Here is a 72,089-nt window from a genome sequence, read left to right as displayed (position 1 = left end):
AAATTCCTCCATAACCTCAATCCTCTCAATCTCTGTAATCTCTTTCACCCATACAACCACCTAAATCACTTCACTCCACTAATTTTGGCCGCTTGATATTTCCTGATTTTAGCCACTCCACCATTAGCAACTGTGCCTTCAGTTTGCTAGGTCCTAACTTTTGAAATTCCCTCCCCATATCACTCCATCTTTCTGCTTCTCTTTTACCAAGTATTCATGGAACCCATGGATTCCCTACAATGCAGAAGAAGGCCAATCAATCTATAGAACCTGCACCAGCCCTCCGAAAGAGCACCTGACCTAGGCTCACTCCTTTGCTCTATTCCCGTAACCCCACCTAATCTGTCCACTTTTTGGACTGTGGGAGGAAATTGGAGCACCCAGAGGAAACCTACATGGATATGGGGGGGGGGGGGGGGGGGGGGGGGGGTTGCAAACTCCATTCAGGCAGTCACCCAAGGCCGGAATTGAACCTAGGTCCCTGGTGCTGTGAGGCAGCAGTGCTAACTATGATCTAACGTAGAAAATAGGAGCAGGAGTGGGCCATTTGGCCTTTCGAGCCTGCTCCGCCGTTCATTATGATCATGGCTGATCATCCAACTCAATAGCCTAATCCTGCTTTCCCCCCATGTCCTTTGATTCCCTTCGCTCTAAGTGCTATATCTAACTGCTTCTTGAAAGCTGGGATCTCTTTATGTCAGTGTCAAATTTTATTCCCTCAGGTTTCTGCAAAGCATTTTATTATGTTAAAAACACTATGTAAATACAAGTAGTTCTTGTCATAAATTATGGGACAAATATCAACTTTTAACTTATTGCAATAATAATGATTTTCAATTCAATTTAACTTCTTTCACCTAAGTGAAGCCATACGTTGTTAAACTAGGTTTTAGCAGAATTGAACAAATTTCACTTATTGGATTGGTTTTAAAAATGCATATTTCCAACATCGGTGACAGTAGGTGGGATTTTCCCTCTGGCAGGATCTTCGGGCCCTGCCGAAGGTGACCCCCAAAGGTGGGTTTCCTTGTGACAAGGCAGGCGAGTCATGCAAAATGCTGTAGTCTTCAGCGGGTTCAGAAGATTCCGACAATGGCCAAAGGCAAGCCAGATCCACCATGGAAAAACATGCGGGGGGGGGGGGGGGGGGGGCAGAAAATACTGGCACTGAATTTTTCACTGTTATTCACCAATTATATCATGAGATGTAAATGTAAAATGGGAAATTAGAGATAATATTTGACCCAAGGAAGGAGCATAAAAATTGGCCAAGCAGAATAACTGGCCTGAGGATTGGGAGCAGTTTAGAATTCAGCAAAGAATAACCAAGAGATTAATTAAGAAGGGGAAAATAGAATACAAGAGTAAGCAGGGAACATAAAAACTGACTGTTAAAGTTTCCACAGCTACGTGGAGAGAATAAGATTAATGAAGTCAAATGTAGGTTCCTTACAGTCAGAAACAGGGGCTGCATAATACGGGACAAAGAAGTGGCTGAGCAACTAAACACATACTTTAGTTCTGTCTTCACAAATGGGGACACAAATCAGGTGCGGGATTCTCCGCAAACGGCGCGATGTTCACTACCCGGCACAAAAACGGCACATATCAGTCCGGCCTTGGGCCGCCCCAAAGAATTCTCCGCACATTTAGGGGCCAAGCCCTCACCTTGAGGGGCTAGGCCCGCGCCGGAGCGGTTTCCGCTCCGCCGGCTCGAGGGAAAGGCCTTTGGCGCCACGCCAGCCAGCGGCGAAAGGACTTCGCCGGGCGACGCACGCGTGGGATCGTCAGCAGCCGCTCACGGCATCCCCGCGCATGTGCAGGGGAGGGGGTCTCTTCCGCCTCCGTCATAGTGAAGACCGTGGCGAAGACGGAAGATAAAGGGTGCCCCCACGGCACAGGCCCGCCCGCGGATCGGTGGGCCCCGATCGCAGGCCAGGCCACCATGGGGGCACCCTCCGGGGCCAGATTGCCCCGCGCCGCCCCCCCCCCAGGACCCCGGAGCCTGCCCGCGCCGCCTTGTCCCGCCATTCAAAAGGAGGTCTAATCCACGCCGGGTGGCGAGGGTTGACAGCGGCGGACTGCGGCCCATCGCGGGCCGGAGAATCACCACGGGTGGGCCCGCCGACCAGCGGGATTCTCGCCGACCGGCGTGGCGTGATTCCCGTCCCCGCCGAATCTCTGGTGGCGGAGAATTCGGGACACGGCGGGGGCGGGATTCACGCCCCCCCGGTGGGTGGTCGGAGAATCGCACCCCAGATACCAGAAATGTTGGGGAATGCAGGGTTTAGAGAGAGGGAAAAACTGAAGGAGATCAATATTAGTAGCAAAATGGTGTTGGGGAAATTGATATCATTGCTGCACTTCAGACTTGAACTGCGAAGGGCCTTTTCTGCACTGTATTTTCCCGTGATTCTGTGATTCTGAATTCTGATAAATCGGCAGGGCCTGATAATCTACATCCCGAGGTACTGAAGGAGGTGGCTCGAGAAATAGTGGATACATTCGTGGTCAGTCCTGGATTCGATAGACTCTGTAACAGTTCCTGCAGATGGAGGGTAGCTAATGTAACTCCACTATTTAAAAGGGGAGGTAGAGAGAAAACAGGGAATTATCGACCAGTAAGCCTGATGTTGGCAGTGCGGAAAATTTCTAGAATTCATTATCAAACATTTTATAACCGAGCACTTAGAAAACAGTGGCAGAATCAGACAGAGTCAGTATGGATTTATGAAGGGGAAATCATGCTTGACAAATCTACTGGAATTCTTCCAGGATGTAACTAGTAGAGTTGACGAGGGGGAGCCAATGAATATGGTATATTTCAGCTTTCTGAAGGCTTTTGACAAAATCCCGCAGAAGAGATTAGTGTGTAAAATTAAAGCGCATATGATCAGGGGCAGTGTATTAAAATGGATAAAAAACTGGTTGGCAGACAGGAAACAAAGAGTAGGAATTAATGGGTCTTTTTCAAATTGACAGTGACCAGTGGGGTACTGCAGTGATCGGTGCAAGGACCCCAGCTATTCACACCATATATTCATGATTTAGATGAGGGACCAGAATATAATGGGCGGATTTCTCCTTCCCGCCACGCCAGACTTCTGGTTCAGCATGCCACCAGGATGCTCCATTTCACCGGCTGGACAATGGGATTTCCCATTGTGGGGCATCCCCATGCCGTGGGGAAACCCCGGGCTGCCAGCAAAACGGAGCATCCCGACATCGGAGAATCAGCCCAAAATCTCCAAATTTGCAGATGACACCAAGTTGGGTAGGAGGGTGAGCTGTGAAAAGGATGCAGAGATCCTTCAGTGCGATTTGGGCAAGTTGAGTGAGTGGACAAATAGAATGGCAGATGAAGTATAATTTGGAGAAATGTGAGGTTATCAACGAGAAGGCAGACTATTAACTGAATGGCCATAAATTAGGAGAGGGGAATGTGCAATGTGACCTGGGTGCCTTTGTGCACCAAACAATGAACATAAGCATACAGATCCAGCAGGTGGTAAAGAAGGCAAATGGTATCCTGGTCTTCATTGTGAGAGGATTTGAGTAAGGGGGGGGGGGGGAGGGATGCCTTGCTGCAATTATACAGGGCCTTGGTGAGGCCACATCTGGAATAATGCGTGCAGTTTTGGTCTCCTTATCTGAGGAAGGATGTTCCTGCTCTTGAGGAAATGCAGCAAAGGTTTACCAAACTGACCCCTGGGATGGCGGGACAGACATGTGGGGAGAGATTGAGTTGGTTCGGATTATATTTGATAGAGTTCAGAAGAATGAGGGGGGATATCATAGAAACCTATAAAATTCTAACATGACTAGACAGGGTAGATGCAGGAAGGATGTTCCTGATGGTGGGTGTGTCCCGAACCAGGGCTCACAGTCTGAGGATACGGGGCAGACCATTTGGGACAGAGATGAGGAGAAGTTTCTTCATCCAGAGAGTGGTAAGCATGTGGAATTTGTTAGCACCGGAAGTAGTTGAGACCAAATTATGTTTTCAAGAAGCAATTAGATATACCACTTGGGGATCAAAGGATATGGGGGGGGAAAGCGGGATTAGGCTATTGAGTTGGATGATCAGCCATGATCATAATGAATGGCGGAGCAGGCTCAAGTGGCCAAAAGGCCTTCTCCTGCTCCTGTGTTTCTATGTTTCTATGTAATGTAAATGGATAATGGCTGCTGCTGCTTACTGCTACATCACACAATATTTCAGCTTCGTTTTTGTTGTAAATCTCTGACTTAATAAACATTGCTGCAATGCCTCGTTGGTGACTCAAAAATTATAAACATGGCTCTGGTTCCTTGTTTATCAACCAATCCAAAGAAGATTAAGGTGATATTGCCACGGTAACATGCATTGAACATATTGCTGGATTAATAATCCGGATACCAAGCCTGATAATCTGAGAAGTATGAATTCAAATCCAACTCTGGCAAAATTGACCAGGAAGTTTGTTGTATTGTGACAAAAACCCAACTGGCTCATTAATGAGCAAACCTGTCATCCTTATCAGCTATGGCCTCTGCCATAAGCACAGTAACTCCCTCCCAAACCTCTCTACCTCTCCACCTGTCCTCCTTGAAAGCTATCTGATTAACCATGTTGTTGATGCCATATTCTCACATCTTATTTGACTCAGCATCAGATTTTGTATACCCCTGTGAAGCGGCCTGAGAAACCTTGCTACTTGAAAGGTGCTATGCATATTCAACTCAGCACTGACGTGGTGGGCTGTCCGGACTCTTTATGTGCCTTAACTTTTCTATGGTTCTATCTTCATCATTTGAAAAAAAAAAATCTTTTTATTGGTATATTCAATAATAACAAATAATTATGTACATTGTTGGTCATGTTCATTCACTGTACAATACAGAAAGGTTTGTCTTTTCCTTCCCTTGAGTTTTCCTAAATACAGTTTCCCGCCATCTGGCTCGGCGTGTGGTCCCTCCCGCCACTCCGCCCCCCAGCCTGTCCCTCCCTGCCCCCCTCCCACCCACTCCTCCATGTGTCCCCCTGGTTGGTCTGGAGAGGAATGCTTCAACCTTTCTTCACCCCTTCCCCCCCTTTCTTTTCTTCCCCCGTTGGCTTCGGCCATGTTCCCCTGTGGCTGGGGGGTGGGGGTGGGGGGTGGGGGGGGCGGTGGGGGGGGGGGTGTTGCCCCCTCCCTCCCGTATTGCCTCTTTTATGTCTCTCCGGACCTTTCTCTCCTCCCCCCCTCCCCACAGGTTGCGCGTTCCTGTGGTTCCCCCTTGTCTTTCTCCGGGAAGAACCTGCTCATTTGGGTTCTGGTTAGGTGCGCTCTGTGCACCACTTTGAGCTGTATAAGGCTGAGCCTTGCGCAGGAGGAGGTGGAGCCTTGGCCCTGCTCAGTGCTTCGCTCCAGAGACCCCATCCTACCTCTGTCCCCAGTTCATCCTCCCATTTCCATCTGATCTCGTCCTGCGGTGTTCGGGCTCTGTCCCATAGCGGCTCATACATTTTCCCACAAAGTCCCCCTTCTTTACTGTCTGTATTTACCAGGTCCTCTAATAGTATAGACTCCGGGGCCCTGGAGTACCCTACTGTCTCTTTGTGAAAGAAGTGCTTTATTTGCAGGTGTCTAATTTCCTGTCTTGTCGGCAGTTCGCATACATCCATCAGTTAGATTAGTGTCGCCAGACTGTGCCCTATGGAAAGGTCCCTAACTGTCTGTATGCCCCGTCCCGTCTCCATTTCTTAAAGGTGGTGTCTAGCATGGCTGGGGAGAATCTGTGGTTGCCGCAGACGGGGGCCACTGAGGACATCCTAGTCAGCCCAAAGTGCTGTCTTAATTGGGCCCAGGTTTCCAGTGTAGCCGCTACCACTGGGCTTGATTAGTATTTTGCTGAGGGGGATGGGAGTGCTACTGTAGCCAAGGCCCAGAGGGTCGTCCCCTTGCAGGAGGCCTCCTCCATCCGCACCCATTGTGAATTGGGTTTGTGTACCCATCCCCTCACTCTTTCCGCTGTTGTTGCCCAGTGGCAGGATTGCAGGTTTGGTAATGCCAAGCCACCTTTGATTTTCCTCCTTTGCAGTGTTGGTTTGGGAACTCTCGGATTCTTAGCTCCCCCACACCTAAACACCATGATTAAGCTGTCTACATTTTGGAAGAAGGCCTTGGGGATGAAGATCAGTATGGCTCTAAACAGGAAGAGGAACCTCGGCAGCACGTTCATTTTGATCGTCTGCACTCTCCCCGCCAAGGAAAGTGGGAGTGCGCCCCACCTCTGTATATCCTTTTTAATTTCCTCCATCAGGTTAGTCATGTTCCACTTGTGGATCTGTGTCCAGTCTCTGGCTATTTGGATCCCCAGGTATCGGAATCTGTTTTGGGCTGTTTTGAATGGGAGCCCCTCCAGATCTGGCCCTCCCCCATTTGGGTTCACTAGGAATGCCTCACTTTTGCCCAGGTTGAGTTTGTAACCCGAGCAAGTTCTGAACTCTTTCTGGATCTGCATGATTGCCTTCAGTCCTTCCTTTGGCTTTGAGACATACAGGAGCAGGTCATCTGCATAGAGTGAGACTCTGTGCTCTCTGTCTCCTCTCTGGATGCCCTCCCAGCTTTTTGCATCCCGCAGGGCTATCGCAGGGGTTCAATTGCTAGCTCCGACAGGAGCGGGGTAATGGGAATCCTTGCCTTGTGCCTCTTTGTAGCTGGAAGTATTCTGAGTTGGTAGTGTTGGTTCGAACGCTCGCCTTGGGGGTGTTGTATAGGAATCTCACCCAGGCGGTGAATCCCACTCTGAGCCCAAACCGTTCCAGTACCGCGAGGAGGTACTTCCATTTGACTCTGTCGAAGGCCTTTTCTGCATCCAGGGAGACGATGACCTCAGGTGTTCTCTCCGCGGCGGGGGTGGGGGTGGGGGTGGGGGTGGGGGGGGGGGGGGGGGGTCATTATTACATTCAGCAGCCGCCTGATGTTCACAATAAGTTGCCTACCCTTGACAAGGCCCGTTTGGTCCTCTGCGACTACCTCTGGTACGCAGCTTTCCAGCCTTTTGGTCAAGTCGTTTGTGAGTATTTTCACGTCTACATTTAGCAGCGAAATGGGTCTAGATGATCTGCATTCCGTTGGGCCTTTATCTTTTTTGGGTATCACTAAGATTGTAGCCTGCGCCAGCGTAGGAGACAAAGTGCCCCTTGTGGTGTTGGGTGCTCTGAGGTACAGACGAACCAACACGGTTGCGATTGGTACAACGCAGTTTTATTCCAACTAGTTATTTACACATCTGACTTGGTACTCAGCACGTGGTGACTGTGTGAGTGTCTTGTTAATGAGGTCCTGGCCTTGTCCTGTCTCCAGATGGACTGGCCAGCAGGTGTCGTGTTTCTTGTCTTATACTGTGTCTGCTCTTGTCTGTGATTGGCTGTCGTGTTATGTGTGCTAATTGGTCTGTTGGCCTGTCTATCATGATGTGTGTGTTGTGATGTGTGTTTGAATATCATGACACCCCTTACCTGCGAGTTAGCGAACATGTCTCTTAGGTGTGGGGCCAGTATGGTGCAAATATTTTATAAAGTCCGCCGGGAACCCATCGGTTCCCGGCACCTCCCCGCCTGCATAGAGCTGATTCGAGACGCTCAGAAGAAGGTCTCGAATGCTCGGTTGACCTCTTTTGGTTCTGCTACCAGTCTGCTTCTGCTATCCTTTACCTGTGCTATTTCCCTCGTGGCTGCCTGCTTTCTCAGCTGGTGAAATGAAATGAATGAAAATCGCTTATTGTCACAAGTAGGCTTCAAATGAAGTTACTGTGAAAATCCCCTAGTCGCCACATTCCGGTGCCTGTTCGGGGAGGCTGTTATGGGAAGGCTGGTGAGCCAGGAGGCTGCCAGCCTTGTCCCCATGTTCACAGAAGGTCTGGCGGAGTTGGTGCATTGCTTTCCTAGTGGATACCAGGTTCAAATCCATTGTAGCTTTTCCCTCTCCACCAGCAGCTCTACGGTCGGGGCCTCAGAGTACTTTCTGTCGATCTCCGAGATGGAATCGACCAGCTGCTGCCTGGCCGCCCTCTCTTCCCGATCTCTGCATGCCTTGTAGGCTATGATTTCTCCTCTGATCTCGGCCTTCAGTGCCTCCAAAAACATGGAGGGTGAGACCTCCCCGTTTTGGTTGTTATTAAAGTAATTGCTTAAGGCCTGCGATGTTTTCTGGATGTTTTCCCCACTGCAAATAAGTCGATGTGGGTGTACACCCTGTGCTCCTGCGAAAAGTACGAGAACTCCTTTGCTCCCTGGTGTAGGAACTTCCACGGGTTCACTGTCACCATCTGCTCCATGAATGCACCCAATTCCCTAGCCATGCCCGTCTTTTTCCCCGTCCTGGGGTTTGATCGGTCGGTCAGTGGGTCCTGGGCGCAGTTAAAGTCGCACCCCATAATCAGTCGGTCTTTGTCAATGTCGGGGATTTCCGCCATGGTCTTTTTTATAAAGTCTGTGTCGTCCCAGTTGGGAGTGTACACATTTACCAGTACCACCGGTGCGCCTTCCAGGACACTGCTGACCATGACGTACCGTCCCCCTGGGCCTGTAACCGTCCTGGTCTCAGTAAACCTCATTATCTTGCTGATCAGTATGGCTGCTCCCCTAGTCCTCGACCCGCAGCATGAATGGTACTTCTGTCCCACCCAGCCCTTCCTTATCAGCAGTCAGCCCCTCTCCCTCAGATGTGTCTCCTGTAGGCAGATTATGTCAGCCGAAGACTCTGGATCGTTTCACCGGGCTGTTAAATTGCCTTACGTTCCAGGTAGCTATACTGGTGGGAGGTTTCTGATCCCACGGTCCTGCGGGATCACACATACTTACCTGGTGGATGTGCCCCTGCACTCCTGGGTTTCCCTTTCTTAGGGGGCCATCCAAGATGGCCGCGGTCATCGCTCTTACCATGAGTTGGGAGCCTTGCGCTCCGAGGTTTCCCTTTGTCCAGGGAGCACCCAACATGGCCGCCAACTATGTGTACGCCACGTAGGTGCGCCCCTGCACTCCGGGGTCTCACTTTGCCCAGGGACCCTCCCGAGTGGCTGCTTGCGGCGTCATCTTGGTTCCTCGCCCTGCTCCATGTCCGCCAAGGCCTGTGCCTGTCTCACTGCCTAGCCTTTCCTGACTTTTTGTTCCCTTTCTGTTCTGCGCGTCCCCCCATCCCCGTTCCCCCCTCCCTATCCACCCCATTCCCCTTCTTTCTGTGTCCCCCCTCGTGTTTTCCCCCCCTTCTGCCCTGTCCCCCCTCCGTCCCCTAGCCAGACGCTCTCTCTCCCCTGAGTGGTGCACCGCGGACTCCCTTACTGCCTGTCGTCCTGTGCTAGCCGTCCTCGCTAGTACGGTGGCTCCCCTCCCTTTGCTGATCTAGTCCTGGCACCGTTCTGCCTACCTTTCTCCATCCCCAATTAAGCCCCCTTACCTGCTTCCCTATTCTCGCTCCCTTCTCCCTGTTTCCCCTCTTCAAACTGAAAACGAAGATGAAAACGAAAACGGGGCAGCTCATAAACATGGACTATGCTCATAAACATTGTCCACATTCCCTTTCTTCTTCTGTCCCTGCCGCGTCTGTTCTCCCTCCTGGCTGTTTATTTTTACAAACTCGTTGGCCTCCGCCGGGGTGCTGAAGTAATGTTCCTTCCCCTGGTATGTTACCCAGAGTCTGGCCGGGAACAGCATGCCACATCGCAGCCCTTTTTTGTAGAGCAGCGATTTCGATCTGTTAAATTCGGCCCTCTTTTTTCCAGGTCCGCTGCAATTACTTGATAGACCGTGATTCTGTGCCCTTCCCGCAAGCACAACTTTGTCTGTCGGGCCCACCTCAAGATTTTCTCCTGGTCCTGGAATTGGTGCCATTTTGCAATTATCGCTCTCGCCTGTTCCCCAGTTTTGGTCTTTGGCCGGAGCGACCTGTGCGCTCTGTCAAGTTCTGGGGAGTTTGGAAATCTTTCCCTCCCAGCTGGGTTGCCCAGAATTTGGGCAATGAAGCCCGTTGGATTCCTTCCCTCAATCCCCTCCGGCAGACCACGATGCGGGCATTTTGCCGCCTGGACCTGTTCACTTGGTCCTCGACCTTCCCCTTTAAGTTCCCCTGGACCACGATAAACCTCTTCATCTCGGCCTCCAGAGCCATGATCCTGTCACTCTGGTCCATTGACGCCTTCTCTAGGTCCAGGATCGTCTTCTCCTGGGCTTCCACCTTCCGTCCCAGGCTGTCTATCGTGCGCTGAAAGGTGGCTATCGCTTCCGTCACCATCTCCTTCACCACCACACCTGGAACTCCATTTTGATCGCTTCCTTCATAGCAGTCAGTTCCTTTTTTAAAATGTTCCTTCATCCGTCCCCCTGTGTAGTGGGGTGGGGTGGGGAATGTCGTTGTCCGCTCCTGCTCTGCAGTACGGGTCGCCGATTTTCCCCCCTTCTGGTTCGCCTGGGCTTCCGCCTCACCTCGTGGGGCCACTGGTCCGTCCGCCTGTTGCTCCTGCCCCTTTCCTCCACTTCAGCCTCTGCCTTCTTGTCGTCCCCTCAAACTGCTGCTTGCGGGCATCTTCTTTTTCCGCTCGTTGTTGTTGGTGCCTTTTGCATTTGGGGGAGTTTTAGGTGGCTTTTTGGGCCAAGAACTCAAAGAAATCCGCTATGCTGTTTCCAATTGGGAGGAGAGCCACCTGATGTGCGTCTGCTCAGCACATCGCCACCACTGGAAGTCACGGTTCTATCTTCATAATGCTCATCGTCCAAAAATGCTCAATAGCAAATTGTATTTATCTTACATTCCAGAAGGAGAAAGCAGTAGTTGCAATTAATATGGCCAATTATACTTTCTATGGAATTATTTTCTGGAACAAATGTACAAATTTGTTAAATAATGCGCTGTCTAGAATTTGTATTTTTCCACTTCCTCTACAGAGTATAAATGAGCTCATTACATTCCACACCTGCTAACTGTCTGTGTAAAATAAAAGTCGATTAATGGGAAATAGGAATTGAAACTTGTGAAATGACAGTAGAAATGTATGCACGGAGAAACAAAGAAACAGGAATAAACCATTTTCCCTATGAGGCCATTCCACCATATAATCAAGCTATGGGCAATCTACAGCGTAACTACATAAACCCACGTTTCCCCATACCCATATTATTTTTGGTGAACAAAAATCTATCAATCCCATGTGATGTGCGACCACTGGTTACACATCAGTCAGGCAGTGTGCACGATGTGTTCATCCTGGTACACTCAATGGTACCCGACACCTTTGAAGTACTCCCTCGGGTGAGGGGTTGGCTCTTTGGCGACAGGGGTTATCCGCTGTGGTCATAGCTAATGACCCCTAACAGGAGGCCCCAGACCGAAGTGGAGAACCGTTATAATGACACCTGTGCAGCAACCAGGAGCTATATCGAGTAGTACATTGGCATCCTAACGATGTAGTTCAGGTGCCTGGACCACTCTGGTGGGGCTCTCCAGTATAGCCCTAAGGAGGGTCTCCCACATTGTGGTGGCTTGCTGCGTCCTTCACAACATCGCACAGCAGAGTGGTGTAATGCCGGAGGAGGAGGATGAACACCAGGCCGCGTCCGATGAAGATGATGCTGAGGGGGGTCAGGATGGACAGGACATGGGGCCCAGTCAGGCACAGGTGGCTGCTCATGAGAGAATGTGTGCATCAGGTTGCGCGTCCCTGTGGTTCCCCCTTGTCTTTCTTTTCTTTTTCCTCTCTCTCTTCTTTCCAACTTTCCTGTTTTCCTATCTATTCTTTGTTGCTGGCCTCGAACAGGTTCTGGAACAGGCACAAACTGTCCCCATGCATTTAGGAAGCCTTCCTCCGACCCTCGGATGGCATATTTAATCTTCTCCAGTTGGAGAAATTCCGAAAGGACAGCAACCAGTTCGCAGCTGTGGGTGACGTTGCTGATCGCCAGCCGAGAGAACCCCATTGCCTCCAGGTTCACTAACTAGACTACCTGGCCACCGGCAGGCTAACCATCCCATCCCACCCCCACATAATCCCGCACCCCCACCCCCAGTGAACCACTCCCTCCCCTGTTCCCCCTTCCTGCAGTCCACTCCTCACCCCGCCCAATATCTGCATCCCCCTCTGTGCTTCCCGTCAGCTTCACCTCAGGGCTAAGGCCCTGGGCTGGCAGTATCAGTGGGTTCATGGGATGGAGGATGATGATTCCTCGCAGTGCGATCAGCTCTGGTGCACTGCATCATTTGACAAAGTCTGATTCCTGCCTTCGGTATCATATTCCACCATCTGCCTGGGTGATCCCTGCGTGCTTGCTGGCCATTCCATCTCACGGTCCCATCGACCGCCTGGGGCGGCGGGGGTGGGGACGAGGTCCAGGAGTTGAGTCACTTATCGGGGTTGTGAGCGGTGATGGATCACTCACTGGGTAAGCTCTACCACATGGCGCCCCGACATGTCTGGCCCCATCCCCTGCCGCCTCAGAGGGCGATTCCGGGGATAGCCTCCGACTGCCCTGGGGTACTTGGCCCATGACTTCCTCCACACCCATAGCCTACACCACCAGTCTCTCCCGCCCTCCCCCACCCCAGCACTGGCACACGTGCACACGTGCATCCAGCACAGCCCATCCCTCACACCCTTCAACAGAGGTACATCAGTGAATTTGTGTTTATAGTGCTATTTATAAGTATCGCGCCCTAACGCCTATTGATAACCTATGTGCTTCACCCACCCTGTGACCAGGGTCACCTTTGGCGGCCATCCCCTGGAGCAACCGGGCCTGGAATGGCCCAGCAGTCTTGCGGGAGTCACAGATGGCGTGGTGCGACTCTGTTCTGCCTGCTGCCTATCAGATGCACCAGGGACAGGTCAGGGGGATTCAGAAGTGCCTAGGTCCACGTTGACTGGGACCACCTTGTTGCTACAGCCTTCTACCGCCATCAGAACTGATGGGACACAGTCTTCCTTTGCCTGGTTTTCCATGAAAGGCTTTTGTCCACCCTTTGTCTGATATCTCATTCTAACCTTGCTGCCATGGGTGCTCTTACCAGGAGGGAGGGTTTCCTAATGGCATCAATCAAAGAATTATTGGAATGCACTAGGCTCTCTGCCATATCAACGTGACGATCCATATGGGTGAGGCTTAGGTACACACAGCAGGCCTTGGCAACTCACCAGACGTACATATAGACTCAGCCTCAGGTCTAACTGTTTGGACACAGTGATCTCTCCCTACTTCCAGCTCATGTGGGCCTAGCAGTGACATTTAAATTCTGATCCCTGTATCCCTTACTTTTTTATTGAAGGTTTTAAATAGGAGCATGTTTTTTTAAGCTTTTAAATGGGTTTCCTTTCCAGTAATAGAATATTGGCTGCTGCTGGGGAAAGAAACTTTATCTTGCATGAGAAAGAAAACCGATGAAAAGGCTGAGGTCAAAGGTTACAAAAAGCTAAGCAGTGCCCAGAAATCCTCTTTAACAAATACCACTTTAATGATCGACAAAGGAGGGAGATATTCTGTTAAACTGTCTCATGATCCCAAAGATTAAAAGGAGATAGTAATGGTGTTTCTCAGTTATTTTGGCCTTATATTTTGTACTTTGCACTACTTGAGGCAGCAGAAGAGCAGAGTATTTTTCTTATGGTGCTATTCCTTAAATGACATCAGGATATTCTGGCCAGAGCCATCAGGAAAAGGAACAGTCTCTATTCATGATGTCTCAGAAATAAAATTCAGCATTTAATAATAATGATAAAATTGACAAATCTAGTCATGGTGATGTTGGTCAATGGCACTTTCTAACCTTAACGATTAACCTTATACAACTACCATAAACGTAACCTCAAATTCGGCCCCAAAACCTACCCCCAACTCCTGACATCTAGTCATAACTGCAACCATAAGTCCTAACCCCAACGACCAAACATAAATCACCAAGACCCTCACTCTAATCCCAAATTCTAATCTCAATTCTGTCTTAACCCTGAAACCTAACATCCCAAAAACTGAATCTAAATCCTTAATCAGACATGCGGTCAATATTCTGATGCAGTATTGCTTCCATTTTCAAAAGTCATGTAACGTCTTCAATGACAGAGATTGGCTGCGTTGTCAACAGTGAACGCAATGATATCAGTGTTGCAAGGCCGACGGCAGGGTCAACAGTTATTGTGTCATCATCAATGAAGCAGGTCAGCAGGGTTGTCAGTGGTCACTCTATAATAAGAGGCTCAATTTTCTGACAGCACGATAGCAGTAAGTCCATTGATCTGAATGTTAAATTGCAGGCAGCAGGTACCATTTCCTGATGTTCATTATTAGGAGTATTCAGGTAAGAACTGATGCGACCATCAATTCACACGAAGACACGTGGAGAAATAAACCGTGGTTTTAATCAGCTTAGAACTGAGCCTGCCTGGTACCGGTACAACGCTGAAGGCGGCCCCGCAGGTCAGCAGCTCTTATACTTTCTGTAAAGGGGGTGGAGCCATGGGCGGAGCCCGTACATGCCCCAACATATCCCCTGTGGGTGAAGCCACACAATGGCCCATAGGTAGAGCCCACAGGGTTAATAACATAACACAGTGCACTGGTGAATTATCAGTAATTATACATTCACCCCCTGTTTAAAAATGAAGTCCGGCGGGGGTGACGGGCTCATGGATTCAGTCGGTCCGGTGCCCGGATCATACGTTGCGACCGTCGAAGCACTGGTGTTGCAGCCGCTTCGGGTGGCTGTGGAAGTGGGTCCGGAGCAGGCACAAGCGTGGACTCCGGGAGCGTCTCTTCCGGAGCTTCATTCCTGTGGACCGGTGCGGCGGGTGGGAGGGAGCACGGGAACCATATAGGGGTGGGGGCGCTGAATATGGGAGGTTGAACAGGACATAGTGTGGGGGATGCAGTAGTGGGAGTGGTGTTGGAGCCTGCGGGTACCAGGTCCCGGAGGGAGACGGTATCTTGCCGGCCATCGGGGTGTTCGACGTACGCATAGTGTGGGTTGGAGTGCAGGAGCTGGACCCTCTCTACCAGGGGCCTGGTCTTATGGCTCCGAACATGTTTTCGGAGGAGGACTGGACCCGGTGTCATCAGCCAGGGCGGAAGCGAGGCCCCTGAGGTAGCTCCCCTAGGGAAAACAAACAAACAGTCATGAGGAGTCTGGTTTGTGGCCGTGCAAAGGAGGGACCTAATAGAGTGGAGCGCATTGGAGAGGGCCTCCTGCCAGTGAGAAACTGGGAGATTCCTGGACCGCAGGGTCAGTAGGATGGTCTTCCAGACCGTCGCGTACTCCCTCTCCACCTGCCCGTTTCCCCTGGGGTTATAACTGGTTGTCCTGCTCGAGGCGATGCCCTTACTGAGCAGATACTGACGCAGTTCGTCGCTCATGAACGACGAGACCCTGTCGCTGTGGACATAACTGGAGAAACCAAACAGGGTGAAGACACTATGCAGGGCTTTAATGACAGTGGGGGTGGTCATATCAGGGCAGAGGATGGCAAACGGGAAGTGGGAGAACTCATCTATGATGTTAAGGAAGTACGTGTTGCGGTTATTGGAGGGGAGGGGCCCTTTGAAATCGATACTGAGGCGTTCAAAGGGCCGGGATGCCTTTACCAGGTGGGCCTTACCCGGTCGATAGAAGTGCGGTTTACACTCCGCACAGATTTGGCAGTCTCTGGTTATAGCTCTGATCTCCTCGGTGGAGTAGGGCAGGTTGCGGGCCTTGATGTAATGGGCGAGCCGGGTAACCCCCGGGTGGCGGAGGTCATCGTGGATAGCCCGTAGTCGGTCATCTTGCGCGCTGGCGCATGTGCCATGGGACAGGGCATCTGGGGGCTCATTGAGCTTCCCAGGACGATATACTATATCGTAGTTATAGGTGGAGAGTTCGATTCTCCACCTCAAGATCTTATCATTCTTGATCTTGCCCCGCTCCGTATTGTCAACATGAAGGCAATCGATCGTTGGTCGGTGACGAGGGGAAACCTCCTACCAGCGAGGTAGTGCCTCCAGTGCCGCATGGCTTCCACGATGGCTTGGGCTTCTTTTTCGACCGAAGAGTGTCGAATTTCAGAGGTGGCGAGGGTGTGTGAAAGAAACGCTACCGGTCTGCCTGCTTGGTTGAGGGTGACGGCGAGAGCGACCTCTGAGGCGTCGCTCTCCACCTGGAAGGGGACAGACTCGTCCACCGCACACATCGCAGCTTTGGCGATGTCCGCCTTGATGCAGTTGAAGGCCTGGCGAGCCTCGGCTGCCAGTGGAAAGAGGGTGGCCTTAAATAGTGGGAGGGCTTTGTCCGCATGCTGGGGGACCCACTGGGCGTAATAGGAGAAAAATCCAAGGCACCTCTTCAGGGCCTTGCGACAGTGTGGGAGAGGGAGTTGCAGGAGGGGGTGCATACGGTCAGGGTCGGGCCCTAGGACCCCGTTTTCCACGACGTAGCCGAGGATGGCTAGCCTGGTTGTGCGGAAAAAGCATTTCTCCTTGTTGTAAGTGAGGTTGAGTTTTTGGGCGGTTTGGAGAAATCGGTGGAGGTTGGCGTCGTGGTCCTGCTGATCATGGCCGCAGATGGTGACATTGTCCAAGTACGGAAATGTGGCCCACAGCCCGTATTGGTCCACCATTCGGTCCATCGCTCTTGGAACACCAAAACCCCGTTCGCGATGCCAAAGAGGACCCGGAGGAAATGGAAAAGGCGGCCGTCTGCCTCAAACACCGTGTAGTGGCGGTTCTCCAGGCGGATTGGGAGCTGGTGGTATGCAGACTTCAGATCCACCGTGGAGAACACGTGGTAGTGCGCGATCTGATTTACCATGTCTGCAATCCGGGGAAGGGGGTATGCATCGAATTGCATGAATCGGTTAATGGTCTGGCTGTAATCAACCACCATCCGGAACTTTTCCCTGGTCTTGACGACCACCACCTGAGCTCTCCAGGGGCTATTGCTGGCCTCTATGACCCCCTCCCGCAAGAGACGCTGGACCTCGGACCTAATGAACGTCCTGTCCTGCATGCTATACCGCCTGCTTCTGGTGGCTACTGGCTTGCAATCGGCGGTGAGGTTTGCGAAGGGGGGGGGGGGGTCGATATTTAGGGTCGCGAGGCTGCATATGGTGAGCGGGGGCAGGGGCTCTCCGAACTTAAGAGTTAGGCTCCTGAGGTTGCACTGGAAGTCGAGTCCCAAAAGGAGAGGAGCGCAGAGGTCTGGGAGCACATATAGTTCGAAAATTAGTGTACTCAGCGCCCTGTATCGCTAGGGTTGCAGTAGTGCACCCTTGGATTTGCACCGAGTGAAGACCCAGAGGCGAGGGATATGGTTTGTTGCGTCGGGAATATTGGGAGCGAGCAGCGTCTTACCATGACCGGGTGAATGAAGCTCTCTGTGCTCCCGGAGTCGAAAAGGCAAGGTGTCTCGTACCCTATAACCCGGACGGCCATCATGGAGTTCCGGAGGTGCTTAGGTCGTGACTGGTCCAGGGTGACCACGCTGAGGTGTGGGTAGCCAGCGGCATGATCGGAGGTGCTGGGGCGGCCCCGCGATAGCTGTCCGTGTAGGTCGTACGCGTCGAGCGGCGTAGCAGCTGGCGGGCAAGATGGCGGCCCCCGTTGGTCGAGCATGGCGGGCGGTGAGGAAGATGGCGTCCAAGATGGCGGCCCCCATGGATCGCATGTGGCCGGCCGCGTGGGGGAGGATGGCCAAGGTGCGGCCACCATGAGTCGCACATGTTATGCAGAGGCGGAGTCGGCAGGCACGCTGCCACCTTGCGGGGTCTGCGGGCCTGTGAGTCTGTGGATCGGGTCTGTGTTTCGAATTCTTAGACCTGGCCAGGCAGACCTTGGCGAAATGTCCTTTTCGCCCGCAGCTGCTGCAGTTCGCGTTGCGGGCCGGGCAGTGCAGTCGGGGGTGTTGGGATTTGCCGCAAAAGTAGCAGGGTAGCCCCCCATGATGGGCGGGCGGCCGCGCGCCACAGGCCTGGGGTAATCTCGGGTCGGGGGCCCACGAGGGGGTCGCATGATCGGCCGGGAACGCAGTAAGGCTCTGAAAAGCGGCCTCCAGAGAGGAATCCAGTTTTACCGTGTTGTCCAGCTCCTGGGCCCCTTTTTCGAGCAGGCGCTGCCTCACATAGTTCGATCGGACCCCTGCCACGTAAACGTCTCGGACGGCAGGCTTCATGTGCTGAGTGGCCGTAACGACCTGGTAGTTACAGTTGCGCGCGAGGGCTTTGAGGTCGCGTAGGTAATCATCCAGCAACTCCCCGGGGCGCTGGCAGCAAGTGGTAAAGACGTGTCGCGCGTCTACCTCGTTCACAGGCCGCACATAGAGGCGTTCGAGTAGTGCGAGGGCCTCTGTATAGGAAGCGGCTTCGTCGAGCTGGACAGAAATGCGATGGCTTACCCGTGCGTGGAGGAGGCTCAGCTTCTGTTCGTCAGTGACGGATGGCGTAGACGACGCAGCGAGATAGGCCTTGAAGCATCGAAGCCAATGTGAAAAAATTTATTTCGCCTCAGCGGCCTGTGGATCGAGTTCCAGTCTGTCAGGTTTGAGGGCTGATTCCATAGTAGTATTTTAAGCTGATTAAATTGATGCGACCATCAATTCACTCGAAGACATGTGGAGAAGTAAACCGTGGTTTTAATCAGCTTAGAACTGAGTCTGCCTGCGACCGGTACACCACTGAAGGCGGCCCCACAGGTCAGCAGCTCTTATACTTCCTGTAAAGGGGGTGGAGCCATGGGCGGAGCCCGTACATGCCCCAACCTATCCCCTGTGGGTGAAGCCACACAATGGCCCATAGGTAGAGCCCACAGGGTTAATAGCATAACACAGTGCACTGGTGAATTATCAGTAATTATACATTCACCACAAGAACCTCCAATGCTGACTCCTGTAGTGCTAGAAAATCAAAGAGCAGAATCTCCATGGGGCTTCTGCTGACCATCCGCTGTCGCTTTGGCAAAAACCTTCTGCAACTGGCATAAGCTTGCCAAGCTGTTTCTCTGGGGTTTCCATCAGTCTTTCAGCAAAATTGCAGCTCTCAGCTTTGCAGGAGGCACGTTCAGACACAGTTCCTCATGGAAAAAAGTGCCCAGGTATAAATGTTTGATTTTTAAATTATTTAAAAAAATTTTTATTTTAGTTAATTTTTAAAAATAAATTTAGAGTACCCAATTATTGTTTTCCAATTAAGGGGCAATTTTATGTGACCAATCCACCTAACCCACACAACTGTGGGTTGTTGGGGTGAAACCCACACAGACACAGGGAAAATGTGCAAACTACACACAGACAGTGGGCGGGATTCTCCACTCCCGCGCCGAAGTGCCCACGCCATCGTGAACGGCGTCGAGGTTCACGACGGCGCGAAACGGCCCCTGTCCCGACCGATTCAGGGCCCGATAATGGGCTAGGAGCGGGGCCGCGTCATTTACACGCGCCAGGCCTTGTCGGCACGTAAAGGTGGCGCCGCATACATGACGCAGCCGGCGCCGCATAACTGGCGTCACCCGCGCATGCGTGTTTGCCGTCCTCTCCGAGTCCGCCCCGCAAGAAGATATTAGAAGGATCTTGCGGGGCTGCGGAAGAAAGGAGGTCCTCCTTCAGAGAGGACAGCCCGACGATCGGTGGGCACCGATCGTTGGCCAGACCCCATTTGAGGCCCCCCCCAGTGCAGGATCCCCCCTCCCCCCACAGGCCCCCCCCCCCACCCAGCATTCCCGCGCTGTTCCCTCCGGCAGCGACCGGGGCGAAATTCTCCGTAATCGGCGCAATGTCCGCCGACCGGCGCAAATCAGTCCGGTATCGCGCCGCCCCAAAGGTGCGGAATCCTCCGCATCTTGAGCGGCCGAGCCCTAACTTTGAGGGGCTAGGCCCGCGCCGGACTGATTTCCGCCCCACCAGCTGGCGGGAAAGGCCTTTGGTGCCCCACCAGCTGGCGCGGAAATGACATTGCCGGGCGGCGCATGCGCGGGAGCGTCAGCGGCCGCTCACGGCATCCCTGCGCATGCGCAGTGGAGGGGGTCTCTTCCGCCTCCGCCACGGTGGAGACCATGGCGAAGGCGGAAGGAAAAGAGTGCCCCTATGGAACGGGCCCGCCCGCGGATCGGTGGGCCCCGATCACGGGCCAGGCCACCGTGGGGGCACCCCCCGGGGCCAGATCGCCCCACGCCCCCCCCAGGACCCTGGAGCCCGCCCGCGTTGCCTTGTCCCGCCGGTAAGAGAGGTGGTTTAATCCACACCGGCGAGACAGGCATTCCGGCAGTGGGACTTCGGCCCATCCGGGCTGGAGAATCGCCGGGGGGGGCCGCCAACCAGCGCGCCGCGATTCCTGCCCCCGCCGAATCTCCGGTGCCGGAGAATTCGGCAACCGGAGGGGGCGGGATTCACGCCAGCCCCCGGTGATTCTCCGACCCGGCGGGGGGTCGGAGAATCCCGCCCCTGGTGTGGACGGCGCCGGGGGGGAACCCGCCGTTTTGGCATGGCCGCCCAGCCCATCCGGGCCTGAGAATAGCGGAGGTGGCGGAGAATCGCCATTTTGGGTGTCTCGGGCGATTCTCCGGCCTGCGCAATGCGGAACTCGACGGGGCCGTTCCCACCACTTGGGAGAATCGCAGGAGGGCATCGGACCGGCGTCGCGGGAAATTTTGGCGACCCAGGCGATTCTCCCAACCGGCGCGGGAGTGGAAAATCGCACCCAGTGATCCGGGGCCGGGATCGAATCGGGGTCCTCAGTGCCTTAGGCAGCAGTGCTAACCACTGTGCCACCATGCCGCCCCTCGCAGGTATAAAATTGATGGATTTGAAAGTAATCTGGCAGAATGTACTTCCCTCATAAACAGAAAACTTCAAATAAATAAAAGATCTATCTCACTAAAATGAACAAATTAATACTGCCTCCTCTCATTTTCACCCCATCTTGCTTCATCCTTGCCTTTAACATTTCTCTGTTTGCGCCTTTTCTCGCTCTCTTATCCATCATCATTGTTTCCACAGTCATCCACTTTTGCTTCTCTGCCAGTGTCAATTCTCACCATGAAATGAAAAGCTATTATTGTCACAAGTAGGCTTCAAGTGAAGTTACTGTGAAAAGCCTCTGGTCGCCGTATTCTGGCACCTGCTCGGGGAGGCTGGTACGGGAATTGAACCCGCGCTGCTGGCCTGCCTTGGTCCGCTTTCAAAGCCAGCTATTTAGCCCCGTGCTAAATCAGCGTTACCCAGGCAGGGGGCTCTACTGCTCTGCTTTGAGCCACACGTCACAGAACAGCATCGCACACCTCTCAGAATGCATGTATGTGCAACAACTCACGACGACACTTACAGAAACTGAGGAACAAAATCTTCTAATCTTGAACAGTCAGAATACCTCCGCAATGCATGATTTGAGCGATAACAAGCTCAGATGAAATTCTATTTCTCACTTCTTGAACAATGTTCTTAATGAGTTTATTTTAAATTTGATCAACGCCTTTACTGAAAAAACACGAGAAAAATCATCGGAGTGCTTTAGTGTGTTCAGTATTAACACTAAGAAGTGTGATTTCAAATTCCCTATTGAGTCTGTCTAACATAAGCTATGAGTCTATTACATGCTGTCATCACTAAGTATTTAACTTTTCAGTGAGCAACGCAGATCTGTCATGCAGTTATTATTTTTATTGATAAAGTTCTACTGAGCTTTCCGTCCTTGTTTCTATTGCAGCCTAGCTCGCTTAAGTGTGGCAGCACTTAAGTTCTTCGCCGGCATAAATTTGTTCCAGAAGGTACAACAGGAAGCTCAGATAAAGAAAGCTCTCATAATTGAAAGCTATTCTCCATCAAGACTATAAATGCATTTCTAGCCATGTGTAATGTGCTGATTTGGCACAGTGTTATCGAAGTGGCCTCACGTAACATTTAAATACTGATCTTAAAATGACGGCTGAGAACATCTGGAAATATGTACACTTTAATGTTAAAACATTTCTACTGCACATACCAAATCAAGCTTGAGCTCATCCACAGACACTTCTTCCCACACCCGTCTACCTCGAGGCAAACAATGGAGATGAATGACTTCATTTTGTGTTTAAAATATGGTTGAATCCATCACTCAGGGCCCAGCAGTTGTGTCCTTTTGTAACAATTGATATAGATTCAGATGTTAAGCCTGGACTTGTATTTTGATCGTACAGAGGGATAAATCCAGGCCAATGCACTGTTTATTTTACTGCTGAAGTATCCAGAGAATGATTGGATCACAGTCTGGCTGAAGACTGGATGCATAGCTTCAGTTTTCTAGTTGTTGGCCTAAGGCCTTGCTTGACCTCACCAATATTGAAGCAATGTCTCATGTCAATGGCAACTAACACAGGCAAAATGGGGATGCTTACTGGCCACAAGGCAGGTCAGAGGGATCATCAAGGATGATACCATTGACAGAAGCCTGCTAAGAGCCTGCGTGACCTGACATGCGGGCAGCAACATGGCTAGCTGTGCTGAACAATACTTTTTCTTTAAAAAGAAAGAAAGCTTAAAAAAAAGATTAGCCTGTTTCGGGACAAAGCACCTCTGAAGCTAAATGACAGCACTTGAATGGGCAAACACGTGATGTTATTTATTGGCATTTTTCAAAGTCACTAACTGGAGACTTATAATGGATGAAAGCAAACATCACTTAGATATTAGGCAATATGTCAAACAAATCTTATAGTGACTCTGCAGTCTTGCTTTATTCTGAAATCTCACTTCATACCAAACCACCCACACTTGGTTATCACTCATTTTCCGCATAAGAGACAACCAAACTGACATTGCTTTCAACAGGATGCTTTGGTTTGTTTAGTCTTGTGTTGCTTTGAGGTAAATATGCATCGAGTGTACATATAGTATATATTGCTAGACATGAAAAGACCACAGTCCATTTCATTTGCTATCTTACCATCCCTATCATAGAACATAGAACATAGAACATTACAGTGCAGTACAGGCCCTTCGGCCCTCGATGTTGCGCCAACCTGTGAAACCACTCTAAAGCCCATCTACACTATTCCCTTATCGTCCATATGTCTATCCAATGACCATTTGAATGCCGTTAGTGTTGGTGAGTCCACTACTGTTGCAGGCAGAGCATTCCATACCCTTACTACTCTCTGAGTAAAGAACCTACCTCTGACATCTGTCCTATATCTATCTCCCCTCAATTTAAAGCTAAGTCCCCTCGTGCTAGACATCACCATCCGAGGAAAAAGGCTCTCACTGTCCACCCTATCCAATCATCTGATCATCTTGTATGTCTCAATTAAGTCACCTCTTAACCTTCTTCTCTCTAACGAAAACAGCCTCAAGTCCCTCAGCCTTTCCTCATAAGTTCTTCCCTCCATACTAGGCAACATTCTGGTAAATCTCCTCTGTACCCTTTCCAATGCTTCCATATCCTTCCTATAATGCAGTGACCAGAATTGCACGCAATACTCCAAATGCGGCCGCACCAGAGTTTTGTACAGCTGCAACAAGACCTCATGGCTCCGAAACTCAATCCCTCTACCAATAAAAGCTAACACACCGTACGCCTTCTTATCAACCCTCTCAACCTGGGTGGCAACTTTCAGGGATCCATGTACATGGACACCGAGATCTCTCTGCTCATCCACACTACCAAGAATCTTACCATTAGCCCAGTACTCTGTCTTCCTGTTATTCCTTCCAAAATGAATCACTTCACACTTTTCTGCATTAAACTTCATTTGCCACCTCTCAGCCCAGCTCTGCAGCTTATCTATGTCCCTCGGTAACTTGTAACATCTTTCTGCACTGTCCACAACTCCACCGACTTTAGTGTCATCTGTAAATTTACTCACCCATCCTTCTAAGCCCTCCTCCAGGTCATTTATAAAAATGACAAACAGCAGTAGCCCCAAAACAGATCCTTGTGGTACACCACTAGTAACTGGACTCCAGGCTGAACATTTCCCATCAACCACCACCCTTTGTCTTCTTCCAACTAGCCAATTTCTGATCCAAACTGCTAAATCACTGAATCATTTTCTGATACAATGAAAATGGCGTTGTTAACCAGTCATTGTAATTCATCTTTATCTACGAGAAGACAATACACCCAGACACGAGGCAAGAGAAACCTCTGATTTGGAGAATTTTGAAAACTGTTGGCCCAAGGTCACCTTTTTCCCCTAAGCCTGCAAGATTGACCTCATTCCATGTTTCAAATTACTCATATACAATATCCAAAAATATTATTTTCTGAAAGAAATCTGTCTCCTTTGCATTTGAATGAATCAATACTAACTACTTTCATCATCTCCCTGGAGAGACTGTTCCATATATTTACCACTCGTTCCCTGAAGTAATATTTCATGCAGAGTTTATTAAGGTTAGCCTTCTTCATCACATACTGGCACTGTCTTTTTTATATTGTAGTTGGGTCAAGTGTATAAATGTGTCCTTACAACAGATGGAAAAGCTCTGCAATTAGGCCCCTGTTTACTTTGGGCCAATGACAACAATTCTCGTTGGCCATTAGCAGGTATGATTTATAGAATAGTAGCAGGACTATTCGTTGGGACCTGCCTGCTGATCCTTCTGGTATTGCCTCTTTCAACTTATATCACTTTGAACATGGCAGTGAGTTTTTTGTTTTGTGGTAGCCTCTGAATCAGAATGTGCAATGTTCAAACGATAATTCCAGATAGTTCTGATGAACAAGACCAGAACTCCAGGTCTGAATTCTGGCATGTGCACATAATTATACCTGCACATGTATGGAAAATGGACGCTTTACTTTGAAAAACGGAACGGAGAATGGACAATCTGCTTTGAAACAAGATGGATTTGAGAGGTCAGGAGACCTCCCTTCTTGTTTGCAAATGTAGATGGAACTGCGCAAGGCTGGAAGTTAGTCTGCTTGTCTGGTACTATAACCTGCACAAGACCTACAGGGTTGGACCAATTAGTCTCCCCATGAGTCTCGTTGGGTACGAGCTTCCCCGCTGAGGGGCGGGGGTCACATCAGCGGAGCAATGGACACTATATATAAAATCACGGCCCAAGTGGGAGCCAAGCAGTGAAGTCCCAACTGGGACCTGTATTATTCTCTAATTGTGTAAATAGTGACTTAAATAGCAAATAACCAGTTTCTTTACGCCTCTTGTGTGGACACCTCTGTGGTCACAATATCTGGACAGAACCTAAAAATGCAAATGACCTGCTGAGATATTCCATTGAGAAGACAGTAAAATGCAACAGATCTTTCCTGTGGATTTACTGCTCGCTGTTAATTCACAAAGACTTCTTGGCAGCAGGCTGAAATTCCACAGAATGGTGGTGAGGAGAAACCCAATTTATTACAAAGAGCTGCAAATGGCCAAAACTCAAATGCTATCGCTTAAGTCATCAGGGACCATTTGTGTGGACAATGGAAAAACAGACACTTTGGTCAACTGACAGAAGCCAGGTTGTGATATTAACATTTATTGTCATACATTTTGAGACAGGCTGAGTCAGTCAGTCTGGGAGACAAGGAGACTCAGAGGGAGTAGATCCAGCTCAGGCCATAAATGATCCTGCCTAAAATCCACCCATAGGCAGAGAAGTGGGACTAACCATTTACCTACTGATCTGAAGAACCAAGCCAGATCTTCACGACAGGGACATGACTGATCCTCAACTGGAACAAGGCCAAAGACCTGTGGCTGCAAGTAGTAAGCCATTGCAAATTTGTTTCCAGGATTGACCAGGCTTGAATTTCTGCTCCGGGCTTGTGAGTGCAGAGCCAGGCAATTCCCTGCTCCACAAACGCAACCTAGGAGAAAGTGAGCCAGGAGGTTGGATTTTAAGTCCGGAAAGATGGGAGGCAGCTGGTGAAAGTGGGAATTGTGGTGGGCGGCTCTGACGGAGTGCAAAGACTAATGGATTTGGAGGGGATTGGCCGGAAGGCCTGACTCACTGGCACTGTGTCAAAGTTTTTAACAAGCAAATAAATACGGAAAACAGCCCTCCAGCCCTCACCTCTCATATCCCCTTCTCACTCCCCATGCCCTAGCCATGCTAACCCATGTCAACTTATGCCTGCCACTCATACCCAATAAGAACATAAGAACATAAGAACTAGGCGCAGGAGTAGGCTATCTGGGCCCTCGAGCCTGCTCCACCATTCAATGAGATCATGGTTAATCTTTTGTGGACTCAGCTCCACTTTCCGGCACGAACACCATAACCCTTAATCCCTTTATTCTTCAAAAAACTATCTATCTTTATCTTAAAAACATTTAATGAAGGAGCTTCTACTGCTTCACTGGGCAAGGAATTCCATAGATTGACAACCCTTTGGGTGAAGAAGTTCCTCCTAAACTCAGTCCTAAATCTACTTCCCCTTATTTTGAGGCTATGCCGCCTAGTTCTGCTTTCACCCACCAGTGGAAACAACCTGCCCGCATCTATCCTATCTATTCCCTTCATAATTTTATATGTTTCTATAATATCCCCCCTCATTCTTCTAAATTCCAACGAGTATAGTCCCAGTCTACTCAACCTCTCCTCGTATTCCAACCCCTTCAGCTCTGGGATTAACCTAGTGAATCTCCTCTGCACACCCTCCAATGCCAGTACGTCCTTTCTCAAGTAAGGAGACCGAAACTGAACGCAATACTCCAGGTGTGGCCTCACTAACACCTTATACAATTGCAGCATAACCTCCCTCGTCTTAAACTCCATCCCTCTAGCAATGAAGGACAAAATTCCATTTGCCTTCTTAATCACCTGTTGAACCTGTGAACCAACCTTTTGTGACTCATGCACTAGCACACCCAGGTCTCTCTGCACAGCAGCATGTTTTAATATTTTATCGTTTAAATAATAATCCCTTTTGCTCTTATTCTTATCAAAATGGATAACCTCACATTTGTCAACATTGTATTCCATCTGCCAGACCCTAGCCCATTCACTTAGCCTATCCAAATCCCTCTGCAGACTTCCAGTATCCTCTGCACGTTTTGCTTTACCACTCATTAATGGCTCCTTATAGCTCATATGGCCAACCTAGTTGCGTAGAGATAAAATAAAGTTCTTACGCATCCGTTTCGGGCTTTACTTTGTAAATGAAATATAGTCTTATTCATAAAAAAAACATTCACAACATTTATATTCGCTGAACTACGTAATCTCTTATTAAAAACAAAAATTTCATTCAATTGCTTAATCCTTTATTTAAAAAAAGGATTTCCTCGTCCCACTTCCGAGTCCATAACCAAATCTAATTGGCAATCAAATTGTGAAATGGCAGGGACTCCACTGTGATAATGGAAAGTTGTGAAATCTGTCCTGCAGCACTAATATAGTAATGATATCCCTCAGGCTTATGTCAATAGACAAAGGGAAATGACAAGTACTGATTTTTTGAACACTCCACACAGTTTTAAAACTGATTTGTAAAGCAGGAGTTTTAATTGCCTTGAAAGTTGCTTTTGACATTTTTACATTTGCTGTTTACAATTGCTTTGGACATTATTGACAGTTCTTTTTGACAGCTCTCTTGACAGTTCCAATGAGCTTTGGCAGTTTTTACTCACTTCCATGCCCATTTTTAATGATCCCAAAGGGCACCCTTCCTCTTCCAAGGGGTTAAAATATATCTTCTTTAAAACAACAATCTACACATCTCCTATCATCTCTACCCTGTCCAAAAGAGTTTTGTTTGATGTCCGCAGTTTGCTGCATTTGATTTACATGTGAGCCCCTATCATTGCATGGTTTATTGGAGTCCATAAAATCCACCTTCCCACATTTGATTAACCTCTGTATCGGCTGCAATAAAGCTGGTTATGACGTGGATGAAGCATTTACATTGTGACTTGTCAGTCTGTTAATCAGTTTGGAACTCTCTCTATGAGGATGGTGGAATTGGAGATGATGAGCATTGCTAAGAAGAAAATTGAATGCACACTTGAGGGTTTTAAATGTGCAGGGCTATGTAGATAAATGGAGATAGAGCAGTATAATAGGACTACTGGATTGCTCCACATGGAGCCAGCCAGGTCTTGGTGGGCCGAGTGACTTCTTTCTGTGCTGTAATGACTCTATGAATCCTTCCACTATGCCTTTGTACCAAGTGTGAAGATATAAAAACAACTACGTTAACCATGAAATATTGCATTTGGATTCCATCCAAAGCAATCCCATCATAAAATGTTCTTTTGTCTACCACAACACTCTTCAGATGTATCCATTAAATACATATCAGTGAAGCAGTTTCTCACAAGCTTGTTCTTCACTTGCTCCTTTTCTTGTAAATGATTTCTAGTGCCTTTGCTGATGAGAATGGACTGTTTTTGGAGGGAGGGGCTGGCAGTGGTGGGTGAATGGATGCTTCAATCCAAATTTACCCTATTGGACAAATAAACGTGTCCCCATACAAAATAATTTTGCAAATGTGGGTTAGTGAAGTAATTACAAATACCGGGAAACAATTAGTGTAACTCTGGGTATCGACAAGTGTGGTTTTGCTGCATTCAACTGTTGTACACAACCTATATTAAATTGTGGCAGGCACATCACTCAAACATGTTGCACAAATCTCACTGACACACCTCCCTCTCTTGAAAGACCAAATGGCTTTTATTCAGAGGCAAATGCACTTAACAGTTTTGGCTGCTTGTCCTGATCCTATAGAACATAGAACATTACAGCGCAGTACAGGCCCTTCGGCCCTCGATGTTGCGCCGACCTGTGAAACCACTCTAAAGCCCATCTACACTATTCCCTTATCGTCCATATGTCTATCCAATGACCATTTGAATGCCGTTAGTGTTGGCGAGTCCACTACTGTTGCAGGCAGAGCATTCCATGCCCTTACTACTCTCTGAGTAAAGAACCTACCTCTGACATCTGTCCTATATCTATCTCCCCTCAATTTAAAGCTAAGTTCCCTCGTGCTAGACATCACCATCCGAGGAAAAAGGCTCTCACTGTCCACCCTATCCAATCATCTGATCATCTTGTATGTCTCAATTAAGTCACCTCTTAACCTTCTTCTCTCTAACGAAAACAGCCTCAAGTCCCTCAGCCTTTCCTCATAAGATCTTCCCTCCATACCAGGCAACATTCTGGTAAATCTCCTCTGTACCCTTTCCAATGCTTCCACATCCTTCCTATAATGCAGCGACCAGAATTGCACGCAATACTCCAAATGCGGCCGCACCAGAGTTTTGTACAGCTGCAACATGACCTCATGGCTCCGAAACTGAATCACCTCACACTTTTCTGCATTAAACTCCATTTGCCACCTCTCAGCCCAGCGCTGCAGCTTATCTATGACCCTCTGTAACTTGTAACATCCTTCCGCACTGTCAACAACTCTACCAACTTTAGTGTCATCTGCAAATTTACTCACCCACCCTTCTACGCCCTCCTCCAGGTCATTTAGAAAAATGACAAACAGCAGTGGCCCCAAAACAGATCCTTGTGGTACACCACTAGTAACTGGACTCCAGGCTGAACATTTCCCATCAACCACCATCCTTTGTCTTCTTCCAGCTAGCCAATTTCTGATCCAAACTGCTAACTCACCCTGAATCCCATGCCTCCGTATTTTCTGCAGTAGCCTTCCGTGGGGAACCTTATCTACTGCTTTACTGAAATCCATATACACCACATCAACTGCTTTACCCTCATCCACTTGTTTGGTCACCTTCGAAAAGAACTCAATAAGGTTTGTGAGGCACGACCTACCCTTCACAAAACCGTGTTGACTGTCTCTAGTCAAATTATTCCTTTGCAGATGATTATACATCCTATCTCTTATAAAACTTTCCAAGATTTTGCCCACAACAGAAGTAAGGCTCAATGGTCTATAGTTACCGGGGTTGTCTCTACTCCCCTTCTTGAACAAGGGGACAACATTTGCTATCCTCCAGTCTTCTGGCACTATTCCTGTAGACAAAGATGACTTAAAGATCAAAGCCAAAGGCTCAGCAATCTCCTCCCTAGCTTCCCAGAGAATCCTAGAATAAATCCCATCCGGCCCAGGGGACTTATTGCTAACATCTCCTCCTTATGAACCTCAAGCCCTTCTAGTCTAGTAGCCTGAATCTCAGTATTCTCCTCCTCCTGTGGAGGAGATTATGCTCTCCATCATTAGTATGACCAAGGTAGAGGCTATGTAATTGGACTGACATATGTTTTCACCTAACCCCCCTCCTTGCATCCCATTCTCTTCTCTCCCACAATCTTTTATGATTCAGAAGCTGCAGATGGTGTAACCATGTACCTTTTGCTTTCCTTCCCATTGCTGTCATTCTAATGATACAATTAGGGTGGCATGGTAGTACAGTGGTTTGCACAGTTGCTTCACAGAGCCAGATACCCGGGTTCGATTCCCGGCCTGGGTCACTGTGCGGAGTCTGCACGTTCTCCCCATTTCTGCATGGGTTTCCTCCGGGTGTTCCAGTTTCCTCCCACAAGTCCCGAAGGATGTACTTGTTAGGTGAGTTGAACATTCTGAATTTTCCCTTAGTGTACCTGAACAGGCGTTGGGGTGTAGCAACTAGGGGATTTTCGCAGTAACTTCATTGCAGTGTTAATGTAAGCCTACTTGTGACACTAATAAAGATTATTCTGGGTTTATGCTTTCAGATTCCCATCAACTGCTTCCTGGCCATGGAGTGGTTTAGGGAGCTGAAGTTCTAGAGGAGCAAGAATAAAGACGCAACACCATCACTTGATCTCACACTTGTCCCATTAGCTCAGATTTGCATTGCATATAAATGAGAGAGAAACATAGAGGTGGGAACTATATGCAGTGTGTCAACTGGTACAGATGGACTTCAGCCAGGCCAGGGATATGCAAAGACCAAAGATGTGCAGGTTAGGTGGATTGGCCATGCTAAATTTCCCCTTCGTATCTAAAGATGTGCAGGTTAGTTGGGGTTATGTGGATAAGATGGGGAGGAGTGGGCCTAGGTAGGGTGCTCTTTCAATGGGTCGGTGCAGATTTGATGGGCCAAATGGCCTCCTCCTGCACAGTAGGAATTCTATGATTCTATGGAAAATAGCATGGGTGCAATGTCAATGGACACCAAGGTTGCACACAATTTATGATGCAGAGGACTCAGATGAGGTCTTTCGATGGACGCCATATAAAAATAAACTGATGGGAATTCACCCAAAAATGCTTGGTGCTTCAGCAGACCTGCAAGAAAGTCTACTGCCAGTGGCAAGGAGCATGCAGGACATAAGTTCCAACTTGGCACATACAGAACTTGGAGACCATTCTTACTGGCTTGGACATGGTGGCCAACTTCATGCCAGCACATTGCGGACCCAGTTGTGAAAACACTGTCTGATGGAGTGGTCTATTTTACAAATCATTACTTTTACTGTCAAGTTTTCTCGACGTGTGTTTTTTGGGGAAATTGGATGCTAAGATCACCAAGTGCTGTTCGGATTTTCTGTCCCAAATTCTCAACCATGAAATACCAGTAGGTGAAGTTCTGTGCTGGAATGTGAATTTATAAAAACTTACAATTAATATTTTATACCTTAATTGTACATTTTAACATTACACCTTGCTCATTGTGGGACTGAAAATAATTATTTGTTTCATGGTTATTGGTGGATATTCTGAGCCATGCGGCGAAGAGAAGTAACTTTTCACTGGTCATGTTTTCTCCATTAATATTTGAGCCAATCAACTTAGTTAAGTCAATAGATGATGGATTATTAAAGAATGATGCCTTCAAAATGTGACTGGGCATGTGCTAGTGCAAAACGTTTGATTCTAATAATGTATTGTGAATTTATTCTTTAGTTTTCTAGTCGTCCTTTAGTCAACACAATTCTTGTCATGAATTTGCACAAATGTGAAAATGGGCATGGAGATTTAGACATATTTATGGCTTACTCTCAAATGACTCTGTTGTCCAAAGGGCAATTTGATGCTAAAGGCCTTCAACCCATTCAGTCATTCAACTTTATTCTTTTCCACAAGTTGCAGAGGCTAAGCTTTGAATTAGATTCATACTGCTCATTAGCTCTGTTGCCCTCTTGTAAGTAATACTTCAGCAGTTCCCCAGACTTGTGGAGGTTGCAAAGGTTTTTTGTTTCATAGCAAATGTTCGGGTTGATTCTGTACCTTTAACATACAGAAGTGATCACAATGAAAATTTTAAACACGAGTGATGAGTTAGTTTCAATGTGCTTGTATGTTATTTTTTAATGAATAATTTTATTTTCAGGTTAGAATGTTAACCATAGAATTCCTTACTTCTTTACATTCTGTTCCTCCTTCAATTAAATGTTTAGATTCCAAGCTTGGTGTCATGTATCTACCTCAATCCCACCCACTACAGTCGACACTTAATTTCAAATAATGTAGTTTGTTCTTTTTTTGAGGACCAATCTGCTGCTATAATGTTTTTTTTTACATATAGAACTTGCAATGCAGAAACACGACATGAGTAATGAAAAAGACAATTAACTTCTCCAAGAAGTCCTACTCCTCTTGTTTCTGGTATCAGGCCAGGCTCTGATGTGGGACTGAGGTAGCTTTTATATTAAAATGGCAGCATCAATCCAAAACAGAACCCTTTCGTACTGGCACTGCCATTATAGCATGAACACCAGAATGTTCATTTTCAGAAACTCCACTCCCAGTGCTGGAACTTCCTTGAGAGGAGCACAGATTGGAGAATAGAACGTCAAACTGAGCATGCCCAATTTCAAGTGCTTCTGGTCATTTAAACAATCTTTTAAAAATGTAACCCAGGTGTCAGTAAACTTGTGTCCTGTTGAAAAGAACTGGGACTTCTACACAAAACTCCCCTGGCTTCAAGTGAAGGTGTTAGATTAAAATCGTCTTTTATTTTGCTGAGAAACCGAAACCCTTTGGGAAAGAAACAGCACATTTAGTGTCAGTTACTCACTCACTGGCAAGCTATCTTGTGAATCTATCGAGGAAGAGAACAATCCCTACCAGTCCCTCACACTTAAAGGTTGGTACAACCCAGAAACTCAATCTTTATATCCTTTGTATCCTGTTCACAACTAACAGGGACATTATATGGCCTCTTAATTTCTGCCACTGTAGCCTCTGTGGTTTATGTTTGGTAAGTGCATGAATAGCTTATGCTTATAGGCATGGATGTATTAATGAAAAACAATAACTCTTAGTCAATTTTAAACACAGTGATGATTTGTTTTTTTCTCCTCTCAAGTCTGTGAAGGATGACATCAGATTTCACGCTCTTTCCCCCTTTACCGCACCCTCTCCCAGTTACCTTGGTGACAGGGTTGCTAGGGATTACACAGTGGGAGTTGTAAAGGCCAAAGAAGATCAGAGCTTTGTCATTCTCCATTCAAAGGCAATTGTCCCTGAAAAATGTGAAGTGCTTCAATATCTGAAGGCCTGGGTACTGATATAAAGGCAGACGGCTACTCCAAGTAAAAACTCATAATTAACTTGGTGTTCACCAATAGATCGCTCATTAATGGGTATTTCATGAAGTGGACAATTCTCAGGCATTCATCGTGTAATACCCACAGAAGTATTGAACAATGCAGCTCCCCGACATTCCAGGGTAATTGTTGTAATTTATTTCATGCACCCCCCTGTCAAACACTTGAGACTCACATTCCCAAGTCTCTCTCAGACTAAATTGCATGCATCTTCAGACTGCATAAAATAATGTGACTCCTGTTAATATTCACTGCCATATGGTCCTTTCTGGAGACCTTTCTAAGTCTACCTGCTTTTTATTGTTAAAGGATTTATATTAAATCTATGCCATGAAAAGTAATGGTGGTGGTCCTGGGTGAAAGAGCTACTTCCAGGGCCTCCATCCTACATCTCTGTCCCAGCTCTATCTTCCCTTTTTGCCACCTGCTGTTTTTAGATGCCATAAAAACTGTTTCCTGACTCACTCTTTCATTAAAGCTGTGGTATGTGTTTTTATCAGCTTCAAAACCATATAAATATGCCTGTGTAACCCTTTTGATATTTTGAATTCTACGTAAGATGGAGAGATTTCTTTCACCATCTGTCACCCCAGGCTACGGAGAAACATGATGAGTCGATAAAAGTTGTTTCCCAACATTTATAGGAATCTGTTTGATACATTTGCTGGATGTCGTGAGGGGACACAAGGAATCAACAGGATTTCTTGATGTTTGTATTTAAAATTCTTGCCTCAGCCTGCAGTGAGGAGGCCTTGCAGCTTCAGTGCCTTGTTTGTGCGCAATATGGGAACTGAATATGAATTGCGTCCAGCTGAATTTTCCTATTGTGCTTTCCTTTCTGACTGAGCTCACGTTCAGAAGCAGGATTACCACTGAAGATTTCAGATGTGTACTTTTCATAAGGTTATAAGAAATCGGAGTACAGACAGGCCATTCAGCCCATCGAACCTGCTACTCGATTTAATTAGATCATGCCTGATCTGACTGTGGCTTTACCTCCACTTTACGGCCACTTTCTCCATACTCCTTAATTCTAACAACACCAGGTTAAAGTCCAACAGGTTTGTTTTGATGTCACTAGCTTTCGGAGTGCTGCTCCTTCCTCAGCAGCGCTCCGAAAGCTAGTGACATCGAAACAAACCTGTTGGACTTTAACCTGGTGTTGTAAGACTTCGTACTGTGCTCACCCCAGTCCAACGCCGGCATCTCCACACCTTAATTCTAAAACAGTGCAGAGTACTCCAGCTGTGTTCACACCAATGCCCTACACAGTTCTTACAAGACTTTGTGACATTATCATAGAATTAACAGTGCAGAAGGAGGCCGTTCGGCGCATTAAGTCTGCACTTGCCCTTGGAAAGAGCACCCCACTTAAGCCCACGCCTCCACCCTATCTCCGTAACTCCAGCGTCTGTTTGGGTACATCGACGGAGAATTCAGAATGTCCGATTCACCTAACAAGCACGTCTTTTGGGATTTGTGGGAAGAAACCGGAGCAAACCCACGCACACACGGGGAGAACATGCAGACTCTGCACAGACAGTGACCCAGGCTGGGAATCGAACCTGGGATCCTGGAGCTGTTAAGCAACTGTGCTAACCACTGTGCTGCCGTATACTTCATCCCCCTTGCAATGAATGCCACCATTTAATTTGCATTCCCAATTACTCGCTGTACCTCCGTGCTAACATTTTGTGATTCAAATACAAAGGCACCCAGGTCTCTCTGAACTGTACTCTGCACTGTAGCATACTTTAGTATTTCTCTATTTGAATAATATTGTGCTCATTCTTCCTGCCGAAGTGGGCAACCTCACATTTTCTCACATTATACCCCACCACCATTTTTTTGCACATTCACTGAAGCTTGTTTTATCCCTTTGCAGACTCATTGTTAATCCCCTCACAACTATTCTTACCTCCCTTTGTGTCATCAACACATAAACTTTCCTTTTATCCAGCTCTGGGAATGGAAGGTGCTGGTTAATCAACTATGCCAGCCAACTGGCCTGTAAGGTGTCTTCCATGTTTTCATCCAGTGAAACATCTCCAGGATGATCACGTGGATGTTGAGGTTTTGAGAAGTGTGGCAGTGTGTGAATAGAGTGTGCGACGCTGAGGGGAGATTCTGCTGCAGAGCAGTGGGAAGCTGAAAGCATAACAAGGACAGGCTGTCAATAACTATTACTGGTGAGTTTGACATCTCCAATCAAAAATCAAACCCGGCCCCCGAATTCCAGTTAAAAGAGAACTCTGGTGGTTTGAGTGCTGGAGAACAGAATTTTTTCTGCATCTTGTATCGCCATGAGGAACCATTCCTTGGATTCAGAGGTGCAACAGCATAAACTCAACCCATAATGCAAACCAGTATCTCTAACTCAGCTGCTTCACTGGTGTCTTGGAAATGCTTTTTCTGATATCCGACTGCTGGTATCTGGCCAGTCAACACAGCAGCATTTTGTCTAATGCGACCGTCCACCGCAACACCTGAAAATGAAATGAAAATGAAAACCGCTTATTGTCACAAGTAGGCTTCAAATGAAGTTACTGTGAAAAGCCCCTAGTCGCCACATTCCAGCGCCTGTTCAGGGAGGCTGGTACGGGAACCTGATACCTCACACTGACCCAGCTCTGGCTACCACAGAATGTTACACTGTGAATTGTTAGCATGAGGTGTGGCATTACTGTGTGCAAACAGAATGATAAATATGGACATATTAACCTGGACTCTGTCGCACTGCGTGTAGGCTACCACAAATAAAAATCCAGGATGTCAAATCGATAAAGTTCAGATACAAAGCTTTAACACCCTCATAATATGTTCCTGCTTTTCTCAAGTAGAATTCACATGCTTAAAATAAACAGCACACAGAGAAATGTTAAGTTTTCAGACACGAGTTCCGTGCATCAAATGTTTACACTATAATACGAGCTGGCACACTGAGTTTACAATCTGAAACAGCTTATAGCAGTCAGTGGAACTAAAACAATGACGATAAGTGCCATAGAATTCATAGAAATCCATAGAATCCCTACAATGCAGATGGAAGCCATTCTGTCCTGAGGGTCTGCACCGACTCTGCGAAAAAGAACCCTACCCAGGCTCAAACCCCTGCCCTATCCCTGTAACCCCACCTAACCTGCACATCTTTTGGACACAGAGGGGCAATTTAGCATAGCCCATCCACTGAACCTTCACATCTTTGGACTGTGGGAGGAAATCGGAGTACCTGGAGGAAACCCACGCACACACAGGGAGAGCGTATCTCGCCATTGACGTGTCAACCACATCTGCAGTAAAAGAATCATAAAATAATCGAGTGGTTTCAGCACAAAAGGAGGCCATTAGGCCAGTCGTATCTGTCAGGTTGTCAACAAGAGCAACTCAACTTGTCCCACACCCACCTTTGCACCATATCCCTGCTTTTGTTCCTTTCCAGATTACTAACCAAATCTCTGTTGAAGGCTTTGGTTGAATATGCCTTCAACATATTCTGTGGCAGAGTATTCTGGATCTTAACCACTCACTGCATAATAGCGTTCCCCACACCCCCATGTTACTGTTGCTTTTTTGCCCATCTTAAATTAACATCCTCTGGCTCTCAATCTGTCTGCCAATGGGAACAGTTTCTTCCTATCTACTCCGAGCCGGCCGTTCATGACTTTGAATGAAAAAAGAACATCCTGAGGGCTTTGACAAATTTAAATAAGGCAGCAAACATGGACCATAAAGGAAAAAATTGGGAAGGTGTCTAAAAGGCTGGTCTGAGTGTTGATTTTGAGGAATCTATTAAAGGAAGTGGGGGGGGGGGGGGGGAGGTGATGAGGTAAAGACATTTTCAGAGAGATTCAGAGAGTGAAGCCATGAATGATCAGGAGAAGGCAGGGGTTGCACAAAAGAGCTAGGATCAGAGGAGCAAAAAGTGCTGACAATGGGGCATCAAAGTCTTGAAGAGGCAATGGATAGAGGCAAGGTCATGAAGGGATTTGAGAAAGATGACGGGAGAGGACAGGGAGTCAGTCCAGGTCAGGGTAATCATAGGATAGAAGGTTGGGAGGGTGGGACAACTTTCATTTTTGATGAGTTGGAGTGGGAGATGAAAGATGTGAAGGCAGTGGAACAATCCAAGTCAGGGCAAGGATTTTGGTGGCAGTGGAGGAGTCTACGTGAAGTATGTTATGCAGGTGGAAATAGACAGTGATGGTTAGTGTGTTTGAAGATTAACTTAGGTTTCAACAAGTTGTTAATATTTTGCACAAGCTGTTCAGACAAAACAAGCACCTGAAAAGAGGTGGAATGGAGCATGGTGGTAGGGTCTGGACTCTTTGGGCCACGTTTTGTTCTCAGCAAGAAATAAACAGCGTTAGCTGTTCACTGCACACTTGCACAAATACTTTTAGTGGGATTTTGCACGAGAATGTGCTGCAAATTAAAGCGGCAGAATAGAACAGAATCCTCCACAGGTGATCTGTGTGACCAGAGCAAGCAACTGTAGATCTTGGGCGGGATTGTCCGCCCCCCCCCGCCGGGTCGGAGAATTGCCGAGGGGGCGGCGTGAATCCCGCCCCCGCCAGCTGGCAAATTTTCCAGCGCCGTGGTTTTGGTGGAGGTGGGAATCGCGGCGCGCCAGTCGGCGGCCCCACCCCCCCAGCGATTCTCCGGCCTGCAATGGGTCAAGTGGCCGCCTGTTTTCGGCGGGTCCCGCCGGCGTAAATCACACCAGGACCTGGCTCCACGGGTGGCCTGCAGAGTCCTCGGGAGGGCATGGGGGGATCTGGACCCGGGGGGTGCCCCCACGGTTGCCTGGCCTGCGATTGGGGCCCACCGATCCACCTGTGCCGTGGGGGCATTCTTTTCCTCCGCACTGGCCGCTGTCAACCTCCACCATAACCGGTGCGGATAAGAAACCCCCTGCGCATGCGCTGGGATGATGCCAGCACATGCTGGCGCTCCCGCGCATGCGCCAACTCGCGCTGGCCGGTGGAGGCCCTTTGCCGCCGGTTGACGCGGCGCCAAGCCCTTCCGCGCCAGCTGGCATGGCGGTGCCAGCCTAGGCCCTGAAGGTGCGGAGGATTCTGCACCTTCGGGGCGGCCCGATGCCAGAGTGGTTCATGCCACTCCTTGGCGCCAGAGTGGCCCGTCTCGCCGGTTTGCGGAGAATCCCGCCCCTTCTGAGTGAACCAGATTGGAGAATTGTTACTGAGCGGCACAGAGTCTGAAACGAGAAGTGCCAGTTCGAATATTTAATTTAACGTCAAATCAGCTCCAACAAATCAGACAGAGGAAAAGAACTTTTAAGAGTTACAGATAAAAGTGACAAAAATTTTTTTTAAAGTCTTTTGAAAAGCATGGGTGGGATTCTCCATTGGCCGACACCTAAATCGGGAAAGGCAATTGGGCAGAGAATTGATTTTGACATTGAAATTGTGGCGGGCTCCGGGTTCAAGCCAAATCGCAATTCCCAGGTGCCCCTACAGCGGCGTAGATGTACTGCACTTCGCACTGACAGTAAATACGGTTGTCTCCGTATCTAAGGAAAGATGTGCTGGCCTTGGAAAGGGTCCAGAGTAGGTTCACAAGAATGATCTCTGGAATGAAGAGCTTCATTCGTATGAGGAACGGTTGATGGACTCGTTGGAGTCTAGAAGGATGAGGCGGGACATCATTGAAACTTGCAGGATACTGTGAGGCCTGGATAGTGTGGAAGTGGAGAGGATGTTTTCACTAGTAGGAAAAACTAGAACCAGAGGGCACAATCTCAGACTACAGGTACTATCCTTTAAAACTGAGGTGGAGAGGAATTCCTTCAGCCAGAGGGTGGTGAATCTGTGGAACACTTTGCTGCAGAAGGCTGTGGAGGCCAAATCACTGAGTGTCTTTAAGACAGAGATAGAAAGGTTCTTGATTAATAAGGGGATCGGGGGTTATGGGGAGAAGGCAGGAGAATGAGGATGAGAAAAATATCAGCTATGATTATATGGCGGAGCAGACCCGTTGGGCTGAGTTGCCTAATTCTGCTCCTATGTCTTATGGTCCTATTAGTAGGCCTGACCCAGTATTCTCCAGGGCCTCCACGATTCTCCACCAGGGGGAATTCCCAGCGGCAAAAATCGGGAAACAGGTGCCGGGCTGCTGAGGAGAAAGGGGGTATGGAAAGTGTCCAATATCGCTATAGTGTGCTAACAGTTGTGCCACTGGCCGGGGCGGCTTCTGCCAGAGCCGTGGGGAGGGGGGCAGGGGGTGGGGGGAGAATAGAAGGGGATGGCCAGAGGTGGGTGTGGGGTCGGGATGCACAGGCACCAAACACCATTGCTGCAGCCTGCAAGGCAGCCATGCAGCTGCGAACACCGCCGACAGCCCATTATGAACTTGGTGCCACTGGTCGTATGGCTGTCCCTCCACCCCACCCCACTGGGTGCTCTCTGGCCCATGCCGACCCATCAACGGGATGGGTGTGCTCCAGCGCAGCTAGTGCCATTTTGTTGGCTGGGATGAGTGAGTGTGTGGAGTAAAGTGTGTATATGCGGCTGCAGCTTGTCAATTTCTGGGTGTCAATCTCTAACCCGGCGAATCCGGCACCATTTTTCATTAGAATCGATTGTGTTCCACATGGCACCAGTGCGAGCCCCATAACAGTCGCTGAATCGGTCCAGATGTAGCACCAGTTTTGCTGTCGGAGAAGTCCACAAACCCTGTCCCGGCATCAACACTTGGGGTGGGATTCTCTGCACCGCCACACCCGTTTTCTGGTGCGGCGTGCCCCCAGCGGCAGCGGGATTCTCCGTCCCGGCAGCCAGCCAATGGGGGTTCCCATTGTGGGCACCCCCACGCTGTCAGGAAATCCGTGGGCGTGAGTGCGCTGCCGGCGAAATGGACGATCCCGCCAACGGAGAATTCAGTTTTTAGTCTCAGTAGCAGAGAATTCCGCAACATATTTTTAACAATCTCCAACAATGATTAAAATGTGAAAGCATGAGACTTGTTGGAATTAATTTTCAGTGCCAGTGATGATGTTTGGCAGTAATTCAAACGTAGCTTTCTGTTCAAAGGATACTTACAGCAGAATGAACAGGATTTAATTTTCTGGCAATTTAGTATCAAGCTGTTCAATGTACTTGAACAATTAATCAGATGTGCGATAGTGTTACAGTTCATGGAGGAGTAGGGCCTGTCAGAGAGCAAAAGCCAGATTTATGCATTTGTCAGAACTGCTGGTCTGACTCACTGCTTAATAACAATGAGCGCGAACAACATCAATGCTATTTCTACAGCAGATTTGGCCTATGATTGGCTGGGGTTCGGCAGGGAGGCTGAAAATTGTAGTTTTGGTTTCCTGATAAGGGAACTGGATTCTCAAATTCACAAACTATAATGACGTCAAATAATGGGGAGGTTTGCAGTCAAACATGAGGCCATCCATTCCATTGGCTCTGTGCAGACACTTTGCTCAAGCAATGCAAAGCTAACCTCACCATAACTCTGTCTCTCCTATATGTTCTGCTTTAAATATTCTTTGGCTGCTGCCTTGAATAATAATAAAGGCTTTTGCCAACAGAGGTAGGATTGACAAACCTGGACAGGCCCGGATCTTCAGTTGGATTATGCTTAGTTGCAGTGTTTATCAATTAAAAAATTGTGAATCCTCAGTTCTGAAAGATGTGCTGTTGTTTGAATTTGCTCCAAGTTTAATTATTTGGGTTGTTCAAGCAGATCTCTTTTTAATTTGAATTGGATTCTACTATAAAGCGGCTAATGAGATCGTACCAACATACTTATACACTTTTGACACCGTTACTGCAAATTCACAGTGCTTGAAAGAAATATGTTGTTTTGAGGGCCTTGTTACGAGACTATAAAGAAAGGTTTATTTTAAATAAAAGGATTCCATTGTTGCTGAACACACCAAGGACTATATTTGCTTCTCTTTGATATGATTCATAAAAAAGTAGATACAAGATTTTCAGAAGTGTCATATTGTCAGTTGAAAACTCAAGGCTATGTGCTTGGCGTTCTCGGAACATTTCCCCTCATCAAAAACGGATTCCTAAACTGCAATGTAATGTGCAGAAGAAAAGCAACATTTTACTTGCTATGACCTGGGTAAAAGTCATTTCTTAAAAACTCATCCAGAATAATGAAGGACGGCAGATAATCAGAAAGAGTATATTCAGTCCGCAGTCCGACGCCAATGTTGTTGACTTTTAATTACTCTCTGAAGTGGCCAAGAAAGCCACTCAGTTGTGTTAAACTACTACAAACCGCAGACGATCCACCTAAAGTCTTCCAGGAGAAACTAGGGATGGGTAATAAATACTGGCCTTTCTCGTGACACCCACATTCCAAGAATGGATTTTTGAATAAAGCTGCAGGGCAGACCTGGAGTTTAATATGCCCAGATTTTTAAGTATGATCAGAGCAATGACTGAAGTGAATATGACCGATGAGTTATTTTTTGTCTCAGCTTATGGGCGTAGCAACCATTGCGAATACCGTGCAATAGGAGGAGTTACGAGCAGGCTGAGTGTACAGGAAGCACGGGAAAAACTGGGCTCACAGCCAAGAGTTGTATTGCAAGAGTCAATTAACTAGGCGTGGGAGAGATGTAGGTGCAGGCTTAGGTAAGAGATTGGGACTGAGATGTGCTGTTTGATTGAAGACAACTGCAGGGTGAATGTGTAATTTGTACTGCACAAAAGTAGCAGGGAAGATCACCTCAGTCCTCCACTTTCTTTCCTCAGATTTCCTTTAGGCACCAACAGGGTGCAGCTCAGGAACCAGTTGCATTGCTCGACATGAATCTATTATGCAGGTGACGGAAGCCCTATGTCGCATTGCACTGAGCTACATTGAGCCCTGAAATACCCAATCAGGTAGTAGGCACCTAAAGCTCCACCAAATTTGTAAATTCTCCATGGAGTGGAGTAAAATCAATGGTGGCCTTTGGCATATCTTTCAAGTAGACCCAGCATTTTGCAAGGGATAGAAGAATGGAAATGCTGAATCCTCAGTGATCTATGCTGAATAATGCAACCAGAGCCAATGATATCTCTGCATAGCTCTTTGTGGAAAATAATCACAAAGATGTACATGGTCAAACCCTTGCTGGACAGACATTTTGTCAAATATTTTAGATGCGTGGAGAGGGAAAAGTGGATGGCCATCCAGAGAAGATTTTTGACATGATTACATGCAGTGCTCAACTTTGTTACAAGGCCTCATCATGGGATTACCTGTTGAAAGGTCATCAACCTGAAACATTTCATGATATGCAGACATGCAGATAATGATATACAGACAGACACAGACAGGCAGCTAATGAAATCAGAGAACACGACATGACCAATGAGCAGGCAGGACACTCAGGGGTGGTATCTCACTATAAAAGGCACTCACACTCTGCCTCTTTCCACTGATGAACATCTACAGAGTGAGTCAGGGTGTATGTACAGTATCACACCTCCAGCACATGGCAAAGAGCTAGTCTGGTTCAGTCAGACAGAGTAACCACACTTAGGTTAGCAGAGAGTCAAACTCATAGAGAACTGTGCTAACTGTGCTACTGGTTCAATAAATCAGATTGAACTAACTTCAAGGTCTGGAGTATCTTTTGTTTAAAGCTGCATCCAGTTGCAGCCTGTATTATCCCAGAGTACATAACACATCATGCTACCAGGAGACTGCTTAATCGAGGTGGTTTGCCTCAGTCCGCTCCGTGACGACCAGTGAATGTATGCCGGCACCATTGAGAAGATTCAGGCTCCTCACCAGCTCAGGACCTCCGGCAATCTCAGTGCCAACTGGCGGACATTCAAGCAAAGGTTTCTGCTGTACATCGAAGCTTCAGGCCTCATGGGTGCATCTGATGCAAGGAAGATCGCGCTTCTCCTCTGAACAGCGGGTGATCAAGCCATCAAACTCTTCAACTCTTTTCACTTCATCGAAGGCCAGGACAAGACAAAGTTTCAGACCATCCTGGACAAGTTTGACAGTCACTGTGAAGTGGACACCAATGAAATCTTTGAGCGCTACATATTCAAACAGCCTCTATGAGGTAAAGATGAATCTTGCAACTCCTTCTTAACTAACCTCCACCTGCAACTTTGGTGATATTGCTGACTCCATGATCAGAGACCAAATCGTTTTTGGAGTTCACTCTGATCCTCTGAGAGAGCAGCTACTGAAAATCAAGCATATGACCCTGCCAGTCGCGATTGAAACATGCACAGTGCATGAGCACACCAAAAATTGCTATGCCTAGTACAAATGGGCTGAAAATGAGAAACTTGCCTCCCATGAGGCAGAGAGTGTGCAGGCCATCTCCCGGATGCAGTGCTTCAGCATTGATGAAAGAGGCCACTTTGCGCGCTTTTCCTGGGATCCCATGCATGCGCGATGCGAACGGGATAACAAAGTGGCCGAAACCCGCACTTCGCATGTGCGATGACACGTGTAGCGTCAAGACGCCGACGTCATGACGTGCTCGAACTGCGGCAACGCCCACTTAAAGAAACACTGCCCTGCAAGAGGCAGGCGATGTTTAAACTGTGGGAAGCCTGGACACTATGCAGCCTTGTGCAGGTCTGCACCACCAGTCAGGGGCCAGCGCTCCCAATTCCGACGATGGCGCGTTCAGAGTGTGCAACAACGACTACAGGATTCCGACCCTGGCAGCACAATGGATCCTGAGGAAGAATGCCTGGACTCCGCCTACTGCGTGGGCATCATTACCAAATGTGAATATGCCGCATCCAACTCATCACAAATTCAATCCATCCTCGCTGTGGATTCTACGGACGAATGGCGTGCGGTGATGCAGGTCAACCACTGCTCCATCCAGTTTAAGCTGGACACAGGAGCTTCTGCCAACCTCCTCTCACAGGCAGATTTCAAATGCATCAAGAAGCCCCCGAAGGTCCTTCCAGCAGCCTGCAAGCTCCAGGATTACAACAGAAATGCCATCACGGCACTGGGATCCTGCCATCTATTCGTCTCCAACCGGAGCACCAATGCACGGTTACGTTTTGAAGTTGTCAAGCCAGATAGGGCGTCCCTACTTGGCGCGCATGCCTGCAAGCAGCTGAACCTCATGCTAACGGGCTTACACAACGACATCCTCCAATGTGGATCTTCAGGCCGGCATTGACGACATCCTCGTTCAGTATCCGGATGTGTTCGACAGGATGGGCACGCTGCCATATCGATACAAGATTCGACTACGACCTAATGACAAGCCAGTGGTTCACGCACCACGGGCTAAATTCTCCGGAAACGGCGCGATGTCTGCCGACTGGCGCCCAAAACGGCGCCAATCAGATGGGCATCGCACCGCCCCAAAGGTGCGGAACGCTCCGCATCTTTGGGGGCCGAGCCCCAACAGTGAGGGGCTAGGCCGGCGGCGGAGGAATTTCTGCCCCGTCAGCTGGCGGAAACGGCCTTTGTTGCCCCGCAAGCTGGTGCGGAAATGACATCTCCGGGCAGCGCATGCGCTGGAGCGTCAGCGGCCGCTGACAGTTTCCCGCGCATGCGCAGTGGAGGGAGTCTCTTCCACCTCCGCCATGGTGGAGACCGTTGCGGAAGGGAAAGAGTGCCCCCACAGCACAGGCACGCCCGCGGATCGGTGGGCCCTGATCGCGGGCCAGGCCACCGTGGGGGCACCCCCCGGGGCCAGATCACCACGCGCCCCCCCCCAGGACCCCGGAGCCCGCTCACGCCGCCTTGTCCCGCCGGTAAGGTAGGTGGTTTAATTTACGCCGGCGGGACAGGCAATTTATCGGCGGGACTTCGGCCCAACCGGGCTGGAGAATCGAGCGGGGGGGGCCCGCCAACCGGCGCGACGCGATTCCCGCCCCCCGCCGAATATCCGGTGCCGGAGACTTCGGCAACCAGCGGGGGCGGGATTCACGCCAGCCCCCGGCGATTCTCCGATCCGGCGGGGGGTCGGAGAATGTCACCCCTGGTCGGGTCCCGGCTCCACTGAGGGAGTGCCTGAAGGCACAGCTCAAAGATCTTCAGCAGCAGGGCATCAATTCCAAGGTAACCGAACCGACTGACTGGTTCAGCTCGATGCTATGTGTTAGAAAGCCTTCGGGAGACCTGCGTATCTGCATTGATCCCAAGGATCTCAAGCAGAATATAATGCGTGAACACTACCCCATCCCGAAGCGGGAGGAACTCACCAGTGAGATGGCACACGCACGTTTTATCACCAAGTTAGATGCGTCACATGGAGTTTGGCATATCCAGCTGGATGAATCCTTCAACACGTTTGGCAGATACTGCGAAATCGCATACCGTTTGGCATTGTCTCGGCATCGTAGATCTTCCATTGCATCATGGAGCAGATGATGGAGGGCATTGAAGGGGTTCATGTGTATGTGAATGACATCATCAAATGGTCCACGACCCATGAAGAACATGTTTCCCGTCTCCAGCAGGTATTCCGCCATGTCCATGCCAATGGCCTGAAGATGAACAGATCCAAATGTTGCTTTGGCAAAGTTCCTAGGTGACCAGATCTCTCAGCAGGGCGTACGCCCGGACACAGATAAGGTCAAGGCCATCGAAGCCATGAAGATCTCTGAGGACAAGAAGGCGGTGTTGTGCTTTCTGGGCATGGTCAATTTTCTGGGCAAGTTCATCCCAAACCTTTCCTCACACACCACGGCCCTACGAAACCTGGTGAAAAAGTCCACTGCCTTTGAGGGCAGCACGGTAGCATTGTGGATAGCACAATTGCTTCACAGCTCCACGGTCCCAGGTTCGATTCCAGCTTGGGTCACTGTCTGTGCGGAGTCTGCACATCCTCCCCGTGTGTGCGTGGGTTTCCTCCGGGTGCTCCGGTTTCCTCCCACAGTCCAAAGATGTGCAGGCTAGGTGGATTGGCCATGATAAATTGCCCTCAGTGACCAAAATTGCCCTTAGTGTTGGGTGGGGTTACTGGGTTATGGGGATAGGGTGGAGGTGTTGACCTTGGGTAGGGTGCTCTTTCCAAGAGCTGGTGCAGACTCGATGGGCCGAATGGCCTCCTTCTGCACTGTAAATTCTATGAGTGGAAGGCAGCACATCAGGCAGAGTGGTTGGAGCTGAAAGCCAAGCTCACCACTGCACCCGTCTTGGCATTTTTCGACCCAGACAGGGAGACGAAGATCTCAACAGATTCGAGCCAGGATGGCATCGGTGCCATCCTGTAAGGTGCCCTGGTGGAGGGAAGGGACTGGTGGCTGGGGTGTGCGCGGGGCTCCGGCGGCCGCCAGGTCTCGTAGGGAGACCGTATCTTGTTGGCCGTCGGGGTACGCCATGTAGGCGTACTGGGGGTTAGCGTGGAGAAGATGGACCCTCTCGACCAACGGGTCCAACTTGTGCGCCCGTACGTGTTTTCGGAGCAGGATGGGTCCGGTTGCTGCCAGCCAGGCCAGGTGCGAGGTCCCAGAGGAGGACTTCCTGGGGAAGGCAAGGAGACGTTCGTGAGGTGTCTGGTTGTTGGTGGTACAAAGCAGTGACCAGATGGAGTGGAGGGCATCCGGAAGGACTTCCTGCCAGCGGGAGACTGGGAGATTCCTGGACCGTAGGGCCAGTAGGATTGTCTTCCAGACCGTTCCGTTCTCCCTCTCTACCTGTCCGTTACCCTGGGCGTTGTAATTGGTCGTCCTGCTTGAGGCGATGCCCTTGCTGAGCAGGAATTGACGGAGTTTGTCGCTCATAAAGGAGGACCCCCTATCACTATGTATGTAAGCGGGGAACCCGAACAGTGCAAAGATGCTATGGAGGGCGTTGATGACAGTGGTTCCGGTCATGTCGGGGCTGGGGATGGCGAATGGCAACCGGGAGTACTCGTCAATCACGTTCAGGAAGTACGTGTTGCGGTTGGTGGATGGGAGGGGTCCTTTGAAGTCCATGCTGAGGCGTTCAAAGGGACGGGAAGCCTTTATCAGATGCGCTTTCTCTGGCCGGTAGAAGTGTAGTTTGCACTCCGCGCAGATTTGGCAGTCCCTGGTGGCTGTCCTGATCTCCTCAATGGAGTACGGCAGGTTGCGGGTCTTGATAAAATGGAAAAAGCGGGTGACCCCCGGGTGGCAGAGGTCCTCGTGGAGGACTCGGAGGCGGTCCACTTGTGCGGTGGCACATGTGCCGCGGGACAGGGTGTTAGGAGGCTCGTTTAGCTTCCCGGGACGGTACAAGATCTCGTAGTTGTAGGTGGAGAGTTCGATAAGCAAGATCTTATCGTTTTTTATCTTGCCCCGCTGTGCATTATCGAACATGAAAGCAACCGACCGTTGGTCAGTGAGGAGAGTGAATCTCCTGCCGGCCAGGTAATGCCTCCAATGTCGCACAGCTTCTACTATAGCCTGGGCCTCCTTTTCGACTGAGGAGTGGTGGATTTCGGAAGCATGGAGGGTACATGAGAAGAAGGCCACGGGTCTGCCCGCTTGGTTGAGGGTGGCCGCCAGAGCTACGTCAGACGCGTCGCTCTCGGCCTGGAAGGGGAGGGACTTGTTGATGGCTTGCATCGTGGTGTTTGCAATGTCTGCTTTGATGCGGCTGAAGGCCTGGCGGGCCTCTATAGACAGGGGAAAAGCTGTGGATTGGATCAGGGGACGGGCCTTGTCCGCATAGTTGGGGACCCACTGGGCGTAGTAACTGAAAAACCCTCGGCAGCGCTTCAGGGCCTTGGAGCAGTGAGGGAGGGGGAACTCCATAAGGGGGCGCATGCGCTCAGAGTCGGGGCCTATAACTCCATTTCGCACTACGTAGCTGAGGATGGCTCGGCGGTCGGTGCTAAACACGCATTTATCCTTGTTGTATGTAAGGTTAAGGATTTTTGCAGTATGGAGGAATTTTCTGAGGTTGGTGTCGTGGTCCTGCTGGTCGTGGCTGCAGATGGTGACATTATCGAGATACAGGAATGTTGCCCATAAACCTTACTGGTCAACCATTCGGTCCATCTCGCATTGGAAGACCGAGACCCCGTTGGTGACACCGAATGGAACCCTTAAGAAGTGGTAGAGCTGCCCATCTGCCTCGAAGGCAGTGTATTTGCGGTCACTAGAGCGGATGGAGAGCTGGTGGTAGGCGGACTTAAGATCCACCGTGGAGAAGACCTTGTAATGCGCGATCCTGTTTACCAGGTCGGATATGCGGGGGAGAGGGTACGCGTCCAGCTGCGTAAACCTGTTGATGGTCTGACTGTAGTCGATGACCATCCTATGCTTCTCCCCGGTCTTTACCACCACTACATCAGCTCTCCAGGGGCTGTTGCTCGCTTCAATGACTCCTTCCCTCAGTAGACTTTGGACCTCTGACCTAATAAAGATCCGGTCCTGGGCACTGTACCATCTGCTCCTGGTGACGACGGGATTGCAATCCGGGGTGAGGTTCGCAAACAGGGAAGGCGGGTCGACCTTAAGGGTCGCAAGGCCGCAGACAGTGAGGGGGGTATAGTGCCGCCAAATTTGAAGGTTAGACTTTGGAGGTTACACTGGAAGTCTAAACCTAGGAGTGTGGCCACGGAGAGGTGGGGAAGGATGTAGAGACGGAAATTTTTGAACTCCCTTCCCTGGACTGTGAGGTTTGCTACACAAAACCCCTTTATCTCCACTGAGTGGGAACCTGAGGCCAGGGAGATTTTTTGATTAACGGGGTGGACGAGGAGAGAACAGCGCCTTACCGTGTCGGGGTGTATGAAGTTCTCCGTGCTCCCAGAGTCAATTAAGCAGGATGTCTCATGCCTATTGATAAATACAGTCGTTGTAGCAGTTGAGAGTGTTCGAGGTCGGGACTGATCCAGAGTCACCGAGGCTAATCGCAGAAGTTGAGTGTTCTCTTTGGGCAGTGTGTGGTCAGCCGAGCTGGGGTCCTGGGGGTTCATCCACGATGGCGGCTCCCATTGGTCGCACATGGCCGGGGGTGCAGAAAATGGCGGTGCCCATCCCTCTAACGTGGTGTCCGTGGGACAAGATGGCGGCGCCCGGGTGCCGCACGTGGCCCTGGAGTAGGAAGATGGCGGCGACCGCTGGCCACACGGGGACCATGGAGAGGTTTGTGTTGGCGGTCCGCGTTCGCCGCCGGAGACCGCGGCAATCGCACGGGCGTGGCATACCCCCACAAAATGGACCTTTTTGCCGCATCCCTTGCAGGTAGATGCGCGGGCCGGGCAGCGTTGGCAGGGGTGCTTGGCTTGCCCGCAAAAGTAGCAGCGGGGCCACCCGGGTTTGCCAGGCCGCCTTGCAGCACAGGCTTGTGGGGGGATGGGGGATGTCTCGGGGTCGGCTGCGGAGGGGTTCCACGCTGCCCAGGGGGCTGCTGCGCGGTCGGGAACGTAAGCGCGGGTGTTTCTGGAGGCCACATCCAGAGAGCCTGCAAGGGCCCGTGCCTCCTTGAGGCCTAGAGTATCTTTTTCTAGCAGTCGCTGGCGGATTTGTGAGGATAGCATACCTGCCACGAAAGCGTCCCGGACCAAGAGTTCAGTGTGTTCGCTCATCGAAACTTGCGGGCAGCTGCAGTTTTTCCCCAACACCAGGAGCGCATGGTAGAATTCTTCCAGCGATTCCCCAAGGGTTTGTCACCTCGTTGCTAGCAGGTGCCAGGCATAGACCTAGATTACCGGGCGAATATAATGTCCTTTTAGCAGCTCTATTGCTGCATCGAAGTCTTCCACTTCCTCGGTGAGGGTGTAAATCTCCGGGCTGACCCTTGAGTGCAGGACTTGCATTTTCTGTTCTCCCGTGGGTGTGTTTTCGGCAGTCCCGAGATACCCTTTAAAGCACGCCAGCCAGTGCTTGAAGATTGCCGCTGAGTTCGCCGCGTGGGGGCTGAGTTGCAGACACTCCGGCTTGATTCGGAGCTCCATCCTTTTAAAAAAAAACTAGCTTATTAAATTGATGCACGATCAATGATCACTAAAGCGAGGTTGTAGTCCAACTGAAGGCTTTAATAAGCTAGATGTTTCCCCCAGCAGCTCAGGTACAGAATGAAGGCTGCTGGGGCAGCACAGACTCTTATACCCCACCTAGAAGGGCGGAGCTACCATACATCTTAACCAATAGAAAGCATACAGTTTCCACCAATGGTGCTCCAGCATACCATGTACCGTAATACCTCTACTACCACAGCTTCATCCTGGGCACCGGTAGCCTACGCATCGAGGGCCATGACGGCCACCGAAACAAGGTATGCGCAAATAGAGAAGGAATGCCTGGGTCTTCTCGCTGGCATTCTCAAGTTTCACGACTATGTCTACGGCCTGCCGACATTCACTGTCAAGATGGATCATAGGCCTCTGGTCCACATTATCCACAATGACCTGAACGACATGACACCTCGGTTGCAGCGCATTATCCTCAAACTCAGAAGGTACGACTTTGACTTTGTGTACACGCCTGGCAAGCAGCTCATCATCGCTGATGCATTGTCCCGCTCCATCGCATTGCCTAGTGAACCGCTGGAAATCATCCGGCAGATTGAATCACAGGTGCAACTGTGTGCTAGCAACCTCCCGGCGTCTGATGAGAAGGTGGTTTGTATCCACGAGGAGACAACCAAAGACCCCCTCTTGCAGCGTGTCATGCACCGCCTCTCCAATGGCTGGCAGAAAGGGCAGTGCCCTCAATTTTACAATGTAAAGGACGACCTGACGGTGATTGATGGTATCCTCCTCAAGCTGGACCGGATTGTCATTCCACTCAGTCTCCAGAGCTTGGTGCTCTGCCACATCCATGAGGGACACCTGGGCGTCGAGAAGAGCAGACGCAGAGCCAGGCAGGCTGTCTACTGGCCTAGCATTAGCCAGGGCATCTTGAACATGGTCCTCAACTGTGTGACCTGTCAACGCTTCCAGCCAGCGCAGAGCAAGGAGACGCTCCAGCAGCATGAAATCGAGACCTCCCCGTGGTCCAAGGTTGGCAACGACCTCTTTTGTGTGAATGGTCGTGACTACCTGTTGATTATTGACTATTTCTCCATTACCCTGAAGTCGTGAAGCTCTCAGACTTCACATCTTGGACCGTCATCAATGCCTGCAAGGAGACATTCTCCAGACATGATATCCCACTCACTGTCATGAGTGACAACGGCCCGTGCTTCAACAGCCACGAGTGGTCTATGTTTGCCAAGTCATACCATTTCAAACATGTCACTTCCAGCCCACACTATCCGTAGTCCAATGGGAAGGTTGAAAAAGGCGTGCACATTGTGAAACAACTCATCTGCAAGGCCGTGGATTCTGCTTCTGACATCTACCTCTCGCTGCTTGCATACAGGGCGACCCCACTGTCCACTGGCATGTCGCCAGCTCAACACCTGATGAACAGGGACCTGCGGACAACACTTCCAGCCATACACTTTCCCAACCTGGATCACCTCCCGGTGCTGCAGAAGGTGCAGCAGGGCTGAAACCAGCAAAAGCAGGGCTATGATGCTCATGCCACCGATTTGCCCGTGTTATCCCCGGCAGACACTGTCAGGATCAAGATACCGGATGGTGGCTGGTCTGCTCCAGCTGTCATTGTTCGACAGGCTGTGCCCCACTTGTATGTTGTACGTATGGCTGATGGTTCTGTTGTGTGACGAAACAGACGGGCACTGCGCAAAGTTGCCTGCCTGCAACCGCTTTCTTTCCGTTTCCATCCACTGTTTTGCCACCTCCTGATACCTCGAACTACGAGGCCACCAGTCAGGCTTCCATCCCGCCTGTCAAGGCGCCATCGTCCCCACCACCACCTCCCCGCCGGTTGACAAGGATCAACTGTTTTCTCACATTAGACAGCTGTCTTCACATGTAAATACGTTCACATATGCCACCGCTTGTACATATGTTAATATATGCCACCACATGTAAGTACGTTCCCATGTGCCAACAAAACATTTTTAAAAAAAGGGGAGATGTCATGATATGCAGACATGCAGATAATGATATACAGACAGGGACAGACAGGCAGCTAGTGAACACAGAGAACAGGACATGACCAATGAGCAGGCAGGACATTCAGGGGTGGTATCTCACTATAAAAGGCATGAGGCACTCACACTCCGCCTCTTTCCACTGATGAACATCTACAGAGTGAGTCAGAGTGTATGTACAGCATCACACCTTCAGCATGTGGCAAAGAGCTAGTCTGGTTCAGTCAGAGTAACCACACTTGGGTTAGCAGAGAGTTGAACTCATAGAGAACTGTGCTAACTGTGCTACTGGTTCAATAAATCATATTGAATTAATTTCAAGGTCTGGAGTATCTTTTGGTTAAAGCTGCATCCAGTTGCAGCCTGTGTTATCCCAGAGTACATAACACATCAAAACTTTAACTCTGTTTCTCTCTCTATAGTTGCTGCCAATCCTGCTGTGTGTTTCCAGCATATTCGTCTTTATTTCAGATTTCCAGCATCTGCAGTATTTTGCTCCTGTCTTAAACTGAGGTCCTTGTTTGCCTGAGCCAGAGATCCAATGGCACTAGGCAATGAGGAGCAGGGAGATCTCTCTTGGTCTCCTGGGCAATACTCATCCCTCAGTCAATACCCCAAAAATGGAATATTTGATCATCTGACTAATTTTCTATTCTGGAACACATTGGGCTGAATTCTCCGCTGGTGGGATTGTCCGTTTTGCCGGCGCCCGAGGGTTTACCAACGGCGTGGGCCTGCACCACAATGGGAAACCCCATGACTGGCTGGTGTAAAGGAGAATCCTGCCGGTGGGTCACAGCAGAAATGTGGCGCGGTGGTGCGGAGAATTCAGCCCATTGACTGCTTCATTTATGGTAATGATAATTATGACTGTCGCCTAAATCTTCTGGTCCCACCCATCATGGGAATCATCATGAGTGGGATGGACAATTTGACAGACGAGCGAAAGATCCACTGACTTCGGGCAGGTATTTCCGATCCCAGGACGGGTGGTACTGAAAAATCCCGCCCTGTGTTTCAAAAGACTATTCGGTGGAGGGGAAAGATTGTGGTCGGGATTCTCCCTTTTGGGGACTAAGTCCCCACGCCCGCCAGAAAACGGGCTAGAATCACTCCGGACTATTTCCTTGAAAGTCCGGGGTGATTCTCCATTCTCCATGGGGCTAGCACAGCCCCGGCGTGCGTCTCGCAGCTCTGGCTGCTGGCGGGGCATGCTGCCCAGGCTGCGCATGGGCGCGGCTTCCGCAAGTGGGTCTGCGCATGCGCGCGGCTTCCCACTTCTGCGTGGGCAACGCTGACATGGAGGGTGTAGACGGTGGGCCACACGGGGGGAAGGTAGGTCCTCCTCCGATCGCAATGGCCCGCTGATCGGTGGCCCCCAACTGCGGGCCTGCCCACCGCTGAGCTCCCCCCCCCCCAGAGTCCGGGTTTCCCCGCCCCCCTCAGGACCGCCACCATGGCTGCAAGCCCGAACTCCCGCCGGGTGGTATCAGATTAGAACCACGCCGGTGGGACTCGGCAGAGTTCGGGCCATCGAGTGCCGGAGAATTGCCGCTGGGGGCTTTTTCAGAGTACCCCGATCGGTGCCGCGTGGACCGTGGCGCACGACTGGCGGGCGATTCTCCGGTCCACGGAGAATCGCGTTCCGGCGTCGGAGCGGCGTGGTGGGATTCTCGCGCCGCCCAGGCAATTATCCGACCTGGCATGGGCTCGGAGAAAACCTGCCGTTATGTGAATGCAAAGCATTTTTTAAATCTTTCTCACACTAAAACCCATTCAAGCTTTGCATTTGTGTGTAACTTGGGGGTGGCTATCAACAAGTTGAACTTACACCCTCTTCATTTTGGCCCCTCATCAACCATTCCACTGGCATCCTTCCATTAGTGGAAGGGTATGTTAGCTTTAGGTGCAGTAGGGAGTTGCCTAAGATCTGGCTTGCTAATTTGGTTCAAATGGGCTATTTTTGTTTGCAAATTCTATGTAATACTTTATGCTAGACTTTGTGCTTCCTCCACAACCTCATTAGTATCAGAATTTCTGAGCTAGCATCTGAGACAAATGTGAGTGGTTGGCAGTTGCCGCTGCTATGAGTCTATGCCCTGACCTGTTTAACAACATATATAATGAATTTCGAAATTTGTTCATTGTAGGCCAGAAATGCCTGTCGGTTTGACTTTCATCTACAAATGTAGCTCTTCCACTTTGTGTCTGCACAACACTACCAAGAAGTCCTAAGTGAGGAGGAAAACATAAGCCTGCCATGCTTCTCTTCCATTGCCCAGCCCAGTGTGACTGCATTCACTTGGTTCCATACTTGTTTAGCAAATGTTTCCCAAACCAATTCCAGCAATGTTGTCTCTCCACGTCTCAGTTACAGCTGGACATCCAAGGAGCTTTGCCACTTCCTCTTCTTCAGTCACACGATGCCCCTTGGTGACACCATCCAAATAGATGGGTTAAGCTTTAGCATATGCACTGGCAACACTCTACCTCAATTGGGTGTGCCATTAATTCATTCAGTTAAACATTGAAATGACTTCTTCGACCTCCAGTCACAAGCTTTGTGCCCTTGCCACCAATTTCATCTTTCTCTCCAGTCACTGTCTCAGGTTGAACCAGACTTCAGTGTCATATTTGACTCCAAGGTATAGACATAAAAATAGAACATAAAGTGCAGAAGGAGGCCATTCAGCCCATCGAGTCTGCACCGTTCCACTTCAGCCCTCACTTCCAGCTTATCCCCATAACCCAATAACCCGTCCTAACCTTTTTGCTCACTAAGGGCAATTTATCATGGCGAATCCACCTAACCTGCACGTTTTTTAGACTGTGGGGGGAAGCCGGAGCACCCGGATGAAACCCACGCAGACACGGGGAGAACGTGCAGACTCCGCACAGACAGTTACCCAGTGGGGAATCGAACCTGGGACCCTGGTGTTGTGAAGCCACAGTGCTATCCACTTGTGCGACCGTATGCATCCAAACACAAATCCTCTGTATCACACAGATCACTTACTTCCACCCCCTTGAGTTTGCCTGTTTCTCAGCCAACCTGCTTCTAGATTTGACTATTCCAATACTCACTCGGCAGATCTCCCACCCTCCATAAGCTTCAGCCCATAAAAACTTTGCAGTACATATCCTCTCCGCACAGGATCTGTTCACCTATCACCAGTTCCAGGGAATGGGTTGCTCAGGGGATCCTTTGACTTGACTGCCTGCCACCCAACTGGTCTTATGTCCTGTGGCTGGGTGTTCCTGGAGAGTGAGCATGTGATTTCCACCAGTACACTTGAGGCCTCTTCAATGACGAGTGGACACTGGAGGTTGGGGAGTGGGACGATGGCTGCGGTGCACCATCAAATACTGGAACAACATTTCAATTTAAGCTATTCAGTTTCCTTTAAAGTTTTGTTTTTGTTTTGTTTTTGTGACAGCAGTAGTGCCCCTTTCAAATGGGGCACTTTATTGGTAATGGGTTTACAAAAGGGGAGTCATTCAATCCTTGCTGAGCTGCTTTGATTTTCAGTATCCCAATGCCTCTTACATAAAATTGTCAATTTTGGATTTGAATCTCTTCATGGTTTTGGTCTTTTCCATCCCTGTAACCTTGTTCTGTCGTGCCAGTCTACAAGAACTCTGTGTTCCTCCAGCTTTTTCCTTTTGTGCATCGCCAGCGTTTGGTCATGGCATCAGTTGTCTAGCACCTACACTGTGGAATTCCCCCTTTGAAACTCTCCACCTCCTTAAAGCTCATTTCTTCCTCCAAGCTCAACTTGCCTGCTATTTGGTTCTTTTGTATCCACGTTTGTCAGCTTGTACCTTGCTGAACTGCTTTTGGGCTATTTGCCTTCATTAAAGGTGCTTGATAAATGCAAGTTGTTGTTGTATAGCTGCTCCCTCACATGTTTATATGGAAAACTGGTACAAGCCCAAGAAGTAATTAAACGCGAAAGAGAAAATTCACTGCGCTTACAACTGCTTTGAAGACAAACACTTGCGCACGTGATGAAATGGATACTGTAATTTTAATTTATGTCACTTCAAGTGCCTTCTTTTGATCTGACAAGCTTCTGACAGAAACAATAAAGAGCTTGAGTTTAACAGGCCAGGTAACCGTGGCAGGGTCTGAAACAGCCTTGCTTCCCTAATTTCCTCTGTCTTTCTCTTGTTTACTTTTCTCACTTCAGTTCACTCCTGCTTTTTGTTCCCCCTCCCAGTTCTCCCTTAATCCCTTTCTCCCATCCCCTTCCCATCTGTAGTACCCTGGCTGAAGTAACCAGCCAAGTGTAACTTCCTTAGCGACCTGCGTTTCAATGGAATCTTAATGCAACAGTTTTAACAAAGAGATCAAGGGACACCTTAATGCTGCATAGAGCATCCTCAAAAGACACAAACAGTCCACATTTCCTCTTCCACAGCCAAACGGGGTTTAATGCAAAAGGGCCGGGGGATGGCCGGTGGGGGAGGGGAGAGGAAGGTGGTGGTGATGGGGGGAGGGGGGAACAGGTGCGTTCTTTATTACCTAGTAGAACAACAAGCCCCTGTATTCAGTCAGCTCACTGCAATGCGAGATAAGCAGACCTCCTACTGTTGAATTATGACCTAGCTTTCAAAGAGATGCCCTCAGGATCTGCGGCGATCCTTCAAACAGCTTGAAAAAAATGAAGCATTTCAAAAGAAAGCCTCACCGCTGCTGGGCTTGTCAGATCACAAGGACTTTATTTTATTCGGACCTTTAAGTGGGTCAGCAATCGGAAAAAGTTCAATGTCAGCTGTAGCCAAAAAAAGTGCTACTGTTATTCATAATTTTTATTCTGTGTTTAGTCATTGGTGGCAAAAGTACGCAGTTGGATTTGGGAAATTAGAGCTGGCCAGGCAGTTGTATAAGGAAGGAATAGTGTAAAAGGAAGCCTCTATAGTGTCACCCTGCCCTGCCTCAGCTGCTGGAGTCCTCATCCTTGCCTTCGTTATCTCTGAATGACTATTCTAACACACTCCTGGGCAGCATCCCTTGTTTTACTCTCTGTACGCTTCAGGTGATCTAAAACACTGCTGCTCATGTTCCAACTTGCACCAAGTATCATTCACCCATTGCCCCTCTGCTTGCTGACCTCCTACTGGTTCCTGGTTAAACACTGCATCAATTTATAAATTCTCGTCCTTGTTTACAACCTTTTCCATGGCCTGGCTCCTTCTGATTCACCAAAATCTCCTCCAGCCTTCCAACCTTCCGAGATAACTGTTACTCTAATTTTGACTTCTTGGGCATCACTAGTTTTAATCTCCACCATTGGTGGCCATGCCTTCAGCTGCCTAGACCCTAAACTGTGGAATTCTCATTCTAAACTTCCCTGCCTCTCTACCTGTTTCGCTCTTTTAAGATATTCCTTAACCCCTACCTTCCTGACCAAGCTTCTGGTCCTAATGGACATAATATCTTCTATGTGTCATATTATTCTTTTAAAATCTTCCAATTAAGGGGTAATTTAGCATGGCCAATCCACCTAACCTGTCGGGGTGAGATCCACAGAGACATGGGCAGAATGTGCAAACTCCACACAGACAGCGACCCGGGATTGAACCCAAGTCCTCGGCGCCATGAGGCAGCAGTGCTAACAACTGCAGAACCATACCGCCTGCCTCAGTGCCACATTTAATGTCTCTGTGAATAACTTTGGGAAATTTTATTACATTACAGTTGCTATATGAATACAAGTTGTTGGTAAGGGCATGTGCAAAGTTCTCATCCACCTCCCTCATTAAGGGTACTGAAAGAATCCTTGAATCCCATAGATTGTAATAGGATCATCGGGACAAGAGTAGGCCATTCAGACACTTGAGCCCGCTCTACCATTCAATCAGATCATCGAACATAGAACATTACAGCGCAGTACAGGCCCTTCGGCCCTCGATGTTGCGCCGACCTGTGAAACCACTCTAAAGCCCATCTACACTATTCCCTTATCGTCCATATGTCTATCCAATGACCATTTGAATGCCCTTAGTGTTGGCGAGTCCACTACTGTTGCAGGCAGGGCATTCCACGCCCTTACTACTCACTGAGTAAAGAACCTACCTCTGACATCTGTGTTATATCTATCTACCCTCAATTTAAAGCTACGTCCCCTCGCGCTAGACATCACCATCCAAGGAAAAAGGCTCTCACTGTCCACCATATCCAATCCTCTGATCATCTTGTATGCCTCAATTAAGTCACCTCTTAACCTTCTTCTCTCTAATGAAAACAGCCTCAAGTCCCTCAGCCTTTCCTCATAAGTTCTTCCCTCAATACCAGGCAACATTCTGGTAAATCTCCTCTGCACCCTTTCCAATGCTTCCACATCCTTCCTATAATGCGGCGACCAGAATTGCACGCAATACTCCAAATGCGGCCGCACCAGAGTTTTATACAGCTGCGACATGACCTCATGGCTCCGAAACTCAATCCCTCTACCAATAAAGGCTAACACACCGTACGCCTTCTTAACAACCCTCTCAACCTGGGTGGCAACTTTCAGGGATCTATGTACATGGACACCGAGATCTCTCTGCTCATCCACACTGCCAAGAATCTTACCATTAGCCCAGTACTCTGTCTTCCTGTTATTCCTTCCAAAATGAATCACCTCACACTTTTCTGCATTAAACTCCATTTGCCACCTCTCAGCCCAGCGCTGCAGCTTATCTATATCCCTCTGTAACTTGTAACATCCTTCCGCATTATCCACAACTCCACCGACTTCAGTGTCATCTGCAAATTTACTCACCCATCCTTCTACGCCCTCCTCCAGGTCATTTATAAAAATGACAAACAGCAGTGGCCACAAAACAGATCCTTTTGGTACACCACTAATAACTGGACTCCAGTCTGAACATTTCCCATCAACCACCACCCTTTGTCTTCTTCCAGCTAGCCAATTTCTGATCCAAACTGCTAAATCACCCTGAATCCCATGCCTCCGTATTTTCTGCAGTAGCCTACCGTGGGGAACCTTATCAAACGCTTTACTGAAATCCATATACACCACATCAACTGCTTTACCCTCATCCACCTGTTTGGTCACCTTCTCAAAGAACTCAATAAGGTTTGTGAGGCACGACCTACCCTTCACAAAACTGTGTTGACTATCTCTAATCAAATTATTCCTTTCCAGATGATTATACATCCTATCTCTTATAAACCGTTCCAAGATTTTTCCCACAACAGAAGTAAGGCTCACTAGTCTATAGTTACCGGGGTTGTCTCTACTCCCCTTCTTGAACAAGGGGACAACATTTGCTATCCTCCAGTCTTCTGGCACTATTCTTGTAGACAAAGATGACTTAAAGATCAAAGCCAAAGGCTCAGCAATCTCCTCCCTAGCTTCCCAGAGAATCCTAGGATAAATCCCATCCAGCCCAGGGGACTTATCTATTTTCACACTTTCCAGAATTGCTAACACCTCCTCCTTATGAACCTCAAGCCCTTCTAGTCTAGTAGCCTGAATCTCAGTATTCACGGTTGATGTTTCTCCTTAATACCATTTTCCTACACTATTTGTATATACCTTGTTATGGGCCAGGGTTTAGAGAACCCCAAAGCGTATCATGGAGTTCCCCTGACCTACAACTTTTAATAGATTGTGGTATGGGGAGCACACGGCCCACTCTACAGGTATGGTACAGCAGAAATGGAAAAGTATATTTTAAAAGCAAAACAATGTTTATTCTATGAACTCAAGTTAACCTTTTTAAAACATACAGTGAACATCTTAGCAACCATCAATTCAAATACAACCCCCAAAGTCTACAACACTAAGTAATTCTTAAAGCTTTCCTTTTAACATAAGACTTAAAACACCTTTCAACAGAACCACATTAGGTTTACATTCACTAATGAGAACATTTATAATTCTGAATTCACCAAATGATCAAGAGATAGTCTTTGATGGCAGAGAGAACAACAGTGCACCTGCTCTGTCTGGCTTCAGCTCCAACACTAAAAATGAAACTAAAACACACCCTGCAGCCTGCTCAAAAACAAAAGTAAAAAGCTGACAGACAGCCCAGCTCCACGCACTCTCTGACATCACTGCAGTAGTAAACACCCATTTCTGAAAGGTACTCTCACTACAGATATTTATAGACACACCCATTTATAAACACCCACTTCTTAAAGGTACTCTCACTACAGATACTTATATACACACCCATTATAAACACCCATTTCTTAAAGGTACTCTCACATGACAACCTTGACATATGTCCCTTGACATATGGTGGGGATTGCGGGGTTGTCGTGAGATGCTCATACTGTTGGGGGGGGGGGAGGCAGTGACCCAGAAAACCCCAGGGGGAGGAGCTGAATTGCGTTGCGGAGGGGGACCCAGCTGCTGGACCTTGCCCTTGGGCCTCCTGCTCAAAATGGCGGGCCAATAGCAGGATTCACTTGGGAATCCCTCACAATTCCCACAACAAACATTTGCATGGCTAAGGATGGTGACTACCCCACGGATTTGTTCCAGTGTGAGCACAAATTGGGGGCGATTCAGCTCCGATGGGAGAACATAGGGCGGGATTCTCCGTTTCCCACCGCCGATTTCACAATGGGCTATTGGGCGGAGAATCCATTTGCACAACCAAATCGGGGCCGCCTGTTTTACGCAGATTGCGCACGCTCCATCCCCTCCAAAACAGCGTCATCGCGGCATGTGCTGCATGCCGTTGGGACAGCCTCAGGATCTCACCTGAAGGTCCTCCCACAATGTTCCGCCCCTCGATGGGCCGTGTTCCTGACCGCGCGGTTGATGTGTGGTCACAGCAGTCAGGAACTGGCATGGCGGCTGCGGACTGTGTCTAGAGCTGCCACAATTGTGTAGGAGCCATGCTACTGGCTGGGGGGGGGGGCTTCGGCGAGGACTGGGGGGACTGGTGGGGGTGGTCAGGGGGTGGAGAGGTGGTGTTTGGGGAGCACTATCTGGCAGGTCAGGTCCGCTCATAGCTGACGCCATGTTGTAAGGCGCGACCGCTGCAGGTCATCGCCATGCGCATGTGCGGCCATGCACCCGGCAATTCTCCGGCCGTTTATTTCACGGAGGCCGGGCGTTTTACATGGTGTGGCTGCTAGCCCCTCCCCGGTCGACGATTGGTGCTGGGGTTGGCACCGAATTTTCCCACATAAAATGCCACGGATCCTCCGGACATAGTCTCAAAATCAGAGAACCCAGCCCATAGTCTCCCAAAGGGAGAATTCTGGCCCAGATGTAGGCTCACTAATGCTCTATACAACTGCAGAAAGACTTCTTTACAGCTGTACTCAAACCCCCTTGCAATAAAAGTCAACATACCATTGACCTTCCTAATTGTTTGTTGCATCAGTAAGTTAGCTTTCAGTGACTTATGAACAAGAGCACCCAGGTCCCTTTGAACATCAACACTTCACAATCTCTCACCATTTAAGAAACACTCTTGCCAGGATTATCCTGCCTCTACTGCTGGCAGGATCTTTCAGTCCCACCGAAATCAATGAACCTTTGAATGGCTGCAGTGGGGCGGAAAAGTTCTGCGTCTGAATTTCCTGCCAAAGTGATAACTTCACATTTTTTCACATGATATTCCATCTGCAGTGTTCTCTCAGTCTGTCTAAGTCCCCTCAAAGTATATTTGCATCGTCCTCACAACTCACATTCCCACCTAGTTTTGTGTCATTTGTGAACGTGGAGATATTGTCCTCACCTCCAAATCATTGAACAGTTGGATGCCCAAGCACTGATCCTCATGGTACCCCAATAATCACAGCCTGCCAACCTGAGAGTGATCCATTTATTTCTACTCTCTGGCTGGGAGATTCTGGCTCTTCCACGACAGGTCCCATCACAGCAGATGCAGCATGCCAACCAAAAGTCTATTGGCTTTGGCGGCACTGGTAAATCCCGCCGGCCTGTGAGCCTCGAGGATCCCACCCTCTGTTTTCTGTGTGCTAATCAATTCTTTATCCATACCAATCCCATGTTCTCTAATTTTGCTTACTAACCTTGTGTGTGATCTTATCCAAAGCCTTCTGAAAATCCAAATACACAACATCCACTGGTTCTCCCTTATCTATGCTGCTAGTTGTATCCTCAAAATACCCTAACAGGTTTATCAAACATGATTTCTTTTTCATAAAGCTATGTTGCCCCTGCCCAATACTACCATTATTTTCTAGGTGTCCAGTTATCACATCCTTTATAATGGATTCTGGCATTTTCCATACCACTGATGTCAGGCCTACTAATCTGTAGTTCCTTTGTTAAATCATGAGGTTACATTTGTTATCTTACAATCTGCAGGAACTGTTCGCAATCTATAAATCTCTATCCATTTCCACTTCCTCTTTCAAAGCATAATGATGTATCATGGTTTAGTAGTCCAGAACTTGCGTGTTGCTGAAAAATGACATTTTGTCAAAACTATTTGTCTTGCACCCATCAGAACAATCGTAAGAATACCAATGTTGGGGGAAAGAAGAACTTAATATTGCATGGGAAGCATTGCTTGAAAATTTAAACCAGGCAGCTTGACTGTGATTGGTCAAGGCATTGCCCTCAGGGCATGCGGTGTCAAGGGCGGGATTCTCTGTCACGCCGCACCTGGGGCGAAATTCTCCCCCAACGGCGCGATGTCCGCCGACTGGCGCCCAAAACGGCACCAATCAGACGGGCATCGCGCCGCCCCAAAGGTGCGGAATGCTCCGCATCTTTGGGGGCCGAGCCCCGACATTGAGGGGGCTAGGCCGGCGCCGGAGGGATTTCCGCCCCGCCAGCTGGCGGAAACGGCGTTTGTTGCCCCGCCAGCTGGCGCGGAAATGACATCCCCGGGCGGCGCATGCACGGGAGTGTCAACGGCCGCTGACAGTTTCTCGCGCATGCGCAGTGGGGAGAGTCTCTTCTGCCTCCACCATGGTGGAGGCCGTTGCGGAGGCGGAAGGGAAAGAGTGCCCCCAAGGCACAGGCCCGCCCGCGGATCGGTGGGCCCCGATCCTGGGCCAGGCCACTGTGAGGGCACCCCCCGGGGTCAGATCGCCCCACGCCCCCCCCCCCCCCAGGACCCCGGAGCCCGCCCACGCTGCCTTGACCCGCCGGTAAATACCTACTTTAATTTACGCCGGCGGGACAGGCAATTTCTCGGCGGGACTGCGGCCCATCCGGGCCGGAGAATTGAGCGGGGGGGCCCGCCAACCGGCGCAGCCCGATTCCCGCCCCCGCCGAATATCCGGTACCGGAGACTTCGGCAACCGGCGGGGGCGGGATTCACGGCGGCCAACGGCCATTCTCCGACCCGCTGGGGGGTCGGAGAATGACGCCCCATATTTCTAATGCAGCAGGCCCCCAAGATTCTCCATCTCGCCAGCCAGCCAATGGGGGTTCCCATTGTGGGCAGCCCCATGCAGTGGGGAAATCCCCGGGCTGCCGGCGAAACTGGGAATCCTGACAGCGGAGAATCCAACTCAAGGTTTAAATTTTAAAGCAGTGTTTGGCAGGTGACTGTCAGTCACCATTAACTGGTACATTCCCCATGGCAATGTCTCTACCAATCAGGGCCCACTTGCCAACCAATCCACACTCACTTCTCATACAATATAAAGCTTTTGCTTCTCCTGACACTGTTATTCTTGTGATTGTCCTGATAAATGCAAGTTGAACAGCTTTGACAAAATGTCTTCTTTCAGCAATACACATGATGGTGTGCACTGTGATAAAGAGGAAAGGGAGGCAATGAGGTTTGGGCTTCAGTTTTAGTGTTATCTTTCTGGAACTGCAGGTGTTAAATATAAAGATGTCCAATATCGGGATGCATAGTGGTATTTGGTTTTACGACCATGTTGGGTAGTTGGAAGTACATGCAATTCATCAAGGTTTAAATCTGCTTTTCAGTAAAATAATCCATTAAGAGTGTTAAATCACAAACATAAATATATCCTTCTTTTCCTCATTGAAGAGTCTGTTTGTTCCCCTTATGTCTCAACATCTCGGACTTCTGTTCCAGTCAATCACTTTCAATCATGCAGGGTCCTCAAAGGTCCTCACTAATAGCTCGCTATTCAGTGTCAAAGAATGTGGAACAGCGACATGTTGACATTTTTTAAGCATCTTCTTTGAATCCCAAAATATCTATGGATTTTCTTTGCTGTTTTAGTGAAATTGCTGCCTTGCATCTTGATGAATTGCCTCAGGATATTATTGTGACAAAGGAAAAATAACCTTTAAAAGTTTCTGTGACTTTAATTAACTATCAGATTGGTAAAATTCAGCAACTGTAGCAGGTGGAGACATTTAGATAAATGAGACCAAATATTTCCTGATCTTTATCACAGAAAGTGTAGGTAATACTAGTGAGACAGAATTCACTGTGTGTTTACAGAACAGATAATTGATCTTCACTGAAGTTTTCTGCTTTGCGATAAGACTGCAAGGGCTGGGTATAAAACTGAAATATTGATATTTTTACTTTTCAAGAACTGGAGTAATGTTTCTGCATTACAAATAATGACAAGTAATGCTTTGTTCATAGTTGCTTTTTGCATTTACTGACACATGAAATACTCTTCAATGTTAAGCCTTTCTTCAATTCTTCCCAATTTCATAATGACATATTTCAGAACTTATTTTGTTCTTTTGCATATCATATAAATACATTAATAATCCAAAACGTCACCTTTACACAATTATCACCCACCTCTAATGCGCATTTTAAGAATGAGCCAGCCAGATAATGGCACATTCTGATAAGTTCCATTGGGTCATCCATAAGATTAAGATTGATTCTGATTGACATCTATGCTATTCTACACTTTAACAAGGACCGCAAAACTGTGGGTGAGTTCCGGGTTTCCAGTCTGATGAGACTGTAGTGTTCCAAAAACCTCAAAGCGGTGATGGACAACCTTGGCTAGTGGACCGCATGAATCGCCCTCCTTCATCCCAGTTGACCGCAAGATTGAAATCAGGTTTGCTGACTAACCATGGCCCTCTGAATAAGATAGCATGTTGTAGAAAATGCTCAGTTATTCATATATTAATAGAACTGTCATGAACTTTATATGATGCAAACAAAATAAATATTTATGCTTCTCTCTGTCAATGTTGTGTGCAATCAGCATGTACCTCACTTCACTTGCCCTTGCTTTACATGTACATCAATTCAGTCATACCGGTAGGAAGAAAAACTACCGACAGAAATCAGCGGAATGTGGCAACCCTGCGCGTAGGCAATGGCCAACAAAATGTTTTGTGGGCCGCACTCAGGATCCAGCTGGGCTGCATGTGACCCCTGGGCTGCAGATTGACCATCACTGCTTTACCCCCTTAAAGATTGAAGCTGCAGATCGCAAATAAACATTTCAGTTATCAGAAAGGATAAGACTTGGTCCTGGATCTTCATCTCTGAGGCCTGATATTCATGACTGAGGTAGATAGCGAGGGTTGGAAAATTCCCACTTGCCTTGGGAGAATATCCCCGCAAAGATGGAATCTGCATTACCGGAGTGGATGTGGGATGCAGTCAGTCCAGCCGATGTGGGAAAGAGGTATCTATCGCTGCTGCTGGGTATGGATGGCCGCTGTTTAATAGGCTTGCCTTGATTTTATCACCGCTAGAATGAAAGCAGCAAGCCTCCCAGCCCTTACCCTTCAAACTCCCTCACCCCCATACACACCTCATACCTCATCCATGCCACCTCATGCACATAATTCTCAATCTGTTGCCCCACCCACTTCTCATGGCCCTACATGCCCCAATCGGAATTTATGGCACTTCCATGCCCATTGAAAGCAGATATCAGAGAGCCAGAGCTGTCATTCTGGCAATGTTTTCCCTGGGGCGCAGGTGTTTAATCAGAGTAATGGATTTCTGGGCTCTCTGTCAAGCCTCATTATATATTCTTTGCTGAGAGCCACTCACCTTTTAAAAGATCCCCTCAGACACACTATGGTTCACTCTGAGGTGCCATGAACCACGACTCATTAAATACCTGCTCTGGCTCCATGATAATTGTGGAAGACTATAACACAATTATTGCTGCAATGGGGCTGGCTAGGTCAGGAGTGCATGGTGCAGCTCATGACTCAAATCAATCCACACCCTTAAAAGGCACGCCTAAAAATCACATAGCACAGGAATTGGCTTGGGAATTCCAGAATCAGGACCTACCTGCTATTTTTAAAGGGCTCCAGTGTTGTCCCAAATTGGCATAAATCCAGGCCTTGAGGCCTGTCAAATCTTCACACTTATTTGGGCATCCAAATGTAAGTATTTTGGCCAAATCAAATCATATTTTCCTATGATTATCACTCCCAATTATATACAAGACCAAATTTAACATGTGATATCATTTTTATCCAATGAATGGGCCAGACTGAATAACATGCATGATCATCAAATGCATGAGATATATGTATATTGATCCCAAGACCAAAATTTCCCGGCCCTAACCCCAGTGGGTATTGCCATGGGTGGGACGGAATAATTTGGAGTTGGTGTTGGGGCCGGATGATCCCGACCCATGCATCTGGGATCTAGCCACTGTACAAAGTAAAGTTTATTTTTAAGAATCAAGAATGTGACTAAATGACCGAGTGGGGAGATGTTTCTTGAAGTTGTTAAGTCACGCTGGGGTTATGGCAGGGTCTGGTATTTTTAGATTTTAACCCAGGAACTCTAAATCTTGCTTTGATCTAGTGAAACCACTTTTTGGGAATTCTCAATTTGCCCATTTCAGCCATGTGGGGCCTCATTAATGTGTTATTTTGAGATCTGATGATGTCATTCATATTCCAACAAGACTCTAACCCAGGATCATGGTAATATGTAAAGCTGGTGGCAGACAGAATCCAGGATCAAAACAAACCTGTGTAAGTCATCTTCTAATTTAAAAAAGTTTTTTGTGTGTACTAAAAGGAGCAGGAGCATTTCCTTCCTTTCTTTCCATAACCATGGTCACCACAGATCCTGCCCAGTCTTGCTGAGGCCTATTTCCTTGAGCCACCAGTGCTAGTCTCCAAATGGATGATTTTCCACTCCGACCCCTTGACCTCCATATTTTTCAGCCAGCAATGGGTGTGAGCGAATATAGCATGATTCAACTGAGGTTGATGAGTTATTATTACCCGGAAACCTCACTGACACCATCTTGGGAGCTTCCCTCCTAGTGTTACAGTGCCACCACTGGTATGAGTTGCAGTTGCAGCGTGACGAGTTTATCAGAGAATCCAATCACAGGGTGGAGTTCACTCCAGCTTGTTGTGGCAAGGCTTGATGCACTAAATTGCGTGGGAAGGATATCAGTCTGCTGGCAGTTGGAAATTCTCCTGGGGTTAAGTCAGAGGTGAGAAGGGCGTCCATGCTCACAACTCTGCTCCAGGCAGTATGTCAGTTAGGCTCATTAATGGGCCATTTGACACCAAGTATCCCTGAGCCCACCAAAATTCAGTGGTGGCTCAGGGATTATATAGGAGTTGCACAGCCGTCTCATGCCTCTGATGGCCACTTGGAAAACCCTGTTGGGTTTGCCTGTGGTTTCGTGGTTGTGGTTGGGGTGGGGGTAATGGGTGTCCCTCTAGCACTCAGTACCTGATTGAGGGACCTGTTATTGAGAAGGGGCGGAGCACTGAAATCCACCCTCTGCCGTGGCCTCTGATCCCCCTGCAGCCCTGCGCACCCCACCATTCCCTCTCCCAAGCCGCCATCCGGTTCAATTCTTCTGCTTTCAGGGATCCGGTGACGATTCCTGGTCAATGCCTGAGATCATTTCTGGCAGCAACAACCGCTCCCAGTGCCACTGCTGTTAATGGAGAGCTGGCCACTTCTGATTGGCTGGCAGCTCTTTGGCGTGGAACTGCCTTCCGCGGAGTGCAAAATTCCCTGGGAAGGGCTGACGCAAGTCAGTCAAATACCTGACAGGCACTTAATTTCCTCGGGCCTCTCCCACAGAAAGGATGCAGGCTTCCCAGCAGTTCTCCAGCCAGTGGGCGAGACCGCCGCCCCCCCCCTCCCCCTTACCCAGCTTAAATCCCGGCTCAAAGAGCAGAATCTTCTGCACTTTAATCCCTACCAGAAATACAGGACCATTTGCGAGTTGGACTCCAGTTTCTTACATGGAGAGACTCTCCTTGCTCCAGAGCCATGGATTGGATTGGATTTTGTTTACTGTCACGCGTACTAAGGCACGGTGAAAAGTATTTCTCTGCGAGCAGCTCATCAGATCATTAAGTACATGAAAAGAAAAAGAAATAAAAGAAAATACATAATAGGGCAACACAAGGTACACAATGTAACTACATAACACCAGCATCGGGTGAAGCATACAGGGGTGTAGTGTTAATGAGGTCAGTGCACAAGAGGGTGGTTTAGGATTCTGGTAACAGCAGGGAAGAAGCTGTTTTTAAGCCTGTTCGTGCGTGTTCTCAGACTTTTATATATCCTGCCCGATGGAAGAAGTTGGAAGAGTGAGTAAGCCAGGTGGGAGAGGTCTTTGATTATGCTGCCCGCTTTCCCCAGGCAGCGGGAGATGTAGATGGAGGTCAATGGAATTGCAGGCAGGTACGTGTGATGGATGCGCTGAGTTCACGACTCTCTGAAGTTTCTTGCGGTCTTGGGCCGAGCAGTTGCCATACCAGGCTGTGATACAGCCAGATAGGATGTTTTCTATGGTAAAGTTAGTGAGAGTTAATGTGGACATGCTGAATTTCCTTAGTTTCCTGAGGAAGTATAGGCACTGGTGTGCTTTCTTGGTGGTAGAGTCGACATGGGTGGACCAGGACAGATTTTAGGAGATGTGTACCCCTAGGAATTTGAAACTGCTAACCATCTCCACTTCAGCCCCATTGATGCTGACGGGGTGTGCACAGTACTTTGCATCCTGAAGTCAATGACCAGCTCTTTAGTTTTGCTGGCATTGAGGAAGAGATTGTTGTCGCTGCACCACTCCACTAGGTTCTCTGGGGTTAACATCCTGCCCCCGGATTCGTTGATCAGTCATTGAGAGCAGGAGGGATGACATGCTGGATCTGACAAAGGAAGGATTTCTAAATAAAGTTGCCCCATCATGATTTGCGCAGACTCAGCACCAGTTGGATTGTTGACGTTGCAGCAAGCACAGGAAGACAGAGGAAAATTGGAAAGCTTGCCTCCTGAGTCTATCTGTCAGGCGTGGGCACGATTATCTAAACAAAACTAAGTGCTACCGCCGGCGGGAAAATCGGTTCTGTTTTCCACAGGCCTTGGCAGTGCTAATGAAGCATGATTCAACCACTCTTTGGCTGAAAATAATATCACCCACAGGAAGCACACCGGGCAAACTCTCCAGGCATGTAAACCGCCCAAATCGGGGTGAGCTGTTCACAACTGACAAGCGGGAACACCATTTAAACACTCCCCTCAGCAGTGCCAGCAGCCTCATTAGGAGGACCGGAGTACAATATCAGAAGAAGATGAATGACCTCCTCAGACTGCAAGGTTGAGTACCCACTTGTCTCCTCCTGGCATCCCTCCCGTCTCTCATCCCTGGTATATCAGCATTAACTCCCTATCTGCTATCTCACAGTCTCCTGACACCCGACCTTCCAGCACCATCCTTAGAACCCCTCCCAGTACTCCCCATCATAACCCCTCTCCAGCTCGCAACTGTGCCCACACATGCCACCTACTATAAACTCCCGAACCTATCGGTATTCCACCTCACAATGTCCTCGTTGTGTCCCCACAGGAGAAGATAGCCCAAAAGATGGGAGAGCAGAGAAGTCAGGCGGAGGTTGCCCAAGATGCAAGTCCTTAACTCCTATGAGGAAAGGAGATCACAGAAGAGCGAGCAGTGAAATACAAGAAGGTTGGCCTGCACTGGGGGATCCACTGCTCCTTACTCCTGATTTCCTGTCTCAAGGGAATCTCTTATTTCAAACACCATTGTTCTTCCCACTGCTGACCCCATGTACCTTGTCTTTCAGGGTCACCATCAGATGAAGCTGCGCCATCCGGGACCGCCCCCTCCTCCCTGCAACTCTACAGACCACCCAGAAGCAGAACTCGGGGGATTACACAGATTTTTCATCACAGCTTTCATCTGTATCATCCACCAGCACAGAGACACACGCGTCGGTAGGACATGGTAATGGACGGCTTCTGGGTCATTATCTGGTGCACACCACACAGCTACTGTCGCACATCAACTGGAGGCAGGATCTTCCAAGGGAGCGGGCAGTCGGAGGTCTGCTGGATGGACACAGCTTAACATGAGCCAGATGCTGGGACTCTGAAAAGGTTCTCCAAGCACTGCTGGAGACGTAAAGGCAGAACCGGGATATCCAGGAGAGGGCATCAACGACATTCCGGCAATTGCAAAGCCATCTGGAGGAGTCCCGAAGCCTTGAGGCACAAGAGATGGTGCTGACATTCTGTGGCACCCAGGCCAACACTGCAAGGGTGGCATCCGCAGTGGAAAGCTTGGAGAAGGAGATGGGAAACATGACTGCTGGGGTTGAAGGCTTGTTCCACTCTCTGATTGCCATGGCAAGTTCCCATGGCAGTGCAACCCAGGAATCGGCATGTCCAAAATGCAGATAGTCATAGCTTGGCTCCTTCAAAGTCTATGGTCGAAGGCATCGAGAACATGGTCCATTCACTGAGGGATGTGTCCCAGATACAGAAAGGCGTTGCTGAGTAGCATCAAAGCTCAGTCACAGAGGACCATGGCTGAGGGCTTTGGCACCATGCTGCAGACATTGGCAGGTCTCCAGGACCAGCAGAGTCAGGTGACATTGAGCATCTGGACCTCACTTCGGCTGCCCTCTGACTCATGGAGTAACCTAGGGGACAATGAGCACCCCACGGAAGGAGGAAATATTTGAACCCATCCCGGGCCTTCGACCAAAGAGTCTCTGGCAGTCGCCAGTCATTCTTATACCTCTGCTCCTCACACTGGCACATCTCCTGGGCAGCGGGCAGAACAGGGTAACATGACGACACCTGTGGCACCAAGAAGTCGGTTAGGACCCTCCAGCCCCATACCCTCCAGAGGACACCAGCCACGAGCATCTCAGGCCGGAGGGCACAGAATGCAGCAATCTGCCTCCAAAGTTCACATTCTGGGGAGGCACCTAGAGGTAGCACAGGGCAAAGAAAAATGAAGTTAGAGGACCACTGAATTTGTATGGGTGAAAATCACACATCTTTAGTCAGGAATTTAAGATAAGCACTGCAAAGGATCCACATGAAAGATTTAACACATCAAATCTGACAAGCCTCTGACTTTCTCTGCTTTCTCACAGGGGGAGGATTATCAGCCCATCAGACCGGTGAACCTCCCACAGGTCCTCCAGCCTCAGTCAGAAGTGACAGCTCATGAGATCACTAGAATCTGGCATTTTGTACTTCATGAGCCCAAACCGCACACCCTTTCCCCCCCCCCCCCCCCATCCTTAACAGTCGCCAGAAAGATTGTGACCCCATTCGACACTCGGGCATGAGCCGGGGGAGTCAGTGCACTGTCATCAGACAGACAGGAGGCAGACTTAAGCAGAATCTGAGGAGCACTACAGCCTTCCTCACAGCGGGTCATCATCACTCTCCTGCCTTGAGAAGAGACCCGCTGACAGTGCCAACACAGGCCCATCACCCTGGTAAGATTTCAAATAGACCCTTGCGATGGGGGCGGAGGAGGATGTGTCATGGGAGGGGGGAAAGCTTTAAAGGAAGTGGGGGGGAATGGTTGGAGGAAGGGGAGGAACAAGGGTCTGGGAAGGGGAGAACAAGGGTCATGGGAAGTGGGATAAA

This window comes from Scyliorhinus torazame, chromosome 15 (genome assembly GCF_047496885.1).
Source record: "Scyliorhinus torazame isolate Kashiwa2021f chromosome 15, sScyTor2.1, whole genome shotgun sequence".
Classification (NCBI taxonomy): domain Eukaryota; kingdom Metazoa; phylum Chordata; class Chondrichthyes; order Carcharhiniformes; family Scyliorhinidae; genus Scyliorhinus; species Scyliorhinus torazame.
The sequence above is the reverse complement of the archived record's forward strand: the minus strand, read 5'-3'. Positions refer to the sequence as shown.